The 60948-nt window shown below is 44.5% G+C and overlaps 1 protein-coding gene across 1 annotated transcript; it reads left to right on the top strand.

Annotated features, from left to right (window-relative positions):
* Positions 1 to 3855: 3855 nt before the first annotated feature.
* LOC122555659 (extracellular calcium-sensing receptor-like) lies at positions 3856 to 30180 on the top strand. The gene is made up of 6 exons (XM_087993933.1): positions 3856 to 4067; positions 10375 to 10666; positions 15905 to 16741; positions 19625 to 19852; positions 25601 to 25724; positions 29255 to 30180. Exons 1-6 carry the CDS (start codon positions 3856 to 3858, stop codon positions 30178 to 30180), a joined length of 2619 nt encoding a protein of 872 aa, XP_087850059.1.
* Positions 30181 to 60948: the final 30768 nt, after the last annotated feature.

The raw sequence follows: 60948 nt of genomic DNA, 5'->3' as shown, positions 1-60948 counted from the left end.
TGTTCTCAGCAAATCACTTCAAGAACTTTTAAATGTCAACTTCACCAACCAAATTTCTACTCAGCTACTTACACCCTTTAATATTACCTTGTGGTCATCTCTGGTCAAAGCAGAGAAACTTATGCTCTGTGGCTTCATTGACAACTGAGTCTGACATATCACCAGGCATCAGTTCTGTAGTGATAATTGTCTCCACAACTACAAGCATTTGCATAGGTGACCAGAATTGGACAAGATATTCAAAGGTGGACAAGGTCAATGCAACTGGAGGATATGGTATCTGAAATTGGAAATGGGAAAGGGAAGGACACCCTGGGCAATTGCACTGTAAGCTCATAACATAGCCTGTTTAGTATTCAGTCCTACTCACTTCAGTAGTACAGAATGCTGGGTGTACCTTATGCCGGCAAAAGCAGTTCCGGAGTTTACTGTCACAGTCCATGTCCAATTTCAAAATCAATGCATTTTTAAAAAAAATGTGTACCGCACCAGTTTAGAATTTATCATTCAATAATTAATTTGTTTTTGTTGTTTGGTACTCTGCAGCCCATGCTAAATCAGCTTTCTATTCTCATTGAAATATTTTATTTCACCTCATGTCTTTGATTCCATCTTGTTTTAGATGAAACAAAAATGCATGTTATAATGCTTGTTAGTGCTTTAAGTACCACACGGGTTGATTAATAAGCTTGTACTTAAAACTGCCTCAGGCACCATATAATGATTCATTTGTCTTTCCATTAACTGTAGATCGACAATAGCACTGTTTAATTGCTCATTATATCAAAAATATTTTGTTTAATTGCTTTTATTACAAATTTAAAACACAAGTCTATAGCTTAACAAATATATAAACCTGAAACAAACCTGTAAAATACTCAGTATAGGAGCAAATCGCAGCAGATGCTGGATCTGTATTGAAATAAGAAGTGCTAGAAATCATAGTAAGGCAAGGACCATCCGTGGAGAGGGAACAAACTAATGTTTCAAGTCGAGATGATTCTTTATCAGAGCTGAGATGAAGTGTGGAGGGAGTAGTATTTTTACAATAGATGGGGAGTGGGGAGTGAAAGGGTACTAATTGTGCAGTTTAAGTGAATGAGTATATGAGAATGGCAGGACAATGATGTGGCCAACGTTCAAGTGGAAAGAACAGATAGTCCCTCACTCCCCCATCTGCATTTCATAGGGACCATTCCCTCTGGGACATTCTAGTCCATTCCTCAATGACCACCAATACCACCTGTCCGCCCTACAGCACCTTCCCATGTGACCATAGAAAGTGCAACACCTGCCCCTTCACCTCCGTCCTGCTCACCATCCAAGGGCCTAAACAGACTTTTCAGGTTAAATTCCATACCTCCTCCCATCTGGTATCAAAGCGAACTGAACCTTTGACGCTCCTGTTTATATCTGTCAGCCAGGGATCCCTGATTGGACCAGATTAACAGCCCCAATCAGGGACCTCTTATTCTGTGAGGTCACCTGGTTGACCCCATTACAATAAGGAACAAAGAACCAGCAGAGGAATTGAATAAGTATTTTACATCAGGATTATCTTCAGGCTAACATGCAAGGTCAGTTGACAGTTTGGAAGGCAAATGCAATGTTAGCATTCATTTCAAGAGGACAAGAATAGCAGAACAGAGGTATACTGCTGAGGCTGGTCTGATTTATTTGTAATATTGTAGGCAGTTTTGGACTCTGTATCTAAGGAAGGATATGCTGGCATTGGAGGGCGTCCCAGGGAGGTTTACAAGAATGATTCAGGGGACAAAAAGCTTGTCATAGGCAGAGTGGTTGTGGACTCTGAGTATCTACTCAATGAAGTTGGGGGATCTCATTGAAACTTACAGAATATTGAGAGATTTGGAGTGAGTGGATATGGAGAAGATGTTTCCACTAGTCGGAGAGACTCGGACTCAAAGACACAGCCTCAGCATGAAGAGACAACCTTTTAGAACTGAGATGAGGAGGAATTTCTTCAGCCAGAGGGTGGTGAATCTGTGGACTCATTGTCACAGAAAGCTGTAAAGGCAAAACCATTGAGTCTATTTAAAACAGAGATGGATAGGTTTGTGGTTAATAAAAGTTCAAAGGTTATGGGGAGAAGGCAGGAGAATAGAGTGGAGAAACATATCAACCATGATCAAATAGTGGAGCTGACTCAGTGAACTGAATGGCCTAATTCTGCTCCCATATTTTATTGTCTTATAGTCTATGGATAACATGTATTTCAGATTTGGATAGACATCTGACTGCAGGGCATTAAGGGCCACTTCCACAAAAAAGAGAAACTCCAATAGGGAAATTCACCCACCTAAGTGTGTATTCCTGATTACCTTTAACACATCATTGATGGTAGCATTTTGATACAATCTCTGGAAATCCCTCTTTAGAGTTTCCTTTCTCTCCTTACCTGTTATCATTTATGATCCTCCTTCGAAACTATCTCTTTGGCCAGGTTTTTGGTCACCTGTTCTAATGTTGCCTTACATACTTTGATGCCAATTTTTTTTAATAGGGCTCATTTGAAGTGGATTGGGATGTTCATAGTGCTATTTAAATGCAAGTTCCATTTGTTGTAGTGCTTATTGTTAGCTCATAGGCAGGCATCACATCAATTTCTAATTGATAGAATAAATTGGTAGAAAATCATGTAAGTACATGCAAGTTATGCCATTGTGTGCTGCTGGTGGGCGAGACTGCATCATGAGATTTAGAAAACTTTGTGCTATCCATGCATCTGAAGTTGAATTGCACCACCTTCATTCTGAAGTGGGTCTATAACTTCAATCTAATTATATTTACATAAACTTTTTAAATACTTTTATGAGATATGGACAACTCTGACAAGATCAACATTTATTGTTCATCGCTAATTGCCCTTGAAGGTTAGAGTTAGGGTTAACAAAACTGGATAAAAGTCTAAAATTGGGTAATTGGATGGAAAATAATTCTGCTTTGGAAAGTTAAAAATCACCAAGTTATAGTCCAACAGGTTTAATTGGAAGCACGCTAGCTTTTGGAGTGCCACTCCTTCATCAGGTGGTTGTGGTCCACAACACCTGATGAAGGAGCAGCCCTCCGAAAGCTAGTGCGCTTCCAATTAAACCTGTTGGACTATAACCTGGTGCTGTGTGATTTTTAACTTTGTACATCGGCCAACACCGGCATCTCCAAATCATGACTGCTTTGGAAATACAGCTATGCACATTTTGTTTTCAAAATTTCTGCTGTTATTTTATGATAACATTTATATATCAAGGTAACCCAACTAATTGAATGATAAACAATGGAACATGACTTTTATTTATTTTGGTCAGTGATAGGTGGATGATCTCCAGACAGGAGTATCTCTGCAATTTATTGATACAAAGTGCCATGAACATAAATTAAATATATGCCAAGGACAACTGCTGTAGGTTCAGTTAAATTTTATTAACTTTGCATTATTGTGTCTCATCATATTCTTTTGAATTTACTTCCCTTCAACGTTATTTCAAAACAGAAGTTATTTATCTTAACATTTCCAGTAGTGTTACGCAACTCCACTAATGGACAAGAGATTACTCCAGGGAAATCCTGTCCAGAAAGAAAAAATGAAATAGGCATTCTAGTTTTTCCGCATATATAATTTAATTTCTGTCCATCATTATAGATGACACTTCAGTTTGAGATTAAGTAGCCTTTAATTGCACTATCTATATGGGATGAATATTCTCAAGAGTGATGAGGGTTATATTTCCTTTACCTGGCCATGGGGAAATGTCATGGTTTCATTGCATTTAGTGTGAACTGTTTTTCTATATAAATGGGAAGGGTCCTATTGTTTTATAGTCAAATGAAGACAAGATGACAGTGCCTTTGCTTCCAGCCTTGTTTTCTTTACTGCTCCCAACTCCTGTAGTAGCAGAGCCCAGCTGCAATCCTAGAGCAATGTTTAATGTCTCGACCATCTTTGAGGATGGGGATGTGATCCTGGCTGGTTTGTTTCCAATCCATTACCGAATAATTCAACCAGATTCATCCTTTCAAGTGAAGGCAGTAACACCACAGTGTGAGGGGTAAGTCTGCGCTTGACTGAACCACCTGTGAACGGAAATATTTCCAGGATTGGACAATTAGCATCATCCCAGGTTCCTTTCCGCTGCTCACAAAATTCTGAGTAATTTTTGTATTTCGTATTTTGTAAAAAAAATTGATTAGAGAAGCATTTTGAACTGATGATCTGATAAGTTTAGGTTTACGTTTGCTATCAATTTATTCTGATCTGAAGTAAATAAACAAAAAGATCATAGTTCCATTGATATGGCTCTAAATCACTTAATAGCTTCAGAATGTCTCATTGAAGCTGTTTGACAGGAGCGCTGAGCTGTGTAAAACATGCATGGGTTACATCCGTATCAAGTTGATAGTGAAAAAGTGAAGGAGCTTGTTAACTGTTTCTCGACAAATAAGGTTAACTGGAGTTTTTCTCTTCTCACAACTTATAATGCCACTCTTCAAGCTGCTTGTGTGAGTAATTGACTTGATTATTAATGCTGTCTATTGGATAAAGCATTTCTAGGATTGTAGAAAACTTATTTTAAGAAGAAAACAGCAGTACCTGTTCAGTAGTTAGAGGTCACAGATTTAAGATAATTGACAAATGACTAGGAACAACATGCGAGAAGCATTTTTTAATCCAGAAACCTGATTTGATCTGATCTGAGAGAGCAGTGGAAACAGATTCAATTATAACATTCAAAAGAGAATTGGGATAAATTTGAATGGGAGTAATTACGTTTACAAGAGAAAAAGCTAGGGATAAACTAAATGCCTTTCTTCTATATGCTGTATTATTCTGTGATTCTATGATTTTCTGTCAGATAATACAATATCCGTTGTCATTGGAGATATCTATTGAATAGTGGAAGGATTGATAGATAACACAATATCTGTTGCAGTATTGAGCCACAAACATTGAGAAACTTTGATTCCTGATGACTTCAACAAAGACATTAATCAAATTGCTACCCTTGTCCTCATTGCTGTTAAAGAAGGGAAGCAAAAGAAATGCCAAGATTCCCCAGTGCTGACAGCAATCCAGGGAGCCCTGCTAGAAAATGCATGCGTTGGCATTGGCTGAGAATAGAGTTTGGTATAGGTGCTCTGCACAATCATAAAGCATGCTGCTTTTTAAGTGCTCTGGATCGCATGTGAAAGAATTCATTCTGTCAGGGTTAAGCATGATTCAGTGAGTAGCATGATTATTTCTGAGTCAGCAGTTGTCGATTCGGTACTCATCCCAGACACATGAGCAGATCTCAGTTGACATTTCAGGGCCAGTACTGAAAGAATGCTGCAGTTCTGGAAGTGCTCACTGAATATAAAACCCATGGCACCTTTTAAAGAAAAACAGGAAAAAGGTTCCTAGATGTCACAGCAAATAGTTGCCCTACCTCAAACTCACTTCGAAAAAGCGGGTCATTGCCATTCATGGAACTTAACTGTGTGAAGATTGTTGTTTCCTACATTACAACAGTGACCACACTTTAAAAGTACTTCCTGGAAATAAAGTGCTTTTTAAAAATTTATATGTTTGTAGATGTGGCTTTGTTAGTTAGGACTGCACGTATTGCCCATCCTTAATTTCCCTGGAGAAAGTAGTGAGGCAGTTCTTTAACTGAGGCAGTCCATGGAGTCTGTGCATACCCATCGTGCTGTTAGGATGATTGTTTCAGGATTTTAACCCAGTGGCAATGAACAAACGTTGTTATAGCTCCAGTTTGTGATGATCTGTGGCTTCAAAGGGAAATAGCATTGAATATCCTGAGATGGTAAATTTTCAGTGAGATAGCAGACGGAATCCTGGCATATGCAACTGTCAATGTAGAGTCAGAGCTGTATGGAATGGAAAAGATTTAATTCAAAGTGAAGTAATAAATTGGTACTTTGGTGGTAAGTTTATAGCACAGCACATTCTGCAGATTTTTGGTTATTGTCAATGTAAATTTGCAGATTGGTACAGGTGAAGATGAGCTTTTGGATGTTAGCATGAAGACAGAAATTCTCTGTATCTAACCATGCCAGATCTCAGGAGTGCAGCAAAGAAAAATAGAAAAAGTTGCATTTATATGGTAATACCCATGATCCTATTACAAAAAAGCCAACAGTTAAAATAAAAATACTGGAAATATTCAGGCAGCATCCGCGAAGAGAGGAACGGGCTTAACATTTCTGTGTGGTGACTCTTCATGACTGGGATTGCTTAGAGTTGGTACAGTTTTAATGCAGAGCAAGAGGGAAAGAAGGAGAGTACCAGAAGGAAATCTTGTGATAGAGTTGAAGGCAGGAGAGATTAAAATGTAAAAGGGATGATATGCAAAGTAAAAAATAGACAAAAGAGGCAAAAAAAAGGTCTAACGATGTGTAAATGGGCAAAAAAATAATGGAATCAACATTAACAACTGCTGATCAAAAAAGAGTGGGCAGGGTCTATGATTTGTAAATTCAATGTTATGTTGGGAAAGCTGTAGAATTCCTTGTTGAAAGAAGAGTTGCTGTTTCTTCAGATTCCAATTGAGCTCATTTAGAAAGATAGAGTCCAATGACACAATGCAGTGTTAAGTGACAGCCGAAGACATTTGAAATGAAGCTATTGCTATAAAGTAGAAAAACCAGCAGCAGATTTGTAAACACTAGAATCTCACAAACATTAATGTGATAAGTTAAAAATCACACAACACCAGGTTATAGTCCAACAGGTTTAATTAGAAGCACACTAGCTTTCGGAGCGATGCTCCTTCATCAGGTGATGAAGGAGCGTCGCTCCGAAAGCTAGTGCGCTTCCAATTAAATCTGTTGGACTATAACCTGGTGTTGTGTGATTTTTAACTTTGTACACCCCAGTCCAACACCGGCATCTCCAAATCATTCAATACTCTTTTCTTGAATGATGTTAGTTGAGGGACAATACCAGGACACCTCATGTTGGCTGTTTTATTCTTTCATCAGATTCCTGTCCTCATTTGATTTGCCAAGTTTCTCTGACTCTCTAACCCAGCCAACCTTTCCCCAACCCTCTCTCGCTGTTCGCAAGCTGGGAGAAGAATTTCAAGCAAAGCAAGAGTCAGTTTGGATTGGCTTTGGGATGGAATGGGTGGATTAAAATCATAAAAATCAGATTTTTGACACAAATCCACCTCTAACTCTCTAACTTCCATATTTAACTGAAGTGGTAATGTGATCAGGAAACAAACCAGATCCAAGGGCATTGGCTGGTATTTTAAATATGAAAATGAGAATGTAAACATCTTTGGCACGTAGCTCTTTGAATTTGGCTGTTGACAATGAAGTTTACCAAACATCGAAAACAAGCCTCCACACCAACCTACAAGGCCTCAGACAACCTTCAGAGCTTTGATCCAATCCTACAAAGCCTCTGATATCCCTTAGGATAGATGCCAACCCACAAGACATTTTATGTCCCTCAGTTCTTCAACCCAAAAGGTCTGCAATCTCTTTCTCCTTAGGCCTCTAAGCTCCCCAACACTTCTAATTCATGTCCAAGCCACCAATCCTATAATCCAACTTCCATTAGCCCTCTCCCTCAGACTTTTTCTCATGCTCTCTGGTGTCATGAGTGCCATTAGTGGCCAGCCTATGGCCTATCCATAGCTGTCTTTGAGAAGGTGTTGGTGAGCTGCCTTCTTGAAATTCTGGAGGCCATGTGCTGTTGATACAATGCTCTTAGGGAAAGAATTCCAGGATGTGGATCCACTGACAGTGAAAGAACATGTCCAAGTAAGAATAATGAGTGACTTGGAGAGGAATTTGCAGATGGTGATATTCCCATGTAAATAGTGTTCTTCTATTTTTTGGTTGGAAGTGATCATAGATTTGGAAGGTGCTGTCTAAAGATCATTGGTGAATTTCTCCAATGCATTTTTTATGTAGTACATTCTGTTGCTATTGAGTGTTGGTTGTGGAGGGTGGATGTTTGTGGATGTGGTGCCATAAATCGTAACAAGCTTCTTGAGTGTTGTTGGAACTGTACTCATCAAGGCAAGTGGGGAATATTGCATCATATTCCTGAACTGTGCCTTGTAGGTTGTGTACAGACATTGGGGAGTTAGGAGGTGAGTTACTTACTGCTGTATTCTTAATCTCTGACTTGTTCTTGTAGCCAGTATATTAGTATAGAGTCATTGAGGTTTACAGCATGGAAACAGGCCCTTCAGTTCAACCTTAGTTCAACCAGGTTTAACAATTAAACTAGTCCCATTTGCATGCATTTAGTCCATACCCTCCATAACTATCCCATCTATGTACACAGCTGTGTGTTTCTTAAATGACAAGATTGTACTCACTTCACCATTACCTCTACAGCCCATTCAAGACACAAACTACCCTCTATGAGAAAAATTGCCCCTCCAAACCCTTTATATCTCTCCCATCTCAGCTTAAACCTTCAGTGAAGGAATGGGCGGCACGGTGGCACAGTGGTTAGCACTGCTGCCTCACAGCGCCGGAGACCCGGGTTCAATTCCCGCCTCAGGCGACTGACTGTGTGGAGTTTGCACATTCTCCCCGTGTCTGCGTGGGTTTCCTCCGGGTGCTCCGGTTTCCTCCCACAGTCCAAAGATGTGCAGGTCAGGTGAATTGGCCATGCTAAATTGCCCGTAGTGTTAGGTAAGGGGTAAATGTAGGGGTATGGGTGAGTTGCGCTTCGGCGGGTCGGTGTGGACTTGTTGGGCTGAAGGGCCTGTTTCCACACTGTAATGTAATCTAATCTAATCTATGTCCTCTAGTTTTAGACTTCGCTATCATGGGGAAAAGTTGTTGTCTATCTTCCTTGCCTGTCATGATATTATAGACCTCTATAAGGTCACCCCTTGGTCTCCTATGCTAAAAGTCCCTGCCTATCCAACCTCTCCTTGAAACCCAAACTAGGTAGCATCCTAGTTAATCTTTTCTGCACTCTTTCTATGCCAAGTTAATATGTAAAGTTGAGTTTCTGATCAATGGTAATCCCCAGGATGTTGATAGTGGGGGATTCAGTGAAGGAATGCCATTCAATGTCAAGGATCACTGGTTAGATTGTCTCTTATTACAGGTGACATCTGCTAACTGAACCACCTGTCTTCAAGGCCCTGAGTAATCAGTTCACTTCCCCCTCAGAACACCCGTCTCACTCATTGATTGACATTCCACCCCTTCCACAGAGATTGATTCCTCTGCCTCCCTTCCCCACCTGATATCTCATTCCTGACAAAGCCCTAGCTGATCCTGCAGCATTCTTGATTCCCAGTCCGACTGCGAGCCAAGACAATCAATCAGGTGGTTTCTGGGAGGGGGACTGATCATTGATGTCAGTACAAGAGGACATCCCAGTTTTTGGCACCCTGAGTTTTATTGGCCTAACCAATCGTGGTTGACCAGCTGACAAAGAATCCAAGCCTGTACCTCATAGATGCCTTGACTGGAACCTTCACATCAGTTACCTCGGGAATGTGACTTGAAAGAAGTTCAGGGATTTACTTGTTAATGAATCAAAACCTGCAACCCATTCTAAAAGATGCAAGACTTAACAGCAATCTAGGTTTATTCAATATATCTCATCAGTTGTATGACACTATGATCTTTTGCTATAAATTCTGTGTCTTATGATCCTACTCCACAAGTTACCTGATGAAGGAGCAGCACAACAATGGCTAGTACCTCCAAATAATCCTGTTGGGCTATAACCTGCTGTGTGTGATTTTTGTCTTTTACTTTCTTCCATTCTGATTGGGCGACTTGTGTGATTTGGCCATTTTTCCTTCACTTCAGCTCCTTGCAACATATGTTACTGTTACTCCCTCCTGCTATTTCACTTTGTTTGTTCTTTTCTTCTTTCAATACTGTTCCTTTGTAAGACTCAGATTTTGATGTGCTGCCCACAGCCTAAAACATTCTGTTGGCTTTCTTCACAAATGTTACCTGACCTGTTATGTGTTTCTCCTGTTTTCGCTTTCTTTTCCATTTCCAACATTTTGTATTCTTAGGTGGATTTCATTTACCAAAGCATTAGCTAAACACTTTAAAAGTACATCATTCACAGTCGAGTACATTAGGACATCTGCTAGTTGTAAAAACTGCAATAGAAATGTACATCTATCTGAATGGCTATCTTCTGAACAATAACAATAGGATTCTGTGAGTTTTTTTTTCCATTTCACTATGAATCTCAAAGTAAATTAATTCTGCAGTAGGTTTCTCAGCTTGGCATAAAAATGGAAATCAAGCAGTCTTAATATGTGGAATATTTATGCTTTGGCAGCACATTAATCTCTGTTTGTTTTGTGAAAAAAATGGAATGTAAGTTAATCATTGAACCTGCATTCTCAGTTTTGATTTCAGATCTTTTCGTTGGGTCCAGACAATGATTTTTGCCATTCAAGAAATAAACAGGGATGAGCTGCTTCTTCCAAATATAAAACTGGGTTTTCAGATTTATGATACCTGTGCAACACACACCCAGTCTCTCAGAGCAGCCTTAGCATCTACCAATGGCAAAAATGAAGAAATATCCAAACAAGACTGCAAGGGATTCTCCACCATTCCTGTAATTGTCGGAGACTCAGGATCAACACAGTCGATGATTATACAAAGAACACTGGGCGCTTTCAGAATTCCGATGGTATGTTTTGAGTTCAAGGTCTCCAGTTTGACATTCATCCAACAGTGAACAAAGACTTAAAACCAGATATCTGAGGCCAAACCATACCATTCACAACCCCATCTGCACCATCACTAAAACTACCTATTTCTATAGTGTGGCAATGCCCAACACTATCCTGTCTCAACTCATCTGCTGCTAAGCCATTGTCACTTTTAAACTTGGCATTTTCAATAGCTGGTCCCCATCTATTAACTTACATCACTTGAACTCATCTTTAACTGTGATGCCTGCATCCTAAATTGCACCTAATTTTCATTCACTCATCACTCCTGTACCCCTTGTCCAACATTGGCTGCACATTAACAATGTCTTGATTTTTAATATTTTATTCTTGTTTTCAAATCCCTCTGTATCTTTGCCCCTTCTTATCACTGTGTCTGGACCGTCAACCCTGACAGAACTCTATGTGCCTTAATTCAAGCATCTTGAAATTCAGCATTCCATATTTACAAGGCCCTACATTTTGTCCTTCCCTTTCTAAAACTCTCCACCACACTACCTTTTTACATCTCCTTGCGGGCACACTCCTCAAAACTTCCCTCTCTGACAAAGTTTTTCTCACCTATTCTGAAGTGTCCTTACTTCAAATATGTTGCTATGAAACTCTTGAGGTATCTTATTACAATGGAGGATTTGTATAATTGTATGCTGTTGTTATTGTTGCAAACTCTAGTTTGACAGGAAACATAATACTGATACTGGATGTGTGATAAGGTGGCAGGCTGCCAATTTGCCTCAGATGTCCAAATTATGAATTGGCCATTTTAGTAAGCGTGGAGGATGAGGATTGATCCAAAGGTTTGAATCTAAATTCAATCTCAAGGCATTGATTTTCCCTTGGTTTTCCCTTTATCCTCCTACGTACAATCAAGAAGGCATCTCCACTGTAATTGGTGGTATCAAAATAGATGGAGGAGGAGGTCAGTTTGCTTACTGAGCCTGCTCTACCATTCAGTAGGATCACGGTTGCTTTGATTGTGTCTCAGCTCCATTTTCCCTGTCAGAAAGCTCAGTTGATTGGATGACTGGTTTGCAATGCAGAGTGATGCCAACAGCACAGATTCAATTCATGCGCTGGCTGAGGTTATTGTGAAGGATTCTCCTCTTCAACCTCTTCCCCCACGTGAGTCATGGTGACCATTGGGTTGAACCACCTCCAGTTGTCTCTTTCTAATGAGAAAGCAGGACTATGGTGACATTATGTCTGTCTAGTATCTTGATAATTTTATGTACAATAATCAGACACTTCCTCAACATAAAGTTTAGCAACAGCATTGTTTCTCATTTATGTTACATCTCCTCCAAGTCTCCCTCCTTATGTGTGTACTCAAAATCGAACACATTTGACAATCTGTCCAAAGGCCTCTACAACTGAAGAATAAAGTTCTGCCCCAAGTCCTTATATATATACAGTGCAGAGGAGGAGGAGAAAGTGAGGACTGCAGATGCTGGAGAGTCAGGTTTGAAAAGTGTGGTGCTGGAAAAGCACAGCAGGTCAGGCAGCTTCGGAGGGGTGACGAAAGGCTTATGTCCGAAACATTGACTCTCCTGCCCCTTGGATGCACCTGACCTGCTGTGCTTTTCCAGCACCACATCTTTCGACTCTACACAGTGCAAAAACAAGCTATTCCACCTAAGCAGTTTATGCCATTTTTTTCTGTTCCACTCAAGCTTTGCAGATCTTTCCATATTCAAATTTCCATTGTAATGATCATCACTCCGTTTTCTACTTCACCTCAAATGATTCTATAAGATTCATTTCAACCACTCCCTGTGATGGTGAGTTCCATATTCTTACCACTAATTACCTAAAGAAGCATCAGCTGAATTCCCTGTTGAATTTTGTTGCTGACTATCTTATATTGGTGATCTCTACTTATGATCCTTCCTGTGAAGAGGAAATATTCTCTCTGTAAACACTCTATCAAAAACTTCCATCATTTAAAAAAATTCTTTTCAGTCACTGTTAGCATATTATTAACACTAATTATTTTTCATTTGTGAATAAATGCATGATTGCGTGTGTTACTAAACTTATAGAGTGCAGAAGAATAAGAGGCAATGTCATTGAAGCAGATCAAATTCTGTCAGGATTCTGCAGAAATAATGTTTCTTGTCTGGAATTAGTATGGGGGAGGGATCTGGTGTTGGTGGTTGGTAGGGAAGGGAGGAAAGGGGGTTGCAATGTATATAGAACATGAGCTCATAGTCCCTGGATAAGAGTACACCATTTAGAGCTAAGAAAAGAGAAATTTCTTCACTTGGGCGATGTGGTGACCTAATGGTATTATCCAGGTAATGTTCTGGATAACTGTGTTCAAATCTTGCCATGACATGTGGTGGAATTTGAATTCAATAAAAATCTGGAATTAATGATGACCACTGTTGATTGTTAGAAATACACATCTGGCACACTAATGTCCTTTAAGGAATGAAACTGCCATCCTTAACTTGTCTAGTCTGGACTCCAGACCCACAGCAATGTGGTTGACTCTTGACTGCTTCGGTGCAATTAGGGATGGGCAATACATGCTGCCCTAGCTATGCCCTAAACCTGTTAAAGAATTAAAAAAAAACTCAGAATGTGGTCAAGATGTATAGATGTGATCTTAATGGACTTCAGTAAGGCATTTGACAAGGTTCCCCATGGGAGACTGGTGAGCAAGTTTAGATTTCACGGAATATAGGGAGAACTCGCCATTTGGATACAGAACTGGCTCAAAGGTAGAAGACAGAGGGTGTTGGTGGAGGGTTGTTTTTCAGACTGGAGGCCTGTGACCAGTGGAGTGCCACAAGGATTGGTGCTGGGTTCACTACTTTTCATCATTTTTTAAAATGATTTGGATGGGAGCATAAGAGGTATAGTTAATAAGTTTGCTGATGACACCAAAATTGGAGGTGTAGTGGACAGCGAAGAAGGTTACCTCAGATTACAACGGGATCTTGATCAGATGGGCCAATGGGCTGAAAAGTGGGAAATGGAGTTTAATTTAGATAAATGTGAGGTGCTGCATTTTGGGAAAGCAAATCCTTGCAGAACTTATACACTTACTGGTAAGGTCAAAGGGAGTGTTGCTGAACTAAGAGACCTTGGAGTGCAGGTTCATAGCTCCTTGAAAGTGGAGTCGCAGGTAGATAGTATAGTGAAGAAGGTGTTTGGCATGCTTTCCTTTATTGGTCAGTGTATTGAGTACAGGAGTTGGAAGGTCATGTTGCGGCTGTACAGGACATTGGTTACGCCACTGTTGGAATATTGCGTGCAGTTCTAGTCTCCTTCCTATCGGAAAGATGTTGTGAAACTTGAAAGGGTTCAGTAAAGATTTACAAGGATGTTGCCAGGGTTGGAGGATTTGAGCTAAAGGGAGAGATTGAATAGGCTGAGGCTGTTTTCCCTGGAGTGTCGGAAGCTGAGGGATGACCTTATAGAGATTTATATAATCAAGAGGGGCATGGATAGGATAATTAGACAATGTCTTTTCCCTGGGTTGGGGGAAGTCCAGAACTAGAGGACATAGTTTAGGGTGAGAGGGGAAAGGTATAAAAGAGACCTAAGGGGCAACCTTTTCACTCAGAGGGTGGTACGTGTATGGAATGAGCTGCCAGAGGAATTGGTGGAGGCTAGTACAATTGCAATATTTAAAAGGCATTTGGATGGGTATATGAATAGGAAGGGTTTGGAGGGATATGGGCGGGTGCTGGCAGGTGAGATCAGATTGGGTTGGGATATCTGGTCAGCATGGGCAAGTTGAACCGAAAGGTCTGTTTCCATGCTGTACATCTGTATGACTCTGTGTAGAATTCTTGGCACGTAAGACTGTGGAGGTCAAGTCATTGAAAAAGTCACTTAAGAAATAAGTGGTTAGATTTCTAGAAACTAAGAGATATGGAGAGAAAGCATAGTACAGGACTGAGATGGTGGTTTAGCCATCATAATATTGAATGGTGGAATGGAGTCAGTAGACCAAATGGTCCTTTCTGTTCCTATTTTCTGCGTTTCTAAATCAGACAGGCATAGTTCGATCCCAAATTAGTTCTTCAATTATGATTTGCCATCTCAGTTCAGGGAAGATAATAGCATTGTGGAAATTTTACTGGTATTAAATCCAGAACCCCAGGTTAATGTTTTGACATCATATTTTGAGTCCCACCATGGCAGATGATGAAAATTAAGTTCAATAAAGTTCTGGAATAAAAAAAATACTTGCTTCTACAGTCACTGTGGAACCACAATGAACTGTTGTCAACACCTATCTGGTTCAATAATATCCTATGGGAGGGCTTTACCTGGTCTGGCTCACATGTGACTCCAGATCGCAGCAATATCATTGTCTCTTAACTACCCTCAGGGCAATCAGGGATGGGTAATAAATCTTGGCCTGGGCACCGATGTGGATGAGTAGTTTTTTTCTTTTAACTGGTTTTGCTGTTTTGGATTTTAGGTGTTAGTGTACCAAAGTGAGTGTGTCAACATTGGGTAAAGATAGGGATTTGATTTGTTTGCAACTGCCCCATGACACTATAGAATCTCAATGGGACATATGATGAATAAACATTTTGAGCCATCAAAGCTTTAGCCTTCAGGTAAGGAAAGATGATTGCATTGTTTTGCTGATGCTTAATACAATTTGACCTGTCAGACAATTGGAGTATTATGCCCACATCAGACCATCACATTTCAGGGAGGATATATAGGAGGTGCTTTAGGATAATAAAATAATAATAGGAATTTCAATTATTTAGAAAAACTCAGAGCAGAAAGTTTCAGGAGAAGACAATTTAGGAAAGGGTTTCAAAATTAAGACAGGTACTGATAAAATAAATTGGGAGAAGCAATTTCCACTGGCAATGTGGTCATTTATCAAAAGGCACAGACTTAAGATAATTGGCAAAGGAACCAAAGGTGACAGGAGAAAATAAAATAAGGAGTAAGTTGGAAGGATCTGGAGTACATTGTCTAAAAAAAGGTGGTGGAAGCTGATTCAATAATAACATTCAAAATGACATTGGATACTTGAAAAAGAAAAACAAAGTTAGGACTATGGGGAAACAGCAGAGATATAGGCTGAACTGCATTATTTTGTTATGGAGCAGCACAGGCATGATGTGTCAAATGGTTTTTTCATTGTACTATGTCAAGATTCTATGAACAACCTTTTTCTATGCTACATTATGAACTGCATAATTGACTTTCTCCAGGTCAGCTATTTTGCATCCTGTGCCTGTCTAAGTCACAGGAATAAGTTCCCAGCTTTTTTCAGAACGATGCCAAGTGATGCCCACCAAGCTCAAGGTGTTGCTCAACTGGTGAAGCGGTTTGGCTGGACTTGGATTGGATCGATCGCAGGTGATGATGACTATGGCCATAATGGAATTCAAGCATTCAGTGATGCAGTCAGAAAACTTGGTGTTTGCATTGCTTTTACGGAAGTAATTCCAAAAATATACTCCAGGAAAAGGATACTTCAAATAACGGAGACCATCAAGACATCGACTGCGAGGGTCATTGTCATGTTTGCTATTGAGGGAGATGCATACCCTTTAATCAGAGAGATTGTAAGGCAAAATCTCACTGGTCGACAATGGATAGCCAGTGAGGCCTGGGTTACATCTGCGTTGATAGCAACAAAAGAAAACATCCTGACTTTGAGTGGGACAATAGGGTTTGCAATTCCCAAATCTGAAATTCCAGGCCTGAGGAGTTTTCTTCTTCACGTCCATCCTTTCAAATCCCCAAATAATCCCTTTGTGCGAGAATTGTGGGAGACATTATTTCAATGTTCCCTTGGAGCATCAGGTCCCAACAAAGGAATTGACACATCCAAAGTCCCTCATGGACAATGCACAGGTATAGAGGATTTAAACAATATCTACAGCATCTATTCAGATGTGTCTGAACTGAGGGTTTCTTACAATGTGTATAAGGCCATATACACAATAGCACATGCCCTTCATAATCTGAACTCTTGCAAAAATGGCACTGGTTTCCTATCAAATAACACCTGTGCCAATATTTTCAACTTCAAACCATGGCAGGTAAGAGACTTTGTACTCTAAAGAAATTGACATTTTTAATGTGAGGACACTTACATCCATCTGGCATTTTCTGGATACTCCATTTTTTATTGTTTCACTAACAACTATGTTATACTGTTGATTTACCACAGCCGTCTTGGTCAGTCTGTGTCACATGGAGCAAGTCAAGCCCAATATTATCTGTATTGACTAAGTTGGTCTCTCCTTCATCCTCGAGATGGTACAAGCCACTACCCTTTTGGGTTGGTGAAATGAAAAGTAATGAACCAGGATTTCTTACTACACTTCTCAAAAGTGATAAATTACATGTCTGAATATTAGATGAGATTAGATTAGGTTTGCCCTTAAGGCTTTACACCATCCAGCTGAAAAATCCAGTGGGTTCAAATGTGCCATGTGAATGTCAATTTGTACCCATGCTTTTAGTTTAATTGATTGATTTACTTATTAACACATGTACCCTGAAGTACAGTGAAAAGCTTTTGAGCGGAGCAGGGAGATCATAGTAAACAAGGATGTACAGATCAAAAAGACTTAGACAGAGACAGAAAATAATGCTATTAGTAATGTTTACACATTTAAAATTTAAGTTTAAAAATTTAACAGGTATAAGAAATATTAGTGTTAGATGTGCTGCAGCAAGCTTGCAAGGAGTTGGCTGCACCTTGAAAAAGGGAGAAAATTGTGGGATGAAGCTTGGTGCTGTTTGTATCTACATTTAGATATATAGAATCCCTGCAATGTAGAAGCAGGCCAGTTGGCCGATCAAGGCCACACTGACTCTCCAAAGAACATTGCACCCAGACACACACCCCTATCCCTGTAACCCCATATTTCTCATGGCCAGTCCACCTAACCTGCATAACTTTGGACTGTGGGAGGAAACTGGAGCACCCAGAAGAAATTCACACAGATGTGGGGAGAATGTGCAAACTCCACAGTGACAGTCACCGAAGGCTGGAATCAAACCAGTGTTCCTAGCACTGCGAGGCAGCAGTGCTAACCACTGAGCTACCATTTTATGAAACTATTTTGTTGATCCTGCTCTGCCATTTAATAAGATCATGACTGATCAGGTTGTTCCATAAAGCCACCTACCTCTGCTAAACTTTAATCCCTTTGATTCTGAAGAATCTATTTATTTCTGCTTTCAAAATATTCAAAGACTCTGCCCTTTAAAAACTAGAGTCCCTAAGACTCACGACCCCCCATGAGACAATATTTCTTCTTGTCATTATCTGAAATGAACACTTCCTTGTTTTTAGACAGAGATGACTGTTTCTTATTTTTCCGACAAGACAAAGCATCATTTTCACATCCCATCAAGAGTTCTCAGAATTTTACATATTTCAATCAAGTTGCCTCTTAGTTTTAAGACACCAGCAAGCCTAGCCTATCTACAATTTCCTCATTAAACAAGCTGTCCATTCTAGGTATTAGTCCAATAACCATTCTCCGAATGGGTTTCCAAGCATTTACACCCTTCCTTTAAAAAGGAAACCAATACTGTGCACCATTTTTCAGTGCCCTGTGTAACTAAAGCATAATCTCCCTACAGTTGTAATCAATGCCACTCACAACATGATAATAATGTTCTGAGGAAGGGTCACTTGACCAGAAATATTAACTGATTTCTCTCAACAGATTCTGCCAAACCTACTGAGCTTTTCCAGTAATTTCTGTTTTTGTATATGACAATTTTGTATTTGCTTCCCAAATTACATGCTGTACCTGTATAATAATATTTTGTGATCATACATAAGAACACCCAGATTCCTCCGTATTCCAGAGTTTTGCACTCTCTCTCCATTTAAGTAATGTGACCCTTATTTATTCTTCCTGCTAAAATGGATAGTTTCACATTTTCTCACATTATATTCCATTTGCCAAATCTTTTTCCACTCTCTTCACTTATCTTTGAGGCCTCCTTATGACCCCTTCACAACTTATTTTCTTTGTATCATTATCAAAATTAGCAACCGAACCTTTGGTCCCTTTATCCAAGTCATTCATATAAATTGTGAAATGTTAAAGTTCCAGCAGTGGGATTGTGGCACAGCATTCATTACATCTTGCCAAGCAGCAAATGACCCATTTGTGCTTATTATCTGCAAAATACTGCAGATGCTGAAAATCTAAAACAAGCACAGAAAATGTTAGATAAACTCAGTCAGTCTGGCAACAGTTGTAGAGGAAGAAACAGAGTTAACCTTTCAAGTCCAATATGATTCTTCTTCAGAATTCTGACTATCTGTTGCTGTTAGCCAGCCAATCTTCTATCCATTGAAGTATATTCCTGCTACACCACGAGCCTTTATTTTTTACAGTAACTTTTGGTGCAGCTCCTCAGTAACTGTCTTCTGGAAATCTAATACGTCCTCTTTTGTCCATAGTACATGTCACTTCCTCAAATAACTCTAATACAATGGCTGGATATGATTTTCCTTTCACAGAACCAAGTTGACTCAGGTTGCTTCTGCTGAACTTTCCAAAGTACCTTGCTACAATGTTATGACAGATGTTAAGCTAACTGGCCTGTGGTTTCTTAGTTTCTATCTATCTCTCTCTCATGGATAAAGGTGTTAAATTTGTTTCTTTCCAATCTATTGGAACCTTCCCGCATTCTACAGAATTTTGGAGAAGAGTGGGAGAGATTTTCATTTTTACCACTTGGGCAGAGAAAGTCAAGTTATTGGATGAAATCCTTAACATTTCTTTAGGATTGTCAATGCATAACATCTGATTTATATTTTGTTCCAGTGCAGTATCTTAGACATGGTGTGCCTTTTATTAAGGTTATTGCATTTGTCAATACATCAGCATTAATGCTGATGCCTAAATACTGAAGCATGGCTGTTAACCTGTGTTCTCATCTTTCCACAGCTCCTCCATTACCTGAAAGAGGTGAGATTCACCACTAAGTTAGGGGAAGAAATCTATTTCGATGAGAATGGGGATCCACTTGCATCTTATGATATAATCAACTGGCACAAAAATGCAGATGGTTCCATTAAATATGTTCAGGTTGGCAGCTTTAATGCTGCATTAGGTTTGGGAAACGAACTTCTGATAAATGAGGAAAATATTATTTGGCACAACGATCAAATGACAGTAAGTTTGGTCAACTGTTATTTAGCTCTACAGATTTTGTTGCAGGATATTACTGCCATTATTTGCAAATATTGTGAAAGTTGTCTGACTCTTATCAAATCTGACTGCTTCAATAATGTCATTGCCTGATATAACCTTCACATGGCTCGTGGGCAGTACTCAGTGTGTGAGCAGGAGGGTGGCTCAGTGGTTAGCACTGCTATCTCACAGTGCCAGGAACCCAGATTTGATTCCAGCCTTGGGTGACTGTCTGTGTGGAGTTTGCACATTCTTCCCCGTGTCTGTGTAGGTTTTCTTCAGGCGCTCTGGTTTACTCCCACATTCCAAAGATGTGCAGGTTAGGTGAATTGGCTGTGCTAAATTGCCAATAGTGTTCAGGGATGTGTAGGTTAGGTGCATTAATCAGGGGTAAATATGGGGAATGGGCCTGGGTGGGTTAGTCTTCGGAGGGTCGGTGTAGACTTGTTGGGCTGAAGAGCCTGTTTCCACACTGTAGGGATTCTTTAAAAAAAAAACTCCAGTATCACATCACAACTAAAAAGAACAAAGTACTATGGATGATGGAAATCAGAAACCCAAGCAAATCTTGCTGGAAAAAAATCAGCCGGTCTGGCAATATCTCTCTATAGATGTTGCTGGACCTGCTGAGCTTTACCAGCAATTTTTGTTTTCATTCCAGTATCACCTCAATGTGGTTGGTTCCCAATTATCTCCTTGAAGTAGAACAGCATACCCCTTATCAAATCTTTAGAGCAACTAAAGATGGAAAATAAATACCACAATAACCTGTACTTGTATAACACCTAAAGCACACAAAGAAGCATGACCAAAGAAGACCATAAGGCCAGAAGATATAGGAGAAGAATTAGGCCATTCGGACCATCATTTCTGCTTCACCATTCAATCATTGCTGAGGTGTTTCTTTAAATCTTATTTTGCTGTTTTCTCCCCATAACCCTTGAACCTCTTACTAATCAACAGCCCATCCATTTCTATCTTAAATACACTCAATGACTTGGACTCCACAATGAGGAAATGAGTTCTACAGAATCACCCCCATCCTCTGGCTAAAGAAATTCAACCTCATGTCAGTTCCAAAGGATCAAAGCTTCAGTCTCAGGCAGTGCCCGAGAGTCCTAGCCTCTCTTATTAGTGGAAGCATATGCTCCACCTCCATTCTATCCAGGCCTCTCAGTATTCTCTAAGTTTCAATGAGATTTCCCCCTCATCATTCTGAACTCCATCGAGTACAGACTGAGGGTCTTCAAGCATTCCTCATATAGGGTAATGGGATTGGGTCTGGGTGGGTTACTCTTCCAAGAGTCAGTGTGGACTTGTTAGGACGAAGGGCCTGTATCCACACTGTAGGGATGCTATATAAAAAAAATCTCCAGTATCACATCACACAAAAATATATACTACAGATGATGGAAATCAGAAACCAAAGTAAATCTTGCTGGAAAAAATTCAGCTGGTCTGGCAACATCTCTCCATAGATGTTGCTAGACCTGCTGAGTTTTTCCAGCAATTTTTGTTTTCATTCCAGTATCACCTCAATGTGATTGGTTCCCAATTATCTCTTTGATCCTCAGGATCATTCTTGTATCCCTCCTCTGCACTCACTCCAAGACTAGCACATCTTTCCTGAGATATGGGATCCAAAACTGCCCACAATATTCCAGGTGTGGTCTGATCACAGCCTTATAATCTTGGCAGTACATCCCTGCTCTTCTGTTCGAATCCTCTTGACATAAATTCTAACATTGCAATTGCCTTCTTAGCTTTCTGTAGAACTTGCCTGTTAACCTTAAGAGAATCCTGAACTAGGACTCCAAGATTGTTTGTGCTTCAAATTCTGAAGCCTTTCCTCTGTCATAATCTATGGCTGCATACTTCCTACCAAAGCACATAGCTTCACACTTCCCCACATTGCATCCCACCTGACACTTTATTGCCCATTCTCCAAGCCTCCCAGTTTCTTCAACACCAACTATCCCTCCACTGATCTTTATGCCATCTGCAAACTTAGCGACCATGGCTTTAATTCCTTCGTCCAGATTATAGATGTAGAATGCGAATAGTTGTGGTCCCAACACTGACATCTGTGGACCACCACTAGTCACTACTTGCCATCCTAAAAAAGACTACTTCATTCCCATTATTTGCCTTCTGCTAGTCAGCCAATCCTCCATTTGTGCCAGTACCTAGCCCCTAACACCATGTGCTGTTATCTTATTTCACAGCCTTCTGTGTGGAACCTTGTCAAAGGCCTTCTAGAAATCCAAATAATCACATGCACTGGCTCTCCTTTGCCTAAAGTGGTCATTACCTCCATAAAGAATTCTATCAGATTTTTCAGGCATGACTTCTCCTCAACAAAGCCATTCTGACCCAGCCTACTTTGTCATGTACTCTGCAGTACACTGCAATAATGGACTCTCAAATTTTACCAACAACTGAGGTCAGGCCAACTGACCTATAATTTCCTGCCTTCTCACTCCCACTCTTAAACAGTCTTATGGAATCCTCCCTGACTCCAATGATTGCTGAAAGATCACTACCAATGTATCTACAATCTCTTCAGCTATCTCCTTCAGAACTCTCTTAATCTGGTCGGGTGATTTATCTACTTTCAGAGCTTTCAATTTCCTCAGCGTCTTCTCCTTAGTGATGACCACGACACTCACCTCTACCCCCTGACTCTCTTGAAGTTCTGGTGTGCTGCTGGTGTCTTCCACTGTGAAGACTGATGCAAAGCATCTATTCAGTTCCTCCACCTTTTCTTTGTTCACCATTACTACTTCTCCAGCCTCTGTTTCCAGTGGTCCAATGTCCTTTCTTGCCTCTCTCTTACCATTTAATATATAAAAACACTCTTGTATTATTAGCTAGCTTACCCTCATACTACATCTTCTTCCATTTTAATACTTTTTAAAGTTATATTCTGCTGGTTTGTAAAGGCTTCCCAATCTTTTCGCTCTGCATTAATCTTCACCACATTGTGTGCTTCTTTTTTGTTATCCTTGACTTCCCAGAAACTCCTGCCACTGCTGCTTCACTGTCTTCTCTTCCAATTAACTCTAGTCAGATCCTCCCTTATGACTTTGTAGTTACCTTTATTCAGTTGTAGTACCATTACATCTTATTCCACCTTCTCTCTCTCAGACTGCAAGGTGAATTCTATCATATTTTGGTCACTGCTTCGAGTGGTTCTTTCAGCTTAAACTCTCCAATCAAGTCTGCCTCATTGCACATCACCAAATCCAGAATTTCCTGTTCCCTAATGGCCTCTACTACAAGATGTTCCAAAGGCCGTCTCATAGACATTTCATGAATTCCTCATGTTACTAACTTAATTTTCCCAGTCCACCTGTGCATTGAAGCATACATGTTTCACTGTACCTCAGCACATATGACAGCAATAAATCAAATCAAATCATCTTTTGCAATAGTGACTTTCTTATTTGCATTTTCTATCTCCTGATTTATTTTCTCCATACATCCTGCTAGGAGGCCTGTGCCTAACTTCTATCAGGGATTTTTTTCCTTTGCGGTCCCTCAACTTAAACCACACAGATTCTACCCCTTCCGATTCTATATCATTTTTTGTTATCGATGTAATTTCATTTCTTACTAACAAGGCAATACTGCCATCCTCCCCCAAACATTCCCTCCCTCCCCATATGCCTGTGCTTTTGATAGGATGTGTATTCTTGGATATTTCAATCTGTGCTACAAGTTTATATACCTTCTTTTGTATATTGCATGTATTTAAGTAAAACACCTTGAATCCTGCATTGACTGCCTCTTTTCTCATAGTTGTCCCTTTATCTGCTGTGCCTGAAGTTTTGATTCCTAACCTTTAATTTGTTCTGAAAACTTTAATAACCTCTGCAGGGCCCTCCTACCCTTTGGCTCTTACCATAATATTCTATTCAACTGAACCTACACCCCCACGATTTAGTTTAAAATTCTGTCCATGGCCCGAGTTATGCATTTCACCAGGACCCTGGTTCCAGCATGATTCAGCTGCATCCTGCCTCATTGGAACAGTTCCCTCCTTCCTGAGCCTTGGTGCCAACATCCCATGAATTTGAACCCATTTCTCCCACATTAATATGTGAGCCAGGTGATTACCTCTTTAATCTTGTTGACCCTGTGCCAATTTGCTTGTGGCTCTGATTATTACCTTTATGGTTCTGCTTTATAATTTAGCCCCTAGCTGCTCCTATTCCCTCAGCAGAAACTCTTTCCTCTTTCCACCTAAATTGTTGGTACTTACGTGGGCCATGACAACTGGATCGTTTCCCTCCCACTGCATATTCATCTGCAGCCAAATGAGGTATCCTAAACCTGGGCACCAGGCAGGCAACAAAGCCTTCAGGACTCTCATTCCTGGTCACAGAACAGTGTCAATTCCCCTGACTATACTATCCCAGATTTCAACTACATTTCTTTTATCTTCCCCCTTCTTGAATGGCTCACTGTATCACTGTGCTCTGGTCAGTTTGCTCATCCTCCTTGTAGACTCTACTCTCATCCATGCAGTGGTCAAGAATCTCAAACTGTTAGACAAGCTCAAGGGCTGACGCTCCTTCAGCAGTACTCCTAGATCCCTCTACTTTCCTTGCTTGTAGTCACACTCTCCTGTCTGTGACCACTGACCGAATTCAAGGGAGTTACTCTAAGGGGTGTGACTGCCTCCTGAAATACAGTGTTCAGGTAACTCGTACCCTCCCTGATGTATTACAGTGCTTGAAGCTCAGATTCCAGCTCATCAATCAGAATTCCTCAAGCAACCAACACTTGCTACAGACGTAGTCACTATAAACCACAATGGGGTCAACCAGCTCCCAAATCATGCAGTTGCAACACATCACCTGGCCTTGAATATCTCTTGTAATTACTTAGTCCTTAATTTGATTTTTGATTTTTAAAAAAATTCTACTGGTCTTTTATTATGTTGCCTTATAGCATTTCCCCTATTTACCTACAATCTGAAAGTTACCCATAATAGATATCCAAATTAGTATGCATCACCAACCAATGAACTTACAGTTCACCTGTGATGTCTCTCTTTTACGTTGGACCCCTGATCCTGGGCTTTAATTATCCCGTTAAAAAAAACGTACAAATTATGATAAAAAAAACAAGCAAAAAGCACCTGTTGCCCTCTGTACAAAATCCTACATTGCCTCAAAATTCTCCAAACTATGTACTCACTTGGACTGTGTCACACTCTCGGTGTGATCCCTCCTTCCTGACCATGTGAAGCTTACTGATTTTACTTTTACTGATATGCACATTTGATACTGAGACTCATAATGAGATGTTGGTCCAAAATAATTGGTGAAAGACGTACGTTATAAGGAGTAACTTAAAGGAGGACGGACAGAGATAGGAGAGTTTATGGAGGAAATTCCAAAGGTTTATCTTGACAGTTGGAGACTTGGCAACCAAAGTTGGGGTGATAAAAGTTAGGAGTGCAGAAGTGACCACATTGAGGTGTGATGAGATTTCACAGGGTTGTGTGGCTAGGACAGGTTACAAAGATAGGGAAGAGGTGAGTTAGTGCATAAATTTGAACGAATAGATGAAAATTTTAACATCTAAGCTTCACTGGACCAATAGCCATTGTAGGTTAGTGAACAGATGAGGTATGGGTGAATGGACATTATTCATTTTCATGCTGTAAAAATTGAACTAAACACCCAGTTTGTGTGCATGCTTTTTGTTTTTAACATTTAGGTTCCCCAGTCAGTGTGTACAGAAAGTTGTCCTCCTGGCACGAGGAAAGCAATTCGACGTGGACAACCACTTTGCTGTTCTGATTGTTTGCCTTGCCCTGATGGTGAAATTAGTAATGACACAGGTAAATTTATTACCTCTCCATAAAACTTCCCATATCCATCCATGATGTGAATTCTCCTCAAAGTCTAGTATTGATCTTGCATTCAGGGGAAGAATGCAACATGAGATGGATGTCTGAGATTGAAAATACACCTTTCATCTTTGGCATGTATCCTGTGGTCTCTTTATCTTCATACCTTTCTCTTTTTCATTACACTTTTGCTCAATATTTCTCCGGAATTTCTTCTCTCAATCCTTCTAAGAACCAAGATAACTTAATGGTCATTCTTTCTCCTCCCTACACTGTTTAATCAAGATATGAGAACTTGCTCCCCATGTTAACTCATCGATAGAATAATCCAGATAGTTCCACTGCCAAGCTCTTTCTTCCATCCCTGTAAATGTATCCTTTCCTGAATGCATCTCCATTCCTTCTTTTGAAATTGGCTTTTGGAGTTGTTTCCTACTTCTTTACAGACAATGCATTTGAAATCACAACAAATCACTCACTGTATAAATTTATCCATGTTGCCTCTTATTCTGGTACCAGTTGCCTCAGAGTACATCCATCACTGGAAGTAATCTATCCTTCGTTATACTGATAAGACATCATTTTACTTTGAACGCTTGCATTAAATCTCCCTTTTTACTGTCTAAGTAGAACAATCACACATTCACTGGTGGCTCCATTAAACAAAATGGTTTTCTCAACTGCTTTCCTTTACCATTCGGTTTTCTTTGTAATGGGTTTGGCCTTTTATTCCTCAAGAAAATCTTTGTGGAAATTACTGTGTTCAAGTTTCATGCCCCTTTGTGTTGCCAGATCTTGAAACAATGGAACTCATTTTTGTTGGAATATCTAGCTGAACTTTTAAAAAGTTTGCAATGTCAAATTATTTTTGGTTGAATAATAATCTGCCAATGAATAAACATTGAGACAATTGGTCACATCATAGAAACGTACAGTTCAAAGATCACAAATGAAGAACATGCTACCTATAAAACCTGCCCTCAGTCTTTAGTGTTGCTATCCAAATTTGTTCTGCTATGTTGCTCTTTCCAAATAACTCAAAATATTAGCTTTGCCTTCAATTAATCATCCAATTTCTTTGGTTGATTATTGTTGAACTGCTTCTACCATCCTTTCAGGCAGCACATTTTGTATTGAAGTAACATTGTCTGTGCATTGTCATGACTCAACTTCCTTGAACACTTCTGTGTTTAGCTTGGCCCATGTTCATACATCTTCCTCCAACTCCTTTCCTCTATTGTCCAATTCAGCATGATTACACTCACTTGGTTTGGGTCTTTACAGAGGATCTACATCAAATGTATTTCTTTCTGCCACTACACCTTTATTCCTGGATCCCGCAGAAATCCATTCTTGACAGTCTCCTCTTCCATGCCCGTGTGGCGCTCATACAGTCATAGAGTCATAGAGATGTACAGCACGGAAACAGACCCTTCAGTCCAACCCGTCCATGCCAACCAGATATCCCAACCCAATCTAGTCCCACCTGCCAGCACCCAGCCCATATCTCTCCAAACCCTTCCTATTCATATACCCATCCAAATGCCTTTTAAATGTTGTAAATGTACCAGCCTCCACCACTTCCTCTGGCAGCTCATTCCATACACGTACCACCCTCTGTGTGAAAAAGTTGCCCCTTAGGTCTCTTTAGGAGAAAATGAGGACTGCAGAAGCTGGAGACCAAAGTCAAAAAGTGTGGTGCTGGAAAAGAACACTCGGTCAGGCAGCATCTGAGGAGCAGGAGATTCGATGTTTCGAGCATAAGCTCTTCATCAGGAATTCCTGTTGAAGAGCTTATGGTTGAAACGTTGACTCTCCTGCTTCTTGGATGCTTCCTGACTGGCTGCGCTTTTCCAGCATCACATTTTTCAACATTATCTCTAGATAAGGGGTCAACTTCCATTAGCATGTTAATGACAATAAACTCTGGCTGGGATTTTCCTCACCTGAGAATAAGTGGTGTATGTGTCACGGGGGGCAGTTGATGGGTTGGCACTAATAAGGTACCATCTCCTTCCTGCCACCGATAAATTAAGTACTGCTCAGAAGGACCCAGGTTGACCTTGTAGGCACTTCATGAATTAAGGCCTTTAAGTAGTCAAGCAATGGCTGACTTAAGGACCGCTTCACCATCACCTGGATTAAATGTATTCAGCAAGAAAATTGGCAGCCCTTTTGGCTAGGATATGGATGGGGTCAAAAGGAATGGCCATTTAAAGCCACACCTCCATCCTTGCTTTTGATCATCCTGACCCTCTTTCTCCACGACAGACACCCAATGTAAAGACCCCAAATAGTCAACATCTTGCCTGTTGATTCAGGACTTCGTTCTTCCTATGCCTTAGCAGCAGTGCTGCTACTTGCTATGGCTGCCACTCTCTGAATGGCTGGCAGTTTCATGCAAGGAAAGACATTGCTGAAATTCTCTGAGAAGAGTGAGTGAACATTTCAGAGCCTGGTAGGCTGTTGATCCAGTGGGCTTTCCCAATGGTAGTATCCCATGCAATATGATGCACATCCCCACAATTTAACTCAAGGATGAAACATTTCAGCCTCCAACTCTCCAAAGTTTTCTCAACCCCTCCACTATATTTGTGCTAATGTCCAGTTGTGACGAATTGTGACCTCCTTCCACTCAACAATGGGAAGAGTTCAGCCAATGTCCTTCCCCATTTCACAAATTCGGATTCCAATTTTCATTTTAGTCACTATTGCAAGCTAAAATAGATAGTTCACCAGCAGCAACAAAAACAGATATTGCTGGAAAAACTCAGAAGGTCCGGCAACATTTGTGGACAGAAGTCAAAGTTAACATTTTGGGTTGAGTGACCCTTCCTCAGAACAGATAGTTCACCACCCTATTATTGCACAACTGTTCTTGACCACATAAACTCTCCATTGTAAAGATCCCTTTTTCCAGCCTCCTTCTCTATCTCTGTCCTGCTGCTGCTAAAGCGCACTTCCATGCCTTTAAATGTTTCAAGAATTGATTAACTAATGGAACCTCAAGCTTTATCTACTCTAAGCTGCAGCTCATCCAATTCTTTTATGCTCATTCTGACCCACTCTAAATTCATGATATCCCTTTCCTCTCTCAGATACATTGGCTCCAAATCTCCTAAAACTTTCACTGTAATGTTCCAATTCTTAACTTTAGATCTTTCTGTGAACTTAGCCTTTCTTTCCTTAGGCTAAAACATTTCCCCACCACAGCCCCCAACAGCATACATTCCCAGCTGCAACACTCTTATGCTCTAACTAGGTAAAAACAATGACTGCAGATGCTGGAAACCAGATAAGGTGGTCCAAAGTGGACCTCAATTCCTGATGAAGGGCTTTTGCCCAAAACATCGATTTTCCTGCTCCTTGGATGCTGCCTGAACTGCTGTGCTTTTCCAGCACCACTCTAATCCAGAATCTTATGCTCTAACCTCTCGTATCATTAGTCCCATACAAGGGTGTGTGTGTGTGTGTTCATGTTATAGCAACTAAATCAATGCAAACACTTGATTTGTTCTCAGATTCACTGAACTGTGTTCCTTGTGCACTGGAAGACTGGTCCAACCTACAAAAAAATCAATGCATCCCGAAAGAAATTGAATTCCTTGCATTTGACGAGGCAATGGGAATCACATTGACAACTGTGTCCTTGCTTGGAACAGCCAGCACAATGTCTGTTGCAGGGGTCGTTTGGTATTACAGGAAAACGCCAATTGTTCGAGCCAACAACTCTGAACTCAGTTTCCTTCTCCTCATCTCATTGATGTTCTGTTTCCTGTGCTCGCTGACTTTTATTGGCCAACCATCAGTCTGGTCCTGCATGCTGAGGCACACACTGTTTGGGGTCAGTTTCGTTCTCTGCATTTCATGTGTACTGGCCAAAACCCTGGTTGTACTGATGGCTTTTCGAGCCACTCTTCCCAACAATAACATGATGAAATGGTTTGGGACCCTGCAGCAACTCCTCAGCGTCCTGGCTTGCACAGTTGTCCAAGTTGTAATCTGTGTTGCTTGGCTCCTTGTGTCTTCACCATTTCCAGTAAAACAGACTAAATATTACAATGAGAAGATTATATTTGAGTGTGATTTAGGCTCAGTGATGGCATTTTGCTGTGTGCTGGGTTACATCGGCCTTTTATCCTGCATGAGCTTTGTCCTTGCATTCTTAGCTCGAAAGCTGCCGGATAACTTCAACGAGGCTAAATTCATCACCTTTAGCATGCTGATTTTCTGTGCAGTTTGGTTGACTTTTATTCCTGCGTACATCAGTTCTCCTGGAAAATACGCTGTCGCTGTTGAAATCTTTGCCATTTTGGCATCAAGCTTTGGTCTGCTTATCTGCATTTTTGCTCCAAAATGTTACATAATCCTGTTAAAACCAGAAAGAAACACAAAGAAACATCTCATGAATAAAACAGGCCAGTTGAAAACATACCAGTCATCTTAATACGATTTTGATTCTAACATTAGGCAATTAAGTCTCTTTCAACCTCAAGGTCACTTAAAAGCAAAATACTGTGGACGCTGGAAATCTGAAATAAAAATTAGAAGTGTTGGAGAAACCCAGCATGCCCGGCAATGTCTATGGAGAGAGAAACAGAGTTAACCTTTTGAGTCCAGAATCACTCTTCTTCAGAATAATTCCAAAGAAGCATCAAGTTGGTGACAAAACATTAACTCTGTTTGTCTCTCCATCAATATTGCCAGACCTGCTGTGTTCCTGCTGCACTCTCTGTTTTCAGTCCAAATTTGCACATTGAGTGCAGTCAGTAATCTGCGTACATATAGCACTCTAAAGCTTGTTACTTCTTTGTGTTGGACTTATTGCCTCAAACTACTGCTCAAATTTGCAAATTGCCAAACATAAAATGCTTAACTGAAATAATGCCATCAGCAATATTTTTCCAAATTGCACCTTCATTTTAAAATGTCCCTTGATTTAATTAAGAATGGTAGGCCAGTGCAATATTTTCTTAAATGAAAACAGAAAGTCTGTTTTGAGAAGATTTGTAGCTCAGATTGAGGTTCTGGATGTAGGTTTGCTTGCTGAGCTGGAAGCAAAACTAATTTCATTTACCAAATACCTTGCAAGAACTGTAACAAACACTACATTGGGCAAACAGGCAGAAAACTAGCCATCAGGATACTTGAACATCAACTAGCCGCAAAAAGACATGACCCACTCTCACTAGTATCTTTACATACAGATGAGGAAGGGACAACATATCCATCCTAGGACAAGCCAAACAGAAACATGCATGGAATTCCTAGAAGCATGGCATTCCAACCGGAACTCTATCAACAAACACATTGACTTGGATCCCTTTTACCACCTCCTGAGAAAAAGAACAAGAAATGGCACCATCACAAGAAATGGCATCACAAACCTAAGGAAATCTGAACAGATAAATAGAAAGCAGGCCATACCACCAGTGCTTCATCCCGAGGCTCACTGATGATGTTACCTAATATGGTGACGAAACATCTGAAAATGTCCAGCTCAGCGAGCAAACCTACATCCAGAAAACAGAAAGTGCTGGAAATTTAAGCAGGTCTGGCAGTATCTGTGGAGAGAAAGCACAGAGTTAACAGACTCTGAAAAGACTCTTCTTCAACAGTTTTGCTCTTTACAAGTTCTCTATCCGATCGCAGGTCCCAGCCACAGCAGAAAGACCTCCACCAGGAGGAGGCAGATCCTGGATCTACCCCAGCTAGAACTGAGATCAAACTCCATGATTTTGGCATCAATCTGATCTAGTACAGCCATCCAAACAATTCAGCAACATGATCCTCAAAGGACACTTAGTTGTCATGGCATGATGCACTTTAAATACATGCTGTATCTGAAACTTACTGATAGCAATCACAAAGGCTCTAAAGTTCATCCTACCACACAGCTGACCAGGAATCTCTCCTGGCGTGTACTAAAAGGATTATCAAACAGTATGTCTGCATTATAAATGTACTTTCCATGGCCATCCAGTGGTATTTGAACCCACAGAGACAGGCACCCATCCACTGCTTCAGACAAAATCCGACAGCTTTATTAATAGAGCTGAAAATGTGCATATCACAATAATTAAGCTTTTCTTTCATAGTGCCTAGTCCATAGCTCGTCAGCTATATGCTGTTGCTATATAACAGCAACAGAAGATCATTTATTAGTATCATTAGTATGCACTTGTCAGTTTTTTTAGTAAATGAAATCAAAAGACGTTTTCAAGAGTGTCCACTGGAATCTTTGTGCTGGGGATACATTCATTTTAAGAGCTTAAAGAAAGGCCAGAAACCTGGGCAATTCTAATGAAAACAATCACACTAGTGAATGGTTCACTTTGGAGGCCTGAAACTGGTGAATATAAAGGAGTCAACACCACACCAGGTTATAATCCAACAGGTTTACTTGAAATCATAAGCTTTTGGAGCACTGCTCCTTCGTCAGGTAAAGTGTCGTCAGTTGGACTATAACCTGGTGTCATGTGACTTCTGACTTTGCCCACCCCAGTCCAACACTGGCATCTCCGCATCATGTTATAAGGAGAGAGAGATACATAAAGGAAAGGCTAGGATAGATCTTCAACATCTCACCTCAGTGTACAGTACGGCCATGGCGAAGCTGATTGCCACAGATATAGAATGATTTTCATCGTTGTTATAGCAACAGCAGGCCATTTGGCTTGTTGACCCCACTGTGACATTTAGTAAGTTTTGAACTGGCCTGAATTCCACTTTGCTGCCAAAATCCACAACTCCCTTGTCAGTCAAAATCTAACTCAACCTTGAATATATTCAATGACTAATCTACACTCCTTGCTGGAGACAGTTTCAAAGATGAAAGACTCATTGAGAAATGAATTTCCTCATCTGCATCTCAAATCTTTTATTGTTAAATCATGTACCTTTAGTTCTAGGTTTACTTCCATGACAAAGTCTCCTCTCAGCATCCATCCTATAAAACTTCTACAGTATCTTAGTTGCTTCAATAAGTTAGAAATCATACAACACCAGGTTATAGTCCTTCAGGTTTATTTGGAAGTACTAGCTTTTGGAGCACTGCTCTTTGAAAACTAGTGCTTCCAAATAAACCTGTTGGATTATAACCTGGTGTTGTGTGAATTTTAACTTTGTCCGTGCCAGTCCAACACTGGCATCTTCACATCATTGCTTCAATAAGATTACCTCTCAATCTTCTAAATTCTAATAGAATGATTTTTAATCAGCAAGGGTTACGGTGAAAGAGAAGTTGAGGATTATCAGATCACCCTCAATGAAGGGTGGACCTCACACAATAGGCTGAATCACCTGCGTCTACCCCTACACCTTATGATCCAATGAGTATAAGCCAAATTTGCTCAGTTTTTCCTCATATGGCAATTGGACTTCAAGCATCATGTGTTTCCATAACAGGATGTTATCATTTATTTACTGGGAAAAGAAAGACTTGCATTTATATAGTACCTCCCATGCTTTACAGCCAATCTCGTACTTTACCTTTCTTAAAGAACGTGAATGAGTCCATTTGTTTTTATTTTCACAAAGATCAAACAGTTTCCTGGTCACCAATATTGCTTTTTATTCCAGGTTTTACTTTAATCTTGTTTCATTAATTGGTTTTGAATTCTCCAGCTGCCACAGTGATGTTGCTGTATCATTAGTTCAGATCTCTAAATTACTAACATTCTGATCACTTTCTGGTTTAGAACAGGAGAATATTTTGGAACTAGCAGAGTCCATTTTACCAAATTCTCAGATCAATCTCAGATCATCTCTTAGTCCCTTCTTTTGTCCATAATCATATTTAATTGCAAGAGGCATTTGGATGGGTATATGAATAGGAAGGATTTGGAGGGATATGGGCCTGGTGCTGGCAGGTGGGACTAGAATGGGTTGTGATATCTGGTCGGCATGGATGGGTTGGACAAAAGGGTTTGTTTCCATGCTGTACATCTCTATGACTCTATGACCTATTAATATTGCTTCAGCCTGTATATTCCACACACTCATTATAAGGTATCCACATCAATGTTGAAGTACAAGCCATTATACTCAATAAAGTCTATCCTGTTGAGGTAACTTTCTCTTATGTTTCAATTATCAGGATAATCTCATTTAGAACACACACACACCTAATGCAAACACTAGGCTCATTATTCAATTAAGTAATATATTCTGAAATCCATTTGTATAAATGATGATTCCTGTTGGAGGTGCCATTGCCATTGTACACCAGTTTCAGTATTATTGCTCATGGTTTGAAGGTGAAGCTCTTTATTCCACTGATTGATTGGGAAATATTCCTTATCCTTTTTGTGTGCTAACATCCCCATTTTTAGCACCACCTGCAACAATGACAACCTGCCAACTCGTGCTGCATCTTAAGCAGGGAAGTGTAAAACACAGATGCATAGGATTACATGAAGGTCAGAGCACAGCAGGTCACAGCTGTTAATTCTCTCTCCACCCTGGAGGCTCCCTGCTTCTATTCCTGATGAAGGGCTTTTGCCCGAAACATCGATTTTCCTGCTCCTCGGACGCTGTCTGACCTGCTGTGCTTTTCCAGCACCACTCTAATCTAATTTGGTTAGGCCAGTTTGGAGTACTGTGTGCAGTTCTGATCATCCCACTATAGATGTAGAGGTTTTAGAGAAGGCTGTTACTTGGATTGCAGCGTATTAGCTGTAACGCAAAGTTGAACAAACTTGGGTCGTTTTCTCTAGAACATTGGAAGCTGAGGGCTGATTTGACACAAGTGTATAAAATTATGAGGCATGGATAGTTGGAGCATTTTTTTTCCCAAGGTGGAAATGTCAAATACAAGGGGGCATAGATTTAAGGTGAGAGGAGAAAAGTTTAAAGGAGATGTGTGAAGCCAGGTTTTATACAGAAGGTGGTAGGTACCTGGAATGCGTTGGCAGGTGACATGGTAGAAGCAGATACAATAGAAATATTTAAGAGCCATTTAGACAGACACATGAATAGGCCAGGAATAGAGGGATTTGGACCATGTGCAGTCAGATGGGATTAGTTTAGAATGACATCGTTGTCAGCACAGACATGGTGGGCTGAAGGGCCTGTTCCTGTGCTGTACTGTTCCATGTTCTAAGGAGGACGTTCAGCCTATTGTGTTGGTGCTGGCTCTTTGAAGGAGCAATTTACCACTCCCAGGCCCTCTCCTGGTAATCCTGCAGTTTCTTCCTTTTCAGATAATAATCCAATTCCCTTATTAATGCCTCAACTGAATGGCCTCCATCACAGTCTTGGCAAGTGCACACCAAATCCCACCCACTTGCTGCATGAAAGACATTTTCCATATGCCCATCTAAAATAGATAGTGTGTCAATCATGCCGTGGGGAGGTCAGACAGTGGACAAAAGAGATGGTGTGTAAATTAAGTGGTGTGTGAAACAGTCAGTCAGAGTGCTCACCTCCCCATGTATCAGTCCAACATGATCTTTCTTTTGCTATCAGCCTCTCAGTGATTGACAGTGAGAGAACAACATTGCTGTCCTCAGTCTTAGAAACTGGAGCTCATCCAGTTAATATCTTACCAGCCCTGCACTCAATTCAGTGCACAAAACAGAGAAATACCTTTGAGATGTCTCCCACATTATTCTCTGCAACTATTCTGGATTAACTACCAGGTAACATCTTCTTTTGGTTACTGAGGCATATGTACAGACATAATAAAACATGCATATACATATATTAATTCATATGAGGAGGTAAATCCCTGTGCTGTCATTTTATTGTTCTATTAACATTGCCGTGACAATGTAAAGTTGTTTGGAGTATGCAAGAGAAATCCACAGTCATGTCACACATGAAGCATTCACTCCTTTCACTACTGACATATAGTAACAGCCGTACACTTCATCTACAATACACAGCGAAAACAACTCACTGAGACTCCTTCAACAGTACCTTCCTGACCTATGACCTCAATCACCTCAAAGGATAAGGGCAGCAGGTACACGGGAATGCCAGCACGTACAAGTTGCCCTTGGAGCCACTCACCATCCTGGCTTGGAAATACAGTGTCACTGGGTGAAACTCCTGGAACTTCCACCCTCACGAGCACTACACCCAATATATGCAATGGCTCACAAAGCTGTTCACTACCAACTTCTCAAGGGTAATCAATCGTGGCTCAACCATTGATGTCCCCAAATGGGAAGGAGTTGAGACAAAGGTCCAAGGCAGTCTTTAGAACACATTGCGCCTGAGACAGGATTTTCCCAGGATTTCTCCAGGAATCAGGCTCATTGTTCCGGCCTGTAAACTCAGGGAATGAGACTGCCTCACAATGTTGCTGGGCGTAGTCTCCTACTTGGCTGCTTTTCAGCTTGTTGGCCTATTGAGGACAGAGGCTTGGATATAGACAACTGACAGTTTCGAAGTGGAGAGCAGGACATTGCTGGGATGACTCACAGAATGTTACGGTGCTCCCAGAAGGGTCAGGCTAATTAAAAGAGATTGCTGTTAGTGAATCAGAAGAGAAAGCCCTCCAGGGCCATGAGGCTGACTTTCCTTTGTGTCGTCACCCCCACCCCATCCCAACCTTCAACTGGACAATGTAACCTCTGGTCACAGTGGATTCCCCTCCCCTTTGTACTGCTGCTAGGAGATCACCCTCGCTATAGCTGACATCCAAAGATATCATCCCTGATGCAGACCTTCATAATTTAAATTGGCTGCCTGCCTGTTCACTAATGGAGGCTGATCGACATGTGCCATTGTCACTGGGAAACCTTCCACCACTTGCCCAGCCCAAAGAAACAACTCCATCCCAGTCTCATCACCACTTACCTCCCAGCCCGGCCTCCAGGTTAAGAAAATTCCTGTGCGCAAATGTTTGAAGCTGGCAGATACTGCACGATAGATGATTGAATTTAAGTGTTTCGAAATTGTTTGGAAATGGAAACATGCAATAAAACTGAGAGCAACTGTTGGTAATGGTGATGATCTTTTCTGGCATCTTAAGTAAATGTTAATTAAGTGTGGGACTGCTTTGGCAAGCTAAGCCTTCAGCAGCCTGGGTGCTTGCAATTGAACTTTTTAGAAGGCTTTTAATCACATGTCCTCATTTTTCTTCATAAGGCTCGGTGTGATTTTATTGCTAGAAGACTATCTTGTCCATTGGTTTGGGAATTTGAATCCATTAATGTGTACATAATTGGACATTGTTACAAGGTCATAGAGTCATACAGCACAGAAACAGAGCTTTCAGTTCAACCAGTCCATCCTAAACATTTCCCAAACTAAACCAGTCCCACCTGCCTGCTCCTGGCCCATATCCCTCCAAACCTTCCTTATTCATGCAATCATCCTCACATTTTATAAAAGTTGTAATTAATTGTACCCGCATCTATCATTTCCACATCTTTCCTAAAGTGAGGCGACCAGAACTGCACACAGTACTCCAACTGTGGCCTAACCAAAGTCCTGTACAGCTGCAACATCACTTCACGACTCTTGAATTCAATCCCTCTGCTAATGAACGATAATACTCCATAGGCCTTCTTACAAACTCTATCCACCTGAGTGGCAACCTTCAAAGATCTATGTACATAGACCCCAAGGTCAGTAAATTTGCAGATGATACGAAGATAGGTGGAGTTGTGGACAGTGAGGAGGGCTGTTGTTGGCTGCAGAGGGACTTAGATATGATGCAGAGCTGGGCTGAGGAGTGGCAGATGGAGTTCAACCCTGCCAAGTGTGAGGTTGTCCATTTTGGAAGAACAAATAAGAATGCGGAATACAGGGTTAATGGTAGGGTTCTTAGTCAGGTGGAGGAACAGAGGGATCTTGGGGTCTATGTACATAGATCTTTGAAGGTTGCCACTCAGGTGGATAGAGTTTGTAAGAAGGCCTATGGAGTATTATCGTTCATTAGCAGAGGGATTGAATTCAAGAGTCGTGAAGTGATGTTGCAGCTGTACAGGACTTTGGTTAGGCCACAGTTGGAGTACTGTGTGCAGTTCTGGTCGCCTCACTTTAGGAAAGATGTGGAAGCTTTGGAGAGGGTGCAGAGAAGATTTACCAGGATGTTGCCTGGAATGGAGAGGAAGTCGTACGAGGATAGGTTGAGAGTTCTCGGCCTTTTCTCGTTGGAACGGCGAAGGATGAGGGGTGACTTGATAGAGGTTTATAAGATGATCAGAGGAATAGATAGAGTAGACAGTCAGAAACTTTTTCCCCGGGTACAACAGAGTGTTACAAGGGGACATAAATTTAAGGTGAAGGGTGGAAGGTATAGGGGAGATGTCAGGGGTGGGTTCTTTACCCAGAGAGTGGTGGGAGCATGGAATGCGCTGCCCGTGGGAGTGGTAGAGTCGGAATCATTGGCGACCTTTAAGCGGCATTTGGATAGGTACATGGATGGGTACTTAATCTAGGTTAGAAGTTCGGCACAACATCGTGGGCCGAAGGGCCTGTTCTGTGCTGTATTGTTCTATGTTCTATGTTCTATGTTCTAAATTCATTCCACATGCAACCCACCTTCTGTATAAAAAAATTTGCCCCCATGTCTTTTTGTTAAATCTCTCTCCTCTCACCTTAAAAGTGTGACCCCTAGTCTTGAATTCTCCCACCCTAGGGAAAAGACAGCTACACCCTTCATTATTTTATAAACTTCTATTGGGTCTCCTTTCAAACTCCTACACTCCAGTGACTAAACTTCCAGCCTATCTTGCCTTTCTTTATAACTCAAACCTTCTATACCAGACAACATCCTGGTAAATCTCTTCTGAACCCTTTTCAACTTAAAAATATCCCTCCTATAACTGGGAAACCAGAACTAGACACCATTTTACAGAAGAGGCTTCACTAACCTATACAACCTCAACGTGACTTCCCAATCCTTGTACTCAAAGGACTGGGCGATGAAGGCAAGCGTGCCAAATGCCTATTTAACCACTCTGTCTAAATGTGACGCAAACTTCAAAGAATTATCTACCTCCACCCCCAGCTACCTCTGATCTACAATACAAACTGAGGTCGAAAACTGTGGTGCTGGAAAAGCACAGCAGGTCAGGCAGCATCCGAGGAGCAGGAGAGTCGATGTTTCAGGCATAAGCCCTTCATCAGATCCCTGATCTCCAACATCTGTAATACTAACCAAGGCCCTACTATTAATTGTACAAACACTACCTTTTTTTGTTTTACCAAAATGCAATCCCATGCATATGAATTGGGACAGGAATATGCCATTTAGCCGTTTGGGACTGTCCACCATGTAGTAAGAACATGGCTGATCTGTTTGTGACCTCAATTCCACTTTCTCACAAACTCCAATGACCTTTTACTCCCTTGTTCGTCAATAACCTGTCACAACTTTGTTGCTTTGTGAAGCCTGGTGTACTACTAAGTTCGCGATTATTGTTTTAAAAAAATGCCTGAAATATAAATATTAAAACTATGTACAAATTGTGACACTTCTTTCAGACAGTTGGCGGCAATTGTGGATTTTATGGTATGCTCTGCCATCTAGTGGTTGACTTGAGAAGTAACGAGCTTCCAACACAGTGCAATTTACCAATTGAACTGACATGTTGTAGGTCTATTCTGCTATTCATTGCCATTGTAAAATGTCTTTGTTTGGAAGGGTTTTGATAGGGTCCGATGTAAGATCGTAGCATGCAAAATTAAAGCACATAGGATTAGGAATACTGCACTTACAGAGAGAGAGAAGCAGTTGGCAGATCGGAAATGAAGAATAGGAATAATAAACGTGTCATTTTCCTAGCAGCCAGTGACTAGTGGGGTTCTGCAGGGATCAGTGTTTGGACCAGTTATTCACAATATATATTAATGGTTTAGATGAGGGAACTAAATGTACTGTCTTCAAATTTGTAGATGACACAAAGCTGGGTTGGAGAGTGAACTGTGAGAAGGATACAGGGATGTTTCAGTGTGATTTGGACAAGCTGAATGAGAGGGCAAATGCATGGTAGCTGAATTATAATGTGGATAAATGTAAGGTTATTCACTTGGTAGCAAAAACTGAAAGGAAGATTATCTGGATGGCATTAGATTGGAAATGGAGAGGTACAATGAGACCTTAGAGCAGGGGAGATGATGGCCCAGTGGTATTATTACTGGACTGTTAACCTCAAAATCTAATTAATATTCTGGGGACCCAGGTTCAAATCCCACCATGGCAAATGATGGAATTTGAGTTCCATAAATATCTGGAAGTAAGAGTGAAACAATGACCATGAATCCATTGCTAATTGTTGGAAAAACCCATCTGATTCACTACGGGCCTTTAGGGAAGGAAATCTGCCGTCCTTACCCAGTCTGGCCTACATGTAACTCTGCACCCACAGCAATGTGGTCAACTCTTTACTGCCCTCTGGGCTATTAGGGATGGGCAATAAATGTCGTCTGGCCAGCGATGCCTTCATCCAGCGAACGAATAAGGAAAGAAAAATACATCAGTCGCTGAAGGTAAGCATGTAGGTGCAGCAGGCAGTGAAGAAGGTAAATGGTACATTAGCTTTCTGAGTGAGAGGGTTCAAGTACTTGAGCAGGAATGTCTTATTGCAAGAGTACACGGCTTTTTCAGCCATGGTTGAATGTTGGAGCTGACTTGATGGGCTGAATGGGTTTTTACCTCAATTCTGCTCCAATATTGTATGGACCTTCTGGCCTTGGTGAGACCACACCTGGAGTATTGTGAGCAATTTTGGCCTCCTTCCAATTCTATTTGTTTTAAAATAGTGATGGAAAAGGATAGACCAGATCTAAAAGTTGAAGTTCTAAATCGGAGAAAGGCCAATTTTGACGGTATTCGGCAAGAAATTTCAAAAGCTGATTGGAGGCAGATGTTCGCAGGTAAAGGGACGGTTAGAAAATGGGAAGCCTTCAGAAATGAGATAACAAGAATCCAGAGAAAGTATATTCCTGTCAGGGTGAAAGGGAAGTCTGATAAGTATAGGGAATGCTGGGTGACTAAAGAAATTGAGGGTTTGGTTAAGAAAAAGAAGGAAGCATATGTCAGGTATAGACAGGATAGATTGAGTGAAACCTTAGAAGAGTATAAAGAAAGTAGGAGTATACTTAAGAGGGAAATCAGGAGGGAAAAATGGGGACATGAGATAGCTTTGGCAAATAGAATTAAGGAGAATCCAAAGGGTTTTCACAAATATATTAAGGACAAAAGGGTAACTAGGGAGAGAATAGGGCCCCTCAAAGATCAACAAGGCAGCCTTTGTGTGGAGCCACAAAAAATGGGGGAGATACTAAATGAATATTTTGCATCAGTATTTACTGTGGAAAAGGATATGGAAGATATAGACTGTAGGGAAATAGATGGTGACATCTTGCAAAATGTCCAGAATACAGAGGAGGAAGTGCTGGATGTCTTGAAACGGTTAAAAGTGGATAAATCCCCAGGAACTGATCAGGTGTACTCTGTGGGAAGCTAGAGAAGTGATTGCTGGGCCTCTTGCTGAGATATTTGTATCATCGATAGTCGCAGGTGAGGTCCCGGAGGATTGGAGGTTGGCTAACGTGGTGCGACTGTTTAAGAAGGACGGTAAAGACAAGCCAGGGAACTATAGACTGGTGAGTCTGACCTCGATGGTGGGCACGTTGTTGGAGGAAATCCTGAGGGACAGGATGTACATGTATTTGGAAAGGCAAGGACTGATTCGGGATAGTCAACATGGCTTTGTGCGTGGGAAAACATGTCTCACAAACTTGATTGAGTTTTTTAAAGAAGCAACAAAGAAGATTTTTGAGGGCAGAGCAGTAGATGTGATCTATATGGACATCAGTAAGACGTTCAACAAGGTTCCCCCTGGGAGACTGATTAGCAATGTTAGATCTAGTGGAATACAGGGAGAACTAGCCATTTGGATTCAGAACTGGCTAAAAGGTAGAAGACAGAGGGTAGTGGTGGAGGATTATTTTTCAGACTGGAGGCCTGTGACCAGTGGAGTGCCACAAGGATCGGTGCTGGGCCCTCTACTTTTTGTCATTTACATAAATGATTTGGATGCAAGCATAAGAGGTACAGTTGGTAAGTTTGCAAATGACACCAAAATTGGAGGTGTAGTGGACAGCTAAGAGGGTTACCTCAGATTACAACAGGATCTGGACCAGATGGCCAATGGGCTGAGACCGGCAGATGGAGTTTAGTTCAGATAAATGCGAGGTGCTGCATTTTGGGAAAGCAAATCTTAGCAGGACTTATACACTTAATGGTAAGGTCCTAGGGAGTGTTGCTGAACAAAGAGACCTTGGAGTGCAGGTTCATAGCTCCTTGAAAGTGGAGTCGCAGGATAGTGAAGAAGGTGTTTGGTATGCTTTCCTTTATTGGTCAGAGTATCGAGTACAGGAGTTGGGAGGTCATGTTGCGGCTGTACAGGACATTGGTTAGGCCACTGTTGGAATATTGCATGCAATTCTGGTCTCCTTCCTATCGGAAAGATGTTGTGAAACTTGAAAGGGTTCAGAAAATATTTACAAGGATGTTGCCAGGGTTGGAGGATCTGAGCTAAAAGGAGAGGCTGGACAGACTGGGGCTTTTTTTCCTGGAGCGTCGGAGGCTGAGGGGTGACCTTATAGAGGTTTTACAAAATTATGAGGGGTGTAGATAGGATAAATAGAAAAAGTATTTTCCCTGGGTTGGGGGAGTCCAGGACTAGAGGGCAAAGGTTTAAGGTGAGAGGGGAAAGATATAAAAGAGACCTAAGGGGCAACCTTTTCACGCAGAGGGTGGTACATGTATGGAATGAGCTGCCAGGGGATGTGGTGGAGGCTGGTACAATTGCAACATATAAGAGGCATTTGGATGGGTATATGAATAGGAAGTGTTTGGAGGGATATGGGCCGGGTGCTGGCAGGTGGGACTAGATTGGGTTGGGATAGCTGGTCGGCATGGACGGTTTGGACTGAAAGGTCTGTTTCCATGTTGTATATCTCTATGACTCTCTATGACTCTGAGGAAGGGTGTTCAGGCTACGGAGGGAGTGCAACAAAGGCTTACCAGACTGATTCCTGACACAGCGGGACTGACATATGAGTGGTCAGAATCAGAATCAGAATTAGAATTAGAACCAGCTTTATTGTCTCACGCATTCATCTTATGTAGAAAGCCACCGAGGTACAGATTCTTAAGTATGAATTCTTAGGGGGACATGATTACAGAAATAAAGGAATAAACATGTTCAGAATAATAGTCCTTCCATCAGTCTGTACCAGGCCTTGACTCCAGATTGAACACAGCTTCACCGCAAGGCTCTTGAGGCTTGAAGACAGTTGTGGAATCACCTCGAGGCCTGAGGTCTATGCTAAGGTCACCCCAGGTGACTGGAAGTTTACCACACTGGAACACTGAGAGACGGCCATGCTGCAACACTGAGAGACCATCAGGCTGGGTAACTGAGAGACCACCACGGCAGCTCACCGAGAGACTGCCACATTGTAACTATGAGAGATAGCCACACTGAAATACTGAGAGACCACCACACTGGAACTCTGAAATATCACCACACTTGAACGGTGAGAAACCTCACACTGGAATGCTGAGATACCACCAGATTTCAATGCTGGGAGACCGCCACACTGGAACACTGAGAGACTGCCACACTGGAATGCTGAGAGACTGCCACACTGGATCCTTGAGAGACTGCCACACTGGAATGCCGAGAGACTGCCACACTGAAACACTGAGATAGTGCCACACTGGAACACTGAGAGACTGCCACACTGGAACACTGAGAGACCGACACATTGAAATGCTGAAAGACTGCCACACTGGATCCTTGAGAGACAGCCACACTGGAATGCTGAGAGACTGCCACACTGAAACACTGAGAGACCGTCACACTGGAACACTGAGAGACAATCACACTGGAACACTGAGAGACTGCCACACTGGAATGCTGAGAGACTGCCTCACTGGAACAATAAGAGACTGCCACACTGGAATTCAGAGAGACTGCCACACTGGAACGCTGAGAGACTGCTACACTGAAATGCTGAGAGACTGCCACACTGAAACACAGAGATAGTGCCACGCTGGAATGCTGAGAGACTGCCACACTGGAAAACTGAGACACTGTCAAACTGGAATGCTGAGAGACTGCCACAGTGGAACACTGAGATACTGCCACACTGGATCACTGAGAGACTACCACACTGGAACACTGAGAGACTGCCACACTGGAACACTGAGAGACCGACACATTGAAATGCTGAGAAGCTGCCACACTGGAATGCTGAGAGACTGCCACAGTGGAACACTGAGAAACTGTAACGCTGGAACACGGAGACACTGCCACACTGTAATGCTGAGAGACTGCCACACTGGAACACTGATACACTGCCACACTGGAATGCTGAGAGACTGCCACAGTGGAACACTGAGAGACTACCACACTGGAAAGCTGAGAGACTGCCACACTGGAAAGCTGAGAGACTGCCACACTGGAATGCTCAGAGAATGCCACACTGGAATAGTGAGAGACTGCCACACTGGAATGCTGAGACACTGCCACACTGGAACATTGAGAGACTGCCAGTCTGGAATGCTGAGACACTGCCACAGTGTAACACTGAGAGACCGACACATTGAAATGCTGAGAAGCTGCCACACTGGAATGCTGAGAGACTGCCACAGTGGAACACTGAGAAACTGTAACGCTGGAACACGGAGACACTGCCACACTGTAATGCTGAGAGACTGCCACACTGGAACACTGATACACTGCCACACTGGAATGCTGAGAGACTGCCACAGTGGAACACTGAGAGACTACCACACTGGAACACTGAGAGACTGCCACACTGGAACACTGAGAGACTGCCACACTGGAATGCTCAGAGACTGCCACACTGGAATGCTGAGAGACTGCCACACTGGAACACTGAGAGACTACCACACTGGAACACTGAGACACTGTCACACTGGAATGCTGAGACACTGCCACAGTGTAACACTGAGAGACCGACACATTGAAATGCTGAGATAGTGCCACACTGGAATGCTGAGAGGCTGCCACACTGGAACACTGAGAGACCGACACATTGAAATGCTGAGAAACTGCCACACTGGAATGCTGAGAGATTGCCACACTGGATCATTGAGAGACTGCCACACTGAAACACTGAGATAGTGCCACACTGGAATGCTGAGAGACTGCCACACTGAAACACTGAGAGACCGTCACACTGGAACACTGAGGCACTGCCACACTGGAATGCTGAGAACATCACACTGGAACGCTGAGAGACTATCACACTGGAACACTGAGCGACTGACACACTGGAATGCTGAGTGTCCATCACAATGGAATCTGAGATACTGCCACACTGTAATGCTGGCAGACTGCCACACTGTAATTTTGAGAGACTGCCACACTGGAACACTGAGAGACTGCCACACTGGAACCCTGAGAGGCCACCACACTGGAACACTGAGAGACGGCCATACATGAACGCTTAGTGACCGCCACACTGGAACATTGAGAGACCAACACACTGAAACAGTCAGAGACCGTCACACTGGGACACTGAGAGATAGCCACACTGGAACGCAGAGAGACTGCCACACTGTAATTTTGAGAGACTGCCACACTGGAACACTGAGAGACTGCCACACTGGAACCCTGAGAGGCCACCACACTGGAACACTGAGAGACGGCCATACATGAACGCTTAGTGACCGCCACACTGGAACATTGAGAGACCAACACACTGAAACAGTCAGAGACCGTCACACTGGGACACTGAGAGATAGCCACACTGGAACGCAGAGAGACTGCCACACTGGAACACTGAGAGACTGCCACACTGGAATGCTGACAGACTGCCACACTGGAATGCTGAGAGACTGCCACACTGGAACACTGAGAGACTGCCACACTGGAATGCTGACAGACTGCCACACTGGAATGCTGAGAGGCTGCCACACTGGAACACTGAGACAGTGCCACACTGGAACACTGAGAGACTGCCACACTGGAACACTGAGAGACTGCCACACTGGAATGCTGAGAGATCGTCACACTGGAACACTGTGAGATCAATACAATGAAACAGTGAGAGACTGTCACACTGGGACACTGAGAGATAGCCACACTGGAACGCAGAGATATTGCCACACTTCAACACTGAGAGACTTCCACACTGGAACACTGAGAGATTGCCACATAGGAATGCTGAGAGACCGTCTCACTGGAACACTGAGACACTACCACATGGAATGCTGAGAGACAGCCACACTGGAACACTAAGAGACTGCCACACTGGAATGCTGAGTGACTGCCACACTGGAATGCTGAGTGTCCATCACAATGGAACTCTGAGACACTGTCACACTGTAATACTGGCAGACTGCCACACTCTAATGTTGAGAGACTGCCACACTGGAACACTGTGAGACTGCCACACTGGTACTCAGAGAGACAGTCACACTGGAACACTGAGAGACTGCCACACTGGAACTCAGAGAGACTGCCACACTGGAACGCTGAGAGATCATCACACTGGAACACTGAGAGACCACCACCCTGGAACACTGAGAGAGGGCCATACATGAACGTTTAGTGACCGCCACACTGGAACACTGAGAGACCAATACAATGAAACAGTGAGAGACCGTCACACTGGGACACTGAGAGATAGCCACACTGGAACGCAGAGAGACTGCCACACTTCAACACTGAGAGACTGCCACACTGGAACACTGAGAGACTGCCACACTGGAATGCTGAGTGACTGCCACACTGGAATGCTGAAAGACTGCCACACTGGAATGCTGAGAGACGGCCACACTGGAATGCTGAGAGACAGCCACACTCGAAAACTGAAACAGTGTCACATTGGAATACTGAGAGACTGCCACAGTGGAACACTGCGGGACTGCCGCACTGGAACACTGAGACACTGATATTGGAATGCTGAGAGGCTGCCACACTGGAACACTGAGTGACCCTCCCACTGGAACACTGAGAGACTGCCACAGTGGAACACTGAGAGACTGCCACACTGGAACACTGAGTGACCATCACACTGGAACGCATGGAGAACATCACACTGGAATGCTGAACGACTGCCACACTGGAACACTGAGCGACTGACACACTGGAACACTGAGCGACTGACACACTGGAATGCTGAGTGACCATCACAATGAAACTCTGAGACACTGCCACACTGTAATGCTGGCAGACTGCCACACTGTAATGTTGAGAGACTGCCACACTGGAACACTGAGGCACTGCCACACTGTAAGTCGAAGGGACTGCCACACTGGAACATTGAGATACTGCCACACTGGTACTCGGAGAGACTGCCACACTGGAATGCTGAGAGACTGCCACACTGGAACACTGAGAGACTGTCACACTGGAACAGTGAGAGACCACCACACTGGAACAATGAGGAAGGGCCATACATGAACGCTTAGTGACCGCCACACTGGAACACTGAGAGACCAACACACTGAAACAGTGAGAGACCGTCACACTGGGACACGGAGAGATAGCCACACTGGAACCCAGAGAGACTGCCACACTGCAACACTGAGAGACTGTCACACTGGAACACTGAGAGACTGCCACACTGGAATGCTGAGAAACTGCCTCACTGGAACACTGAGAGACAGCCACACTAGAACACTGAGAAACCAGTGCACTGGAACACTGAGACACTGCCACATGGAATGCTGAGAGACAGCCACACTGGAACACTGAGAGACTGCCACACTGGAATGCTGAGAGACTGCTACACTGGAACTCTGAGAACCTGCCTCACTGGAACACACATGCACTACCACACTGGAACACTAAGAGAATGCCACACTGGAATGCTGACAGACTGCCACACTGGAACACTGAGACAGTGCCACACTGGAATGCTGAGAGACTGCCACAGTGGAACACTGAGAGACTTCCGCACTGGAACACTGAGTGACTGCCACACTGGAACACTGAGAGACTGCCACACTGGGACACTGAGACACTGCCACACGGGAATGCTGAGAGACTGCCACACTGGGACACTGAGAGACTGCCACACTGGGACACTGAGAGACTGCCACACTGGAATGCTGAGAGACCACCACACAGGAATGCTGAGAGACAGTCACACTGGAACACGGAAAGACCGTCACACTGAAACACTTAGGCATGGCCACACTGGAACACTGAGAGACTGGCACATTGGAACATTGAGAGACCAACACACTGTCACGCTGAGAGACCGTCACACAGCAATGCTGAGAGGCAGCCACACTTGAACACTTAGAGAACATCACACTGGAACACTGAGGCACTGTCACACTGGAATGCTGAGAGACTGCCACATTGGAACACTGAGAGATGACTACACTGGAACTCTGAGACACTGCCACACTGGAACACTAAGAGACTGCCACACTGGAATGCGGAGAGACTGCCACACTGAAACACTGAGATAGTGCCACACTGGAATGCTGAGAGGCTGCCACACTGGAACACTGAGAGACTGCCAAACTGGAATGCTGAGAGACTGCCACAGTGGAACACTGAGAGACTACCACACTGGAACACTGAGAGACTGCCGCATTGTAACACTCATAGACTGCCACACTGGAACGCTGAGCGACCATCACACTGTCACGCTGAGAAACTGTCACAATGGAATTCCTGAGACACTGCCACACTGGAACACTGAGACACTGCCACAGCGGAATGCTGAGAGACTGCCACAGTGGAACCCTGAGAGACTACCACACTGGAACACTGAGAGACCATCACACTGTCACACTGAGAGACCGTCACACTGCAATCCTGAGGGACTGCCACACTGGAGCACTGAGAGACTGCCACACTGAGACACAGCCACACTGGAATGCTGAGAGACTGCCACACTGGAATTCAGAGTGACAGCAACACTGGAACACTGAGAGACTGCCACACTGGAACACTGAGAGACTGCCACACTGGAACACTGGAACACTGTCACGCGTGAATGCTGAGAGACTGCCACACTGGAACTCTGAGAGACTGCCACACTGGAACACAGAAAGACCATCACACTGGAACACTGAGACACTGTCACACTGGAATGCTGAGAGACTTCCACTCTGGAACACTGAGAGACTACCTCACTGGAACTCTGAGACACTGCCACACTGGAAAGCTGAGAGACTGCCACACAGGAACGCTGAGAGACTGCGACACTGGAATGCTGAGAGACCACCACACAGGAATGCTGAGAGACTGTCACACTGGAACACTGAGATACCGTCACACTGGAATACCGAGAGACTGCCACACTCGAATGCTGGGAGACTGCCACACTGGAGTATATAAGAGACTGCCAACCGGCACACTGAGACACTGCCACACGGGAATGCTGAGAGACTGCCACACTGGACCCTGAGAGACTGCCACACTGGAACACTCAGAGACTGCCACACTGCAACACTGAGACACTGCCACACTGGAATGCTGAGACACTGCCACACTGAAACACTGAGACAGTGCCACACTGGAACGCTGAGAGGCTGCCACACTGGAACACTGAGACACTGCCACACTGTAATGCTGAGGGACTGCCAAAGTGGAACACTGAGAGACTGCACATTTGTACACTGATAGACTGCCACACTGGAATGCAGAGAGACCATCACACTGTCACGCTGCGAAACCGTAACACTGCAATGCTGGGAGACTGCCACACTTGCACACTGAGAGACAGCCACACTGGAACACTGAGTGACTGCCACACTGGAACACTGAGACACAGCCAACCTGGAACACTGAGAGGTTGCCACACTGGAATGCTGAGATGCTGCCACACTGGAACACTGAGACTCTGCCACATTGGAATGCCGAGAGACCGCCACACGGGAACACTGAGACAGTGCCACAATAGAACACTGAGAGGCTGCCACACTGGAACACTGTGACACTGCCACACTGGAACACTGAGTGACTGCCACACTGGAACACTGAGTGACTGCCACACTGGAACACTGAGAGACTGCCACACTGGAATGCTGAGAGATCATCACACAGGAATGCTGAGACGCTGCCACACTGAAACGCAGAGAGACTGCCACACTGGGACACTGAGACACTGCCACACTGAAATGCAGAGAAGCTGCCAAACTGGAATGCTGAAAGACTGCCACACTGAACCCTGAGAGACTGCCACACTGGAACACTCTTTATTTATTAGATTAGATTAGAATAGATTACAGTGTGGAAACAGGCCCTTCGGCCCAACAAGTCCACACCGACCCGCCGAAGCGAAACCCACCCATACCCCGACATTTACCCCTTACCTAACACTACAGGCAATTTAGTATGGCCAATTCACCTGACCCTGCACATCTTTGGATGGTGGGAGGAAACCGGAGCACCCGGAGGAAACCCACGCAGACACGGGGAGAACATGCAAACTCCACACAGTCAGTCGCCTGAGGCGGGAATTGAACCCAGGTCTCTGGCGCTGTGAGGCAGCAGTGCTAACCACTGTGCCAACGTGCCGCCCCACTGCCGCCCCGAGACTGCCACACTGGAACACTGAGACACTGCCACACTGGAATGCTGAAAGACTGCCACACTGAAACACTGAGACAGTGCCACACTGGAATGCTGAGAGGTTGCCACACTGGAACACTGAGACACTGCCACACTGGAATGCTGAGAGACCACCACACTGGAACACTGAGAATCCGTCACACTGCAATGCTGAGAAACTGCCACACTGGAGCATATAAGAGACTGCCACATTGGAACACTGAGAGGCTGCCACACTGAGACACTGCCACACTGGAATGCTGAGAGACTGCCACACTGGAACCCTGAGAGACTGCCACACTGGAACACTCAGGGACTGCCACACTGGAACACTCAGAGACTGCCACACTGGAACACTGAGACACTGCCACACTGGAATGCTGAGAGACTGCCACACTGAAACACTGAGACAGTGCCACACTGGAATGCTGAGAGGCTGCCACACTGGAACACTGAGACACTGCCACACTGTAATGCTGAGAGACTGCCACACTGGAACACTGAGACACTGCCACACTGGAACACTGAGAGACTGCCCCATTGGAACACTGAGAGATAGCCACACTGGAATGCTGAGAGACCATCACACTGTCACGCTGCGAAACAGTAACACTGCAATGCTGAGAGACTGCCACACTGGAACACTGAGAGACCACCACACTGGAACACTGAGAATCCGTCATACTGCAATGCTGAGAGACTGCCACACTGGAATGCTGAGAGACCACCACACTGGAACACTGAGAAACCGTCACACTGCAATGCTGAGAAACTGCCACACTGGAGCATATAAGAGACTGCCACATTGGAACACTGAGAGGCTGCCACACTGAGACACTGCCACACTGGAATGCTGAGAGACTGCCACACTGGACCCTGAGAGACTGCCACACTGGAACACTCAGGGACTGCCACACTGGAACACTCAGAGACTGCCACACTGGAACACTGAGACACTGCCACACTGGAATGCTGAGAGACTGCCACACTGAAACACTGAGACAGTGCCACACTGGAACGCTGAGAGGCTGCCACACTGGAACACTGAGACACTGCCACACTGTAATGCTGAGAGACTGCCACACTGGAACACTGAGACACTGCCACACTGGAACACTGAGAGACTGCCCCATTGGAACACTGAGAGATAGCCACACTGGAATGCTGAGAGACCATCACACTGTCACGCTGCGAAACAGTAACACTGCAATGCTGAGAGACTGCCACACTGGAACACTGAGAGACAGCCACACTGGAACACTGAGAAACTGCCACACTGGAACACTGAGACACTGCCACACTGGAACACTGAGAGGTTGCCACACTGGAATGCTGAGAAGCTGCCACACTGGAACACTGAGACACTGCCACACTGGAATGCTGACAGACTGCCACACTGAAACACTGTGACAGTGCCACACTGGAATGCTGAGAGGTTGCCACACTGGAACACTGAGACACTGCCACACTGGAATACTGAGAGACTGCCACAGTGGAAGACTGAGAGACTGCCACATTGGAACACTGAGAGACTGCCACACTGGAATGCTGAGAGACCATCACACTGTCACACTGAGAAACCGTCACACTGCAATGCTAAGAGACTGCCAGACTGAAGCACTGAGAGACTGCAACACTGGAACCCTGAGAGACTGCCACACTGGAACACTGAGAGACTGCCACACTGGAATACTGAGAGGCTGCCACACTGCAATTCTGAGAGACAGCCACACTGGAACCCTGAGACACTGCCACACTGGAACACTGAGAGACTGCCACACTGGAGCATATAAGAGACTGCCACACTGGAACACTGAGAGGCTTCCACACTGGAACACTGAGACACTGCCACACTGGAACCCTGAGAGACTGTCCCACTGGAACACTGAGAGACCGTCACACTGCAGACCTGAGAGACTGCCACACTGGAGCACTGGGAGACTGCCACACGGGAACACTGAGAGACTGCCACTCTGGAATGCTGTAAGACTGCCAAACTGGAACACTGAGAGACCGTCACACAGGAACACTGAGAAACTGCCACACTGGAATGCTGACAGACTGCCACACTGGAATGCTGAGAGGCTGCCATTCTGGAACGCTGACAGACGACCTCACTGGAACGCTGAGAGACTGCCAGACTGGAATGCTAACAGACTGCCATAGTGGAACACAGACACAGTGCCACACTGGAATTCTGAGAGACTGCCACAGTGGGACACTAAGAGACTACCACACTGGAACACTGAGTGACTGCCATATTGGAACACTGAGAGATAGCCACACTGGAATGCTGAGAGACCATCACACTGGAACACTGAGAAACCGTCACACTGCAATGCTGAGAAACTGCCACACTGGAGCATATAAGAGACTGCCACATTGGAACACTGAGAGGCTGCCACACTGAGACACTGCCACACTGGAATGCTGAGAGACTGCCACACTGGACCCTGAGAGACTGCCACACTGGAACACTCAGGGACTGCCACACTGGAACACTCAGAGACTGCCACACTGGAACACTGAGACACTGCCACACTGGAATGCTGAGAGACTGCCACACTGAAACACTGAGACAGTGCCACACTGGAACGCTGAGAGGCTGCCACACTGGAACACTGAGACACTGCCACACTGTAATGCTGAGAGACTGCCACACTGGAACACTGAGACACTGCCACACTGGAACACTGAGAGACTGCCCCATTGGAACACTGAGAGATAGCCACACTGGAATGCTGAGAGACCATCACACTGTCACGCTGCGAAACAGTAACACTGCAATGCTGAGAGACTGCCACACTGGAACACTGAGAGACAGCCACACTGGAACACTGAGAGACTGCCACACTGGAACACTGAGACACTGCCACACTGGAACACTGAGAGGTTGCCACACTGGAATGCTGAGAAGCTGCCACACTGGAACACTGAGACACTGCCACACTGGAATGCTGACAGACTGCCACACTGAAACACTGTGACAGTGCCACACTGGAATGCTGAGAGGTTGCCACACTGGAACACTGAGACACTGCCACACTGGAATACTGAGAGACTGCCACAGTGGAAGACTGAGAGACTGCCACATTGGAACACTGAGAGACTGCCACACTGGAATGCTGAGAGACCATCACACTGTCACACTGAGAAACCGTCACACTGCAATGCTAAGAGACTGCCAGACTGAAGCACTGAGAGACTGCAACACTGGAACCCTGAGAGACTGCCACACTGGAACACTGAGAGACTGCCACACTGGAATACTGAGAGGCTGCCACACTGCAATTCTGAGAGACAGCCACACTGGAACCCTGAGACACTGCCACACTGGAACACTGAGAGACTGCCACACTGGAGCATATAAGAGACTGCCACACTGGAACACTGAGAGGCTTCCACACTGGAACACTGAGACACTGCCACACTGGAACCCTGAGAGACTGTCCCACTGGAACACTGAGAGACCGTCACACTGCAGACCTGAGAGACTGCCACACTGGAGCACTGGGAGACTGCCACACGGGAACACTGAGAGACTGCCACTCTGGAATGCTGTAAGACTGCCAAACTGGAACACTGAGAGACCGTCACACAGGAACACTGAGAAACTGCCACACTGGAATGCTGACAGACTGCCACACTGGAATGCTGAGAGGCTGCCATTCTGGAACGCTGACAGACGACCTCACTGGAACGCTGAGAGACTGCCAGACTGGAATGCTAACAGACTGCCATAGTGGAACACAGACACAGTGCCACACTGGAATTCTGAGAGACTGCCACAGTGGGACACTAAGAGACTACCACACTGGAACACTGAGTGACTGCAATATTGGAACACTGAGAGATAGCCACACTGGAATGCTGAGAGACCATCACACTGGAACGCTGAGAGGCTGTCACACTGGAATGCTGAGAGACTGCCACATGGGAATGCTGAGAGACTGCCACACTGGAACACTGTGAGACAATCACACTGGAACACAGCGAGACTGCCACACTGGAATGCTGAGAGACTGCCACACTGGAATGCTGAGAGGCTGCCACACTGGAACACTGAGACACTGTCACACAGGAACACTGAGGGACTGCCACACTGGAACACGTGAGACGGCCACAGTGGAATGCTGAGAGACTAACCCACAGGAATACTGAGAGACTGCCATGCGGGAATGCTGAGAGACTGCCACACTGGAATACTGAGAGACTGCCACAGTGGAACACTGAGAGACTGCCACATTGGAACACTGAGAGACTGCCACACTGGAATGCTGAGAGACCACCACACTGGAACACTGAGAATCCGTCATACTGCAATGCTGAGAAACTGCCACACTGGAGCATATAAGAGACTGCCACATTGGAACACTGAGAGGCTGCCACACTGGAACCTGAGAGACTGCCACACTGGAACACTGAGAGACCGTCACACTGCAGACCTGAGAGACTGCCACACTGGAGCACTGGGAGACTGCCACACGGGAACACTGAGAGACTGCCACTCTGGAATGCTGTAAGACTGCCAAACTGGAACACTGAGAGACCGTCACACAGGAACACTGAGAAACTGCCACACTGGAATGCTGACAGACTGCCACACTGGAATGCTGAGAGGCTGCCATTCTGGAACGCTGACAGACGACCTTACTGGAACGCTGAGAGACTGCCAGACTGGAATGCTAACAGACTGCCATAGTGGAACACAGACACAGTGCCACACTGGAATTCTGAGAGACTGCCACAGTGGGACACTAAGAGACTACCACACTGGAACACTGAGTGACTGCCATATTGGAACACTGAGAGATAGCCACACTGGAATGCTGAGAGACCATCACACTGGAACGCTGAGAGGCTGTCACACTGGAATGCTGAGAGACTGCCACGTGGGAATGCTGAGAGACTGCCACACTGGAACACTGTGAGACAATCACACTGGAACACTGTGAGACTGCCACACTGGAATGCTGAGAGACCGCCACACAGGATTGCTGAGAGACTGCCACACTGGAATGCTGAGAGGCTGCCACACTGGAACACTGAGACACTGTCACACAGGAACACTGAGGGACTGCCACACTGGAACACGTGAGACGGCCACAGTGGAATGCTGAGAGACTAACCCACAGGAATACTGAGAGACTGCCATGCGGGAATGCTGAGAGACTGCCACACTGGAATACTGAGAGACTGCCACAGTGGAACACTGAGAGACTGCCACATTGGAACACTGAGAGACTGCCACACTGGAATGCTGAGAGACCACCACACTGGAACACTGAGAATCCGTCATACTGCAATGCTGAGAAACTGCCACACTGGAGCATATAAGAGACTGCCACATTGGAACACTGAGAGGCTGCCACACTGAGACACTGCCACACTGGAATGCTGAGAGACTGCCACACTGGAACCCTGAGAGACTGCCACACTGGAACACTCAGGGACTGCCACACTGTAATGCTGAGAGACTGCCAAAGTGGAACACTGATAGACTGCCACACTGGAATGCCGAGAGACCATCACACTGTCACGCTGCGAAACAGTAACACTGCAATGCTGAGAGACTGCCACACTGGAACACTGAGAGACAGCCACACTGGAACACTGAGAGACTGCCACACTGGAACACTGAGACACTGCCACACTGGAACACTGAGAGGTTGCCACACTGGAATGCTGAGAAGCTGCCACACTGGAACACTGAGACACTGCCACACTGGAATGCTGACAGACTGCCACACTGAAACACTGAGACAGTGCCACACTGGAATGCTGAGAGGTTGCCACACTGGAACACTGAGACACTGCCACACTGGAATACTGAGAGACTGCCACAGTGGAACACTGAGAGACTGCCACATTGGAACACTGAGAGATAGCCACACTGGAATGCTGAGAGACCATCACACTGTCACACTGAGAAACCGTCACACTGCAATGCTAAGAGACTGCCAGACTGAAGCACTGAGAGACTGCCACACTGGAACCCTGAGAGACTGCCACACTGGAACACTGAGAGACTGCCACACTGAAATACTGAGAGGCTGCCACACTGCAATTCTGAGAGACAGCCACACTGGAACCCTGAGACACTGCCACACTGGAACACTGAGAGACTGCCACACTGGAGCATATAAGAGACTGCCACACTGAAACACTGAGAGGCTGCCACACTGGAACACTGAGACACTGCCACACTGGAACCCTGAGAGACTGCCCCACTGGAACACTGAGAGACCGTCACACTGCAGACCTGAGAGACTGCCACACTGGAACACTGAGACACTGCCACACTGGAACACTGAGAGGTTGCCACACTGGAATGCTGAGAGGCTGCCACACTGGAACACTGAGACACTGCCACACTGGAATGCTGACAGACTGCCACACTGAAACACTGAGACAGTGCCACACTGGACACACTGGAAATCTGAGAGACTGCCACACTGGAGCATATAAGAGACTGCCACACTGGAACACTGAGAGGCTTCCACACTGGAACACTGAGACACTGCCACACTGGAATCCTGAGAGAATGCCCCACTGGAACACTGAGAGACCGTCACACTGCAGACCTGAGAGACTGCCACACTGGAGCACTGGGAGACTGCCACACGGGGACACTGAGAGACTGCCACTCTGGAATGCTGTAAGACTGCCAAACTGGAACACTGAGAGACCGTCACACAGGAACACTGAGAGACTGCCATGCGGGAATGCTGAGAGACTGCCACACTGGAACGCTGAGAGACCATGACACTGCCACGCTGAGAGACCGTCACACTGCAAACCTGTGAGACTGCCACACTGCAGCACTGAGAGCCTGCCACACTGGAACACTGAGAGACTGCCACACTGGAACACTGAGAGACTGCCACACTGGAATGCTGAGAGACCATCACACTGTCACACTGAGAAACGGTCACACTGCAATGCTAAGAGACTGCCAGACTGAAGCACTGAGAGACTGCCACACTGGAACCCTGAGAGACTGCCACACTGGAACACTGAGAGACTGCCACACTGAAATACTGAGAGGCTGCCACACTGGAATTCTGAGAGACAGCCACACTGGAACCCTGAGACACTGCCACACTGGAACACTGAGAGACTGCCACACTGGAGCATATAAGAGACTGCCACACTGAAACACTGAGAGGCTGCCACACTGGAACACTGAGACACTGCCACACTGGAACACTGAGAGACTGCCCCACTGGAACACTGAGAGACCGTCACACTGCAGACCTGAGAGACTGCCACACTGGAACACTGAGACACTGCCACACTGGAACACTGAGAGGTTGCCACACTGGAATGCTGAGAGGCTGCCACACTGGAACACTGAGACACTGCCACAGTGGAATGCTGAGAGGTTGCCACACTGGAACACTGAGACACTGCCACACTGGAATACTGAGAGACTGCCACAGTGGAACACTGAGAGACTGCCACATTGGAACACTGAGAGATAGCCACACTGGAATGCTGAGAGACCATCACACTGTCACACTGAGAAACCGTCACACTGCAATGCTAAGAGACTGCCAGACTGAAGCACTGAGAGACTGCCACACTGGAACCCTGAGAGACTGCCACACTGAAACACTGAGAGACTGCCACACTGAAATACTGAGAGGCTGCCACACTGCAATTCTGAGAGACAGCCACACTGGAACCCTGAGACACTGCCACACTGGAACACTGAGAGACTGCCACACTGGAGCATATAAGAGACTGCCACACTGGAACACTGAGAGGCTTCCACACTGGAACACTGAGACACTGCCACACTGGAACCCTGAGAGACTGCCCCACTGGAACACTGAGAGACCGTCACACTGCAGACCTGAGAGACTGCCACACTGGAGCACTGGGAGACTGCCACACGGGAACACTGAGAGACTGCCACTCTGGAATGCTGTAAGACTGCCAAACTGGAACACTGAGAGACCGTCACACAGGAACACTGAGAAACTGCCACACTGGAATGCTGACAGACTGCCACACTGGAATGCTGAGAGGCTGCCATTCTGGAACGCTGACAGACAACCTCACTGGAACGCTGAGAGACTGCCAGACTGGAATGCTAACAGACTGCCATAGTGGAACACAGACACAGTGCCACACTGGAATTCTGAGAGACTGCCACAGTGGGACACTAAGAGACTACCACACTGGAACACTGAGTGACTGCCACATTGGAACACTGAGAGATAGCCACACTGGAATGCTGAGAGACCATCACACTGGAACGCTGAGAGGCTGTCACACTGGAATGCTGAGAGACTGCCACGTGGGAATGCTGAGAGACTGCCACACTGGAACACTGTGAGACAATCACACTGGAACACTGCGAGACTGCCACACTGGAATGCTGAGAGACCGCCACACAGGATTGCTGAGAGACTGCCACACTGGAATGCTGAGAGGCTGCCACACTGGAACACTGAGACACTGTCACACAGGAACACTAAGGGACTGCCACACTGGAACACGTGAGACGGCCACAGTGGAATGCTGAGAGACTAACCCACAGGAATACTGAGAGACTGCCATGCGGGAATGCTGAGAGACTGCCACACTGGAACGCTGAGAGACCATGACACTGCCATGCTGAGAGACCGTCACACTGCAAACCTGTGAGACTGCCACACTGCAGCACTGAGAGCCTGCCACACTGGAACACTGAGAGACTGCCACACTGGAACACTGAGAGTCTGCCACACTGGAATGCTGAGAGACCATCACACTGTCACACTGAGAAACCGTCACACTGCAATGCTAAGAGACTGCCAGACTGAAGCACTGAGAGACTGCCACACTGGAACCCTGAGAGACTGCCACACTGGAACACTGAGAGACTGCCACACTGAAATACTGAGAGGCTTCCACACTGCAATTCTGAGAGACAGCCACACTGGAACCCTGAGACACTGCCACACTGGAACACTGAGAGACTGCCACACTGGAGCATATAAGAGACTGCCACACTGAAACACTGAGAGGCTGCCACACTGGAACACTGAGACACTGCCACACGGGAACCCTGAGAGACTACCCCACTGGAACACTGAGAGACCGTCACACTGCAGACCTGAGAGACTGCCACACTGGAACACTGAGACACTGCCACACTGGAACACTGAGAGGTTGCCACACTGGAATGCTGAGAGGCTGCCACACTGGAACACTGAGACACTGCCACACTGGAATGCTGACAGACTGCCACACTGAAACACTGAGACAGTGCCACACTGGAATGCTGAGAGGTTGCCACACTGGAACACTGAGACACTGCCACACTGGAATACTGAGAGACTGCCACAGTGGAACACTGAGAGACTGCCACATTGGAACACTGAGAGATAGCCACACAGGAATGCTGAGAGACCATCACACTGTCACACTGAGAAACCGTCACACTGCAATGCTGAGAGACTGCCAGACTGAAGCACTAAGAGACTGCCACACTGGAACCCTGAGAGACTGCCACACTGACACACTGAGAGACTGCCAAACTGAAATACTGAGAGGCTGCCACACTGCAATTCTGAGAGACAGCCACACTGGAACCCTGAGACACTGCCACACTGGAACACTGAGAGACTGCCACACTGGAGCATATAAGAGACTGCCACACTGGAACACTGAGAGGCTTCCACACTGGAACACTGAGACACTGCCACACTGGAACCCTGAGAGACTGCCCCACTGGAACACTGAGAGACCGTCACACTGCAGACCTGAGAGGCTGCCACACTGGAGCACTGGGAGACTGCCACATGGGAACACTGAGAGACTGCCACTCTGGAATGCTGTAAGACTGCCAAACTGGAACACTGAGAGACCGTCACACAGGAACACTGAGAGACTGCCACACTGGAATGCTAACAGACTGCCATAGTGGAACACAGACACAGTGCCACACTGGAATTCTGAGAGACTGCCACAGTGGGAGACTAAGAGACTACCACACTGGAACACTGAGTGACTGCCACATTGGAACACTGAGAGATAGCCACACTGGAATGCTGAGAGACCATCACACTGGAACGCTGAGAGGCTGTCACACTGAAATGCTGAGAGACTGCCACGTGGGAATGCTGAGAGACTGCCACACTGGAACACTGTGAGACAATCACACTGGAACAATGCGAGACTGCCACACTGGAATGCTGAGAGACCGCCACACAGGATTGCTGAGAGACTGCCACACTGGAATGCTGAGAGGCTGCCACACTGGAACACTGAGACACTGTCACACAGGAACACTGAGGGACTGCCACACTGGAACACGTGAGACGGCCACAGTGGAATGCTGAGAGACTAACCCACAGGAATACTGAGAGACTGCCATGCGGGAATGCTGAGAGACTGCCACACTGGAACGCTGAGAGACCATGACACTGCCACGCTGAGAGACCGTCACACTGCAAACCTGAGAGACTGCCACACTGGAGCACTGAGAGGCTGCCACACTGGAACGCTGAGGCACTGCCACGCGGGAATGCTGAGGAGCTGCCACACTGGAATGCTGAAAGACTGCCACACTGGAACACTGATAGACTGTCACACTGGAATGCAGAGAGACCATCACACTGTCACGCTGCGAAACGGGAAAACTGCAATGCTGAGAGACTGCCACACTGGAACACTGAGAGACAGCCTCACTGGAACACTGA

This window comes from Chiloscyllium plagiosum, unplaced genomic scaffold (genome assembly GCF_037043375.1).
Source record: "Chiloscyllium plagiosum isolate Xiang-an unplaced genomic scaffold, Cpla_swu_hap1 HiC_scaffold_13, whole genome shotgun sequence".
NCBI lineage: Eukaryota > Metazoa > Chordata > Chondrichthyes > Orectolobiformes > Hemiscylliidae > Chiloscyllium > Chiloscyllium plagiosum.
Note: the sequence above shows the minus strand (reverse complement) of the source record. Positions and strands in the feature narration are given on the sequence as shown.

What these genes read in the sequence shown, in the direction of transcription:
- LOC122555659 (XM_087993933.1), top strand. Translation starts at nt 3,856, where the DNA reads ATGACAGTGCCTTTGCTTCCAGCCTTGTTTTCTTTACTGCTCCCAACT. An exon ending in TCAACTTCAAACCATGGCAG is followed by an intron (nt 16,742 to 19,624) that starts GTAAGAGACTTT and finishes ATCTTTCCACAG; the next exon opens with CTCCTCCATTACCTGAAAGA. An exon ending in TGAAATTAGTAATGACACAG is followed by an intron (nt 25,725 to 29,254) that starts GTAAATTTATTA and finishes ATTTGTTCTCAG; the next exon opens with ATTCACTGAACTGTGTTCCT.